General features: G+C 40.9%; 2 protein-coding genes across 45 annotated transcripts in view; both read left to right on the top strand.

Moving 5' to 3' along the window:
- plekha5 (pleckstrin homology domain containing, family A member 5) overlaps positions 1-11,647 on the top strand; it is a 112,835-nt gene extending 101,188 nt beyond the window's left edge. For 10 of the 35 annotated variants that reach the window (XM_037766880.1, XM_037766881.1, XM_037766885.1 and 7 more), the window contains 9 exons: positions 529-780; positions 1,360-1,471; positions 3,087-3,214; positions 5,064-5,279; positions 5,495-5,656; positions 7,737-7,870; positions 8,296-8,438; positions 9,293-9,397; positions 10,514-11,647. In XM_037766880.1, the coding sequence (XP_037622808.1) occupies positions 529-780; positions 1,360-1,471; positions 3,087-3,214; positions 5,064-5,279; positions 5,495-5,656; positions 7,737-7,870; positions 8,296-8,438; positions 9,293-9,384 (1,239 nt within the window). In that variant the 3' untranslated portion in view covers positions 9,385-9,397; positions 10,514-11,647. The remainder of the gene's footprint in view (positions 1-528; positions 781-1,359; positions 1,472-3,086; positions 3,215-5,063; positions 5,280-5,494; positions 5,657-7,736; positions 7,871-8,295; positions 8,439-9,292; positions 9,398-10,513) is intronic. The other 25 variants (XM_037766894.1, XM_037766893.1, XM_037766899.1 and 22 more) reach the window with 7 other exon arrangements.
- Positions 11,648-13,980: 2,333 nt separating this feature from the next.
- On the top strand, positions 13,981-52,425 carry aebp2 (AE binding protein 2). Of its 10 annotated transcripts, XR_005206607.1 has the most exons (11): positions 13,982-14,688; positions 17,799-18,009; positions 19,785-19,892; positions 20,802-20,988; positions 24,330-24,454; positions 31,896-31,963; positions 41,578-41,691; positions 42,964-42,993; positions 50,996-51,062; positions 51,667-51,723; positions 51,856-52,002. XR_005206607.1 is itself a non-coding variant. In XM_037767446.1 (10 exons), the coding sequence occupies exons 1-9, from the start codon at positions 14,090-14,092 to the stop codon at positions 51,024-51,026; spliced, it is 1,473 nt and encodes a 490-aa protein (XP_037623374.1). In that variant the 5' UTR covers positions 13,982-14,089; the 3' UTR covers positions 51,027-51,062; positions 52,194-52,425. The 10 variants fall into 10 exon arrangements, 8 of the variants coding, with proteins under 8 accessions (XP_037623382.1, XP_037623376.1, XP_037623381.1 ...); XM_037767446.1 differs by lacking the exons at positions 51,667-51,723; positions 51,856-52,002 and adding an exon at positions 52,194-52,425; XM_037767447.1 differs by lacking the exons at positions 50,996-51,062; positions 51,667-51,723; positions 51,856-52,002 and adding an exon at positions 44,334-47,153.
- Positions 52,426-72,089: the final 19,664 nt, after the last annotated feature.

Here is a 72,089-nt window from a genome sequence, read left to right as displayed (position 1 = left end):
ATTTGCAGTCTAATAATACTAATAATGCTTATAATCAAAGAACATAAATATACACATCAGAAGAATAGAAGTGCTGCATAAAACCCACCAGAATTTGATTTTCCCCACGCGATTACTGATGATGCAGGATGACAATCGCCAAAACAGTCCAATCAACGAGTCGCCTATTAGACTGTATAACTTCATGTTTACTCCTCTGGTTGGTTTGTAAAAAGTCAGTGTGAACAGGAACCGGACCAGAATTACAATGTATCCTTTTTTCCCTTGGTCCGGACCAAATGAACCTACAGTTGTGAATTAGGATGAAATAATCAATCGTGAAAATAATCTGTAGTTGCAGCCCTACAGCTCTCTTTACCCAGATCTCCTGTAGTTGTGTAGATGATGACCATCTTAAGCTGAGTGCTTAAGCGCTGCTCAAGGACAGTACGAGTGGTGCTATCTGAGGTTGATGTGTCAGTCACCCTGTAACAGCATGTGGAGCTCTCTCTCTGGCTAATCAGCTGGTGTGCCCGTCCTGTGGGCCAGAACTACTCTGTACCAGATGGTGGTTGCCCTGAGCGTGCGTGGTGGCGCCATGTGTCACCTTGCTTCCTGTCCTGTGATGCCCTGTATAATCCCCAGGAGGAGGACTCGGTACCCCCACGGCCACCCCTACCCCAGTCCTATGAGCCCAACCCCCCCAACGTGCCCCCTATGCCCTCTCATGCTGGTGTGCGCCCTTCATCACTCCACAGGCCGGAGGACAGGAAGGCCGGCCACAGGAATGGCACGCACAGCGTAAGCTTGTCGACCTCATGGTTGACCCCGCCTTCATCTGTGTCATCGCACGTCATTGCTCGCTGTGATGGTTTTCACTCTCATTGTGGCGGACGTCTCTTTTGGATTTTGTTTTGATTGGATCCCTTTTATTTACTTGATGCCATACTTCATCATCATCTTCTTTTTCAGTTAATTGGATGAAGTCTCTTTTTAATTTAATTTGCCTTCTTGTTTTCCTTTTCTGTGTTTTTTTTGCTGTGTGTTGAAATGTGGTGATTTTGTTCTGTTTTGTTTTGTTGTGTTCTGTCCTTGGTTGCAAATTAAGCCATGTCTGACTGCTGCCGACTGTTTCATTTGGCTGTAAAATGGTGTGTCATTCTCAAACAACACGGAAAGTTTTTCTTTCAAGCTGTATAATTTAGGTTTTAAGATTGCCCAGTCTGTAAAAGCATCATTTTGTAGAAAAGGAATGTCTTGTTGACGCTGTCTTCGAAGTCATCCTGTGAGAGAAAATTACACTTTTTTCAAATTCTTTATATCTCGCTCCTTGAAACCAATGTGTGTGTGTTGAACTTGTTCTTTCTTTCTCATCGGCAGGGCCCAGACTACAGGCTGTATAAGAGTGAACCAGAGCTCACCACAGTGGCCGAAGTGGATGAGAGCAATGGAGAGGACAGATCTGAACACCCTGATAGAGAACAACACAAAGGTACATTACGTGGTCGTGTCTAGAAGGTAACCCACAAGTTGTGAAACTCTCGCGAGATGGTTAAGGTAAAGGCCCTGACACACCAAGCTGACGGTCGGCCGTTGGACAGTTTGGGGCTGTCAGTGAGTGTTCATCGTCCTAGTTTTTGTGGTGTTTCCGGCACCGTCGGCTCTAGTCTGCCCATGTCTGATGTTTTTTTTTGTCTGATTCAGCATATTCAATCGGCAGTGGAGCTTTTCGGTGAGAGAAATCACTCTGATTGGCTGTTTAGCTTAAACGAATCAGTGCACGAGAAGAGAAATGGAAGTGAGGAAAGCAAGCCAATGAGTAAAGTCAAGAGTGCACACAGAAGGCTCTTCTCATTTTTCATCTTCATCTCATCTGATCATTCAAATACACGGATATTTTCGCAGCGACATGGTCATTTGAAATGAAGCTAAGTGGTGAGTGAGAGTGGTGTAAAAATGGTCGGCCGACGCTGCTTTGTTTCATGTACGTATCTTAACAATGGCTTGTATATCTGCAGTCCTCGGTCTTCCAGTTTCACTTTTTGAATGACGAATACAGACTACCGCCACCTGCTGGTGTGGAGAGTTATTTCATCTCATGCAGGCGCAGAATGTATGTGGTAGTGGGCTGTCGGCTGTAGTCTTTGCAAGGTGTTTAAGTGCAACTTTTTGGCCAAGATAAAGGCGACGTGAGGTGATTCAAAGGTCCACCTTCGTCGCCGCCAGTTCTTTGATGTTGGGTTGGTGTGTCTGAGCCTTAGGCATCAACCTTGAATAGTTACGGTTAGGATAGATTGTTGGGCAACGAGTCTCGCGAGAGTTTTTGAATGTTTCGCAACTTGTGGGTTACCTTCAAGTAATATGATTTCAGTTTCTGATAACTGTGCAGTTTTCCAATAATTGATCCGTTTTGTTGACAGTGACACTAACAAAAACTCGATCGCCTGATGAAATTATTCATGTGTGACCTAATAAACTTGTTTCTAGCACTGACAGTTACCATGGTTACCGTGGTATTTACACAGGCATCACTTTGACACAGAGTGTAAAAACAAGGTCAGGCTTCTCTCCAAAGCATTAAGCTAGGTCACTATATCACTGAGTAGATAGAGTGGCATTTGCTCAGCCCTTTTTGCCTGGATTTAATTTACACTGTAAATCAATAAACAGCTCAGGTTTGTGCATCAGTGCTTAGTTATTCTATTATCTCGACTTAATTTAGACCTTATGTCACTATACATTCACACTCACACACTAAACATGGTTTAGAAAAGAGCAAATTGGCCTAAATTTGGCAAAACAGCTTGCACAGCGTAATGCAGGCGCTCTGAAGTTGAATGATTACACTGTAGCTCCTCACTTGTTCCACACCGCCACACAGTCAATAGCAGCAACCTGCCGATGCTGCACATGCTGCGGGAAATACTGTAATTGTCGGTAGAGTGTACTTGATGCTAGATTTTACATCCCCAGGGTTAAACTTGAAGGTCTTGCTATACGCAAAATATGATACTGTATCATTCAAAATAGTATACTCTTTAGTGAGTTGCTACTAACATGTTGTCATTGAACCAGGTGGCTTACTGACCTTTTTTTTTTGTTGCTAGGGATGTCCTACCCAGTTGGCATTGTCCCACCCAGGACCAGATCTCCAGTGCCTGACTCTTCCTCCATAGCTTCATACGTTACCTTAAGGAAGACCAAAAGGCCTGACCCCAGGACGGTGAGTCTAATGGTAAATTGCCCATGTTTTAAACTCTAATACCACTGGATGCTGCCAGATGTTGCCATCAGTTGTCAGGAACTAACCAGTGGGCAACCTCTGGGTCTGAAAAGTGAAACCGATTCTGAAGTGCCTTAAACTTGCATTCTTTCTAACAGCCAGCAGGGGGCGACTCCTCTGGTTGTAAAAAAAAGTCTGATTGTATAGAAGTCTATGAGAAAATGAGCCTACTTCTCACTCAATTTATTACCTCAGTAAACATTGTAAACATGAGTTTATGGTCTCAATCGCTAGTTTTAAGTCTTCTTCAATACAGCATGATGTTCATTTAGTAAATTATGGTCCCATTTAGAGTAAAATAGACCATAAAGCAGGGTATGCTTTAGAGCGTGGCTACCTTGTGATTGACAGGTCGCTACCACGGCGTTGTCCGGTTTCGGAGTTCTCATTGTTTTCATCTTACAACTTTAACCCTTTCACAGTGTGTTTTCAGTTCATGAAAGTTAATTATAACAATTTAGTCGCCTAAAAAAACGTCTTATTCAGCGTTCGGTTATACTAAACTCCAGCCTCTCGTGTCACTTCTGGTTGCAAAAAACAACAACATGGCAACGGCCAAAAACCAAGATGGTGACGGCCAAAATGCCAAACTCGAGGCCTCAATACGGCAGTCCACAAACCAGTGGGTGACGTCACGGTGACTACGTCCACTTCTTATGTACAGTTTATGGAACTAACTTTAAAATGTAAAAAGGGCTAAACTGTTTAGCACTTATTTCCCTGTGTGGCAAACCATCTCTGTCTCTAAGCAGTAGAAAAACAATAATGCGAGGTATGATTGCTTTTTGCTCGTTTTCTTTTATCTCGTGATTGTAAACCTAGTTTGGCAGCAGCACCAAACTAACCACTAGTTGAATTGCGCCTCTTAATTGGTTGTTTTGGTTATTAAGCTGTTGGCTGAAAGTGAACACGTGGCAGACGAGGCTGCTCATCACGTGACCGGCCAGGGTGTGACTCATGCTCCTAAAACCGGGCTGTCATAAAATAGATGCCGAGCTTGGTTTATACAGTTTCCAGCCTCAAACACTATCAACTTAAATACACTAACCATGTCATTAGTGCACCACACTGTAGGGTGTGTCCTCTTTAGTGTGTCTGATGGACATACAGTGTAGTATGTTCACTACGTGAACTTTGTAAAATGCCAGCTGAGCACACATACAGTACTGTAGTCTTCCCTGTAGGACATATAGCCTGTGGTTGTAAGAGACAGGCCTTTAGAGTTCAGTTTAGGCCCTTGGATACCAGCCTCTTGAACAATCTGGACAGTGGAGGCTGCGTCCTCGGGCTCTGGACTGAATCCAGATCAGCCAGCCCCTCCAGCACGGCACAAACCTGCAACTTATCTACAGTTCACTTCACATCATCAGCCGGTCCTGCTCAGGCATTAACAGGCCTCCAGCCTCTCTGAGTGCACCCATGTGTACCAGCAGGAGCGTGTGTGTGCACAGCAGCCAATCAGGTTTTAAGAGAGTGAACATTAAAGAGCCGTTTCACTCTCTTTATTGTGGTTATTATGTCAATCCTGACGTCTTTGTTTAGAGGAGCAAAACGTTTTTCCAGTACGAGCAGTATTTAACAGAGAAGATGCGATAGCTAGTATTCACTGCATTATGAGATCTGACCCAACCACACCGTGACGCCACTTAGCTACACACCCAAACTGTGGCTCTGCGTAGTAAAAAATTACTGTAGTGACATTTTTGTCTCCTAGCATGCTACAGTATTATTAACTTCTATTTATTGTGTGTGTTGTTTGTGTTTCTGCATGTCTGTGGTCGTCTTCCTCTCTGGCTAACAGGAGCGTCCACGCAGCGCGATGGAGCAGCAGCTGTGTGCCGTGGAGAGCGGCCGGCCCAGGATGAGCGTGGAGGAGCAGCTGGAGAGGATCCGCCGCCACCAGCAGGGTGCCCTCAGGGAGAAAAAGAAAGGCGGCCACATCCGGGGTAGCAGCCAGGAGAACACACCCTCTCGCAGTCACTCGTTTACGAAAGAAAACCATTATCGCAGCACGCAGGTACTGGGCGACTGCTGCAGACACTAAAAGGCAACAATTAAATGAGCCGTGTGCAGGATTTACTGGCATCTAGTGGTGAAGTTGCAGATTGCTACCATCTGAATAACCTTTCGTACCTTTCGTTAGCTTAGAATGAGCCCGCTGATATCAAATCCTGGAATCCTGTCATATGACCTGATCTCTCTGCATTTTTGTCCCCTTTTTGTCTTTTCTAGTCCCAGATGAGGCGCAGAGATGGGGGGCTAAGCTGTGGCATTGAGGAGCTGGAGGCCTCGCTCAGGCAGCAGGAGGTGGTGAGGGACCAGGAGACGCCCGCCGAGGAAATCGCCCGTCTCAAAGAAGCCTCGCAGGCTGACCACTTAAATATGGACAGAGAGGTGAGGTTCAGTTGGCTGTTTTATCAGACTGAGTGTGCTAATATTATTATAGACAAGTTAGGAAATGTTTTCCAACATCACATCAAGTATTGTCGTTTTGATTCCCAATACCACTACTCTGTTTTTTTGTTTTTTTAAACTAAAGTAGAATAATTAAAGAAACGTATGCCTGGTTCGTACTATACAATATTTTTGTCGGTGACGATGGTCACTATGTCAGATTAGGTGATTGAGAGTCATAAATTCTTGTGTTGACTTGGCCGAAAGACATGACAGACTACACGTCGGTCCCCGACCAATCATCGCTGGTCATCTTTCACTATTTTTCACTTTGTCTTGGTAGTACCTCGAGGAAACATCAAAAAGGCCGGGGTGTTGTCGCCATAGCTCCTCCAATTTTTCCTCCATTTCACCTCACAGCACCATCATCATTCCTCTTTCGCTTCGCCATTGTTTACCGTTGTGCGCGCCTGTGCGGCAGATCACTCTGTGCTCCTTATGGTCAAAGTCACGGCCATGATGGAACACATCATAGAAAGCAAAAAAAGTCAAAAATGCTGGACTCTCTGTCGGGACTTTGTGAGGCGTCCCGGACGCGGCGTCGGTTTGGTGTCTACTATGACAAACTACACGGGATAAAACAATCGATTGTCGCTCACAACACTCATTGTCCTTCCTGAGCCCTACACACACCCAACACCCTACTACGGGCCATAATCGGGCTGATATTGTGTAGTCTGAACCAGCCATTAAACAATTACATGGTATTATTGCAATTAAAACAGCTCTTGTTACTTAAATGTCACACTCATTAAGCACATGATTAATGAATGTGCATATAGCAAAAATTATCAGGAAAATAATATAAATCTGAAGGGCTGTCCTCAACTAAAGAAATTCTTAGTCGACTAACACTCATAATGAGTTTGTCGACTAATCGATTAGTTGATTTAATCGATAGATCTGTAAAACTGAGTTTCTCCATAAAGAATCACACAAAAGCAACACTTTTAATCTCGTGTTGACCAGAGATGTGCTCATAAGTTTCTTGGAAATAAATCATTCAGCATGAAAAAAGCATAAAAAACTAGAATGGCACTCAGAGAGTGCAGACCTCCGCCAAGGTGCCTGACTTTAAAAACGGATCACAGCACACAATTTAATGGATTGTTCATTGTGCTACACTCCAAAAAAATGTCATTCAAATCCATTGCAAACTTTTGGAGTAATCCTGCTAACAGACAGACAGACAGACAAACAAACAGACCAACGCCGGTGAAAACATAACCTCCTTGGCCCAAGGCCTTTGGCCTTAGCGGAGGTAAACAACTAATCGGCTAAAGAAATCTTAAGTCGACTAAAACCGATTAACGACCGATTAATCGACTAATCGACTAAGAGGGGACAGCCCTACACATTTGTGTCTTGTTTGAAAGGTACATTTTGAAAAGGATAATTATTCTTTGATTTTAGCTAGATGAAGAACCATGGTTGTGTTTGACACCGTATTTCAAAGCAACTATAAAAACATTTGTTTACTCATAATTGAATCACTGCAGTTCCATATTTATAGGCCTTCCTGTAATCAATTACTTTATTGTTATTATATTTTTAGAACTCAAACTACCAAAATGCAAAGTTGCAAAACACTGTAGTCAGGAATGTGCATGACACTAAACAGTACATACTTCTTATACGAGAATCTTTTCATAGGCTGCCTATAAGCCATACACTCGATTTTAAGGTGCTGTTTTTACAAGAGTTCATGCCCTTTCTCTGGATAACATCAATGAACCCCTTACTGCTTATGTTCCCGACTGATCTCTTCATGCTGCACAATGTCTCACATTAAGCGTTTCTCGCTCGAGGACAAAGCCTATGGTGATGCTCCATTTAGTTCTTACTCACCCAAAATGTGGAACAGCCTCCCTGTGCCGATAATGACGCTGACGAGCGTCTGTTATTTGTTTATAAATGTATTTTTAGCTTGTGGTTGTTTATCTTTTATTTGTAAAGCACATGATACATCCCATTCATTTGTATGACGTGTGCCATATAAAGTGCGTTGTGTTTTCTTCAGCTCTCCGTGCCTGACAAAGTGCTGATTCCTGAGCGCTATGTGGAGTCAGACCCCGAGGAGGCTCTGAGCCCGGAGCAGGAGGCTGATAAGCAGAGGAAAGTTGATCGCATCAAAGCCCTCATTGCCAAAAATAGGTAAACACATCACCATGATCTGTCTGTACCACATTTTATTAGCAAGGACAGGGCTGCTCAGACCCTTGATGTTAGGTAAGGATCCTTTGAACAAAGGGCTATCTTTGTAGGTGAGCACTGATATCCCCCAGCAGAGATCATGCATGAAATTCCTTCTAGAAGTGAGGGGTAAGTTTGGGGTCACAGCAGGACATCACCATCACTGCCTGCCTGCTCTTCACCATGCAGATCAGTGCCTTAGATGTGCAGAAAATGCTTTTACCTCCTAGCCACTGTGACATTTTATTCTAAATGTCAACCCTCTTGAATTGATTTAAAAGAGATAGCTTCTCTGTCCCGGGGTAATTGTGTTTATTCTGAAACCATGTTTACAGTTAAAGCGCTGTATGTATATCACAGAGAACATTTTGTATGTGTGCTCCCAGCATGCAGAATGTGCTGCCGAGTACGGCACTAAGCCCAGAGGAGGAGACAGAAGTGGAGGTTACCGTACAGGAGAAAGAGAAGATGATTAATATCTCCTACGAGCTGGCAGCAGAGGCCTCCAAACGCAGCAAGCTGGTAGCAGGTACATCTCTAGGGACAAGAGGGAGGAGATAGAATAATGCATGTGATGAAACAAAAGCTAGTGTGAGCCTGTTCTTACAGATCGCTACTTTTTCATTGTGGTTTATCAAACTGCGGCTGCATCTTCCATTGTGTATGTGTTCAGTCATTTATCATTGTAGCCTCAGTAGTTTCTTCATTAAAGCTGCAATTGGTAACTTTGAGCAAATATATTAAAAAGTAATTTTTATAAAACTGTCAGGATATCCTGACAGTAGTGCGTGAGACAGATAATCTGTGAAAAAATCAAGTTCCTCTGCCTCCCCCTAGTGCTCCTAATGGCATTTGCAAGTTTCAATTTGCAGTCTACGCAGCTGTCAATCACTGCTCACGAAATACACAAACTCCGATCAAACTGTCAAACTAGGCAGCGCTGATCAAATATGAATCACTATTTTGTTACTGTAATGCCTATTTCACGCCTCAAATGTTTTCAGAAACATCTTGTAGTGTACTGTTTAGCTGTAAAATGAGAATGTTTGTGCCATGTTGAAAACAGTCGAGGCCAAAACCAAGCACCCCCCACCGGCTTTAGCAAACTTTCTCATTTTACAGGCAGCTAAACAGTACACTTAAATATGTTTCGGAAAACATTTGAGATGAGAAATAGGCATTACAGTAACAGAATATCAATTAGTATTCCTAGTTTGATCGGAGTTCACCAGTTTTGCGAGCAAAGTTACCGACTTCATCTTTAATTTCATCGACTTCAGTGATTATTTTCTGTGTTGTTTGGTTGTTTAGCTGCTGATGTATGTTGTTTTTGATATTTTGTGTGTGCCTGCGTGTCCGACATGTTGCTCTGTTTCATTGCAGTGAAAAGCCCGTCGTCCTCTTCCCCACCCCTTCCACAGCCTCCTAACACACCCCCTCAACTCACTGACGGGTCTCACTTCATGTGTGTGTAGTACAGTAGCACCAGTAAGGGCCTTCATCAACCTGTTTTGTCCATACTCACAATGCTAAAGTGTTCTCAGTGTTTTAATTGTTGTCTCTGGGGAGAAACAGCATGCCAGAATGAGGGGATTGATGGAAAGTTATGTAAAAGTATGAGGAGGGGAAACCGTTGTCATGTGTTTGTATGTATTCTGTGTTGCTGTGGAACCACGTTTTTCTCATCATGTGGTATTTCTTATAATCTGTGTAGTCACATGACTCAACTCAATGTTGCTGTAGGGCCATTATTTTCTTTTTTTACAATATTTCTTGTGCAATGATAAGACCCATATGACATAAAATACACTGTATGGGCACTTTATTAGGGACAGCTGTACAATCTAATGCCTATAGAGTGCTCCAGGGATGACATATTTTTGTATATTATGATGTTAATATACAGTCACTAGATCACTTTCACTGTCTGTGACATATTCTACAGATGTCTAGACATGTAAACTGTATTATGTAGCTGATATGATGTCCATATACTGTCAATAGATCACCTTCACTGTCTGTTGCTGCTGGGACACGCAGCTGAGACGCGAGGAGCTCGCGAGTAAAATAGGCGACCCTCCTATTCTATAAAATAGACGCGCGTCTCATGCGGGCAGTGTATCCACTCTAACCTGTTAACATGGACGCCGAAATAAAAAACAACACGCCACGCGAGCCTCACGCGAGCCTCATGCGGGCAGTGTGTCCACTCTAACCTGTTAACATGGACGCCGAAATAAAAAACAACACGCCACGCGAGCCTCACGCGAGCCTCATGCGGGCAGTGTGTCCACCACTTAATACAGCCTTCCTCTACAGCAATCGGATCTCATATTAATACCAGATGTAAATGTAATCAGGTTAAATCATATCTAGATACAATCTGGATACGAGACGCATTTTAATGTCAGCAGTAAAGGGGGTCTATAGCAACAAAAACTGAACATTATAGGCATCATAAAAGTAGACTTTATGACAGTTATATTGAATTGCAATAGACTGTACAGGTGGTCACTGAGTGTATAGGAGAACTACGTTGCGTCTCCATTGTCTGGTATTATTTATGAAGCATAATTTGACCTTTGCCCCCTTCTCGTTCTGCAGCACAGGCTCTGGCCTCAGTGAAAACCTATACATGAAGGAAACAGCAGCGGAGGTGTAAAGATGCCCCTGAAGACTTCCCAAAGGACATCAGCACAAGGCCTCGGCCTACAGAGAGTGAAACTGCCTACTCCGCACTCTGGGGTGTTGACCTCTGACTTCTGTATGCTCACTGTGACGTCTTAAGCTCTTATGCCACCAACAAACACTTTCTCTGTGACATTTCTCTGTTATTCCCCCTCGTTGGGGCACCACACAATATACTGTTATTGTTGCAGTTCCATTTTTCAGTTTTTACAAGGCTTTTTCATTATTTATATGGTTTTATTAGGTCCTTGTTTGAGTATGGGCCAACGTCTGTCTGTATATATATATATGAGGCTAATAGACTGAGCTCTGTTGTGAGCCTAAGGGCCTGAGACGAAATGTTTTGGGCACATTTTCCATTCATGTTTCACCACCTGTCCTAAAAGGTTTCAAAAACATATTTTCACATAATTTTAGTTTGCTTTTATAAGTCACTCAGTTTGTTTTTTCAGACATTGGTCATTAACTAATCATTCATATTTATCCATTTATTGTAAAGAACATTTGTGGATGCGAAAGATGACTTTATAAGAGATGTAGATCCCTCCATTATAGCGAAAGGAGGAGACACTTTATTGCTGCGTACAAAGATTATTTGTAATTTCTCCTGTTTCTGGGTTGTAATTATTTAAAAATGGGATCTTCTGCAGTCCCCGTCGCATTGTTGCCGACACATATGTGAATGTTTAAGTCACTCTATACTGTCTTTTTTTTATTGCTGAGAGATATATTTAAATTGAGAGAAGGAAAAAGAAATCCGAGTTTGGTTCTATTTTATGACATGTTGGTTTGAAGTCTTGGAACAAACAAAAAAAAAAAAGATTAGCACATGTAAAAAGCAATAAAAAAAAATTGTGGATCCAGGATTGTGTGTGTGTGCGTGTGTGTGTGTACAAAGTGTAATTATCAGAGGTTTACTGTGTATATAATGTACATGGTACAGCAGGATGGGACGATGTATCCAACATATGGTTACATACTAGATTTGACTTGCAAATGTTCATATCCCATCTGTTTTATATCATGTTAAATAAATGTTGCTGTTCTTAACAAGCGGTTGTGTTTTGTTCTTTACCACTCTGTAGCCAGCTGTAGTGGACAAGCTGAGAATAAAGCCATGTACTCACGCTTGTTCATCAGCTCAAGTTCAGCTTTGTCCTGTAACATGAGAACTCTGGACTTATACAGCAAAATATTATGCTAGAATAACTCAGGACTGAATGAATTTTAACACAATACTGAACAATATGTTAACATTTAGAGTTTTATGCTTGAATAGTGGACTAATGATTTAATTTATCAGCTTTAGAAATGATCAAATGTAAAATGGGTCATTTGTATTTTACAGATAAATGTGAATGTGGGATGGTTTAATTTGTCTGGCTTGAGGTCCTCAATATGAGTGACAGCCAGTTTAAATATAGAACTATGGCTCCCTCTTGTGGTCATTCTGCTGCTGCAACATATCCTTGCCAACTTCCTGAAATGTTTTAATATGCGACACAACAAAAGCAGAGAGGGGAATTTTCCATATTTCCAAATAGCTATTGCGGTATTCATTTGTTTGGGGCCCTTGAGCAAAAACATGCTATTTGGCCCCAGGCCAGTGGACCACTTTGCCCAGTTGGTAATCTAGCATTGATTGAGTTAGTAATAAGTATCTATTAATAAATGCTTTTAACACTTTCTAATGAGCCTTCAAGGAGTTATAAATATTGTTATTATTCAAATGTTTTATTAAATTGTCAAACTTTTACACACTGTACATTATACAGTACAAATAAAATTAGTATTAATCATAATCATAATAACACATTCTAAACAATAATAAATAGTAATATATATTTATTTTATATATATATGTAAATGTGTTTTTTAGTTTAGATTCATTGCAGGCTTTTCCAATAAGTGAGCCTAATGACTAATGAGCAGTCAAGGAGTTATAATATTATATTATGTTATTATTATTATTCAAATGTTTTTATTGTTTTTTCAAACTTTTACACATTGGACATTATACGGCATGCCAATATCTTCATCCCAACCTCCACACCCGTTGGGAGACTGGTCAACAAAACAAAAATAAATAATAATAATAATAAAATAATAATAATAAACAACAACAAAAATATTTTAAAGAATATAAATTTAAAAAAGGAAAAGAAGGGGAAAAACATGGCAAAATAAATAAGGAGTTATTATTATTCCAATATTTTTATTGGGTTTTCAAACCTGTATACATTGTACATTATACAGTACCCGAAGTCAACATCTGCATCCCAACCACCCCACCCTCTTTCGGAAACTGGCCAACAAAATAAAAAAAATAACAAATAAAAAAATAACAAATATTGTAAAGAATATAAATAAAAAAGTAAAAATCAAAAGATGGGGAAAAAACATGGTAAAATAAATAAGAAGTTATAAATGTTGATAGATGTCAATAAATTATTTTTGGTCCAGATTCTTTGCAGGCTTTTCCAATAAGTGAGCCTAATGAACTTCAAGGAGTTATAAATGTTATTATTATTATTATTATTATTATTATTCAAATGTTTTTATTGGGTTTTTAAACTTGTACACATTGTACATTATACAGCATGCCAACATCTGCATCCCACCCTCCACACCCCCTGGGAAACTAGCCAACAAAACAAACAAAAATACAATAATAATAATAATAATAAAAGTAACAAATATTGTAATTGTAGTATATAAATAAAAAAAGGAAAAGAATGTAATATAAATAAGGAGTATAAACATTATTATTATGATTCAAATATGTTTATTTAAATTGTTTTATTTTACATTATACAGTAGCCTCCGTCAACATCTGCATCCCACCCACCTTTGGGAGACTGGCCAACAAAATAAAAAAAATAAAAAAAATAAAATAACAAATATTGTAAAGAATATAAATAAAAAAGTAAAAATTAAAAGATAGGGGAAAAAAACATGGTAAAATAAATAAGAAGTTATAAATGTTGATAGATGTTAATAATAATAATAATAATAAATTGATTTTGTTCCAGATTCTTTGCAGGCTTGCTGGAGGAGGATGAACCCCTGCTAAATGAAATCACAAGCCCTTCTTCTTATTAGAGCATTAGTAAAATCATTAATCACGAGTAAACCCATGCTAAAACTAAACTAAATGCAATGTGCATAATACATGAAGGACGCTCGCCTCCATATTTAAAAGAAGCTGTGTGTGAAACACATGGAAAGTTTAAATACCAACGTCAGAGTCCCTCCTCCTCTTGCCGCCGCTGACCAATCAAAGAGCAGACACTGTGATCTGACCAATCAGAGAGTACACACAGTGTGAGTTGACCAATCAGAGAGCAGAGACAGTGTGATGTGACCAATCAGAGAGCAGAGACAGTGTGATGTGACCCAGCCCTTCTTCTGCAGTGGGAGCATTTCTCGGTGCCACACCGGGGGTAGATTTTAATACCGAAAGTGTCCCACGGTACGTGCGCCGCCGCTTAAATGGCTGCCGCGGCTCCAGAAGAAGAAACACCTGCACTGAGCAGCTGTGTTGAGACCGACGTAGTACCGGCCGTAGAGACGAACCACTGCGATGTGGAGGAGAAAGAAAATGGCCTAACCGAACCGGAAACAGAGGAGCCACGCAGCAGCAACGCAGAGCCGGAGATGGAAGAAAAAGAGGAGGCCGGCGAAGAAGAGGAGAAAAGGAAAACCGCTGCAGCGGCAGACAAGGCCACGAGCAGCGAGGCGGTGACGGACGAAGGTGCTGTAACGGTGAGCCTGGAGGAGGCGACAGCCGCTCCTGAAGAACCGGAGCAGAAGCCGGAGTCACAGGGAGAAGGTAACGAATTACCAGCCAACGATAACAACTCGCTGAAAGAAGAAGCGGTGAAGGAGGAACCGGGAGGAGAGGACAGCCGGGGTTCGGGGATAAACTGCGAAAAGAGCAAAACAGTGTGTGAAGATGGGGAGAAAGCGAGCGGCGGGAGCGGCGGGAGCGGTGGGAGCGGCAGCGGCGAACTGGGCGACAAGAGGCGGCCGAGTGTGGAGATCTCATCCTCGGATGGTGAACCGTTGAGCCGTATGGACTCCGAAGACAGGTTGGTCTGTCAGATGACAGGTAACTCTTGATCAGTGTCGGGGTGTGAACGGGTTTACTGTACGGAGAAGTACCCGTTGACGACCACCGGATAACGGTTAACGTTAGATAGCTAGTCAGAGTTTTGAACTACTCCAGTAACCAAGGTAACCGTCACGGTTACCTTGGTTACGAACCAAAAATGTACTCAAAGCACACCTTCAGTAACATTTAACTTGTCTTCTTTTCATATTAGCCAGAAACATTAAAGGTCAGACATGTTTTAAAACACACAAATACTATTATTTGTGCCTGATATGGTTTTAACCACATAAGATGAAGAAAAATGCATCTACATCCATCCCTTCTCCCTCATTGATAAATAATCTGCATGTGCAATGCTGTCAATCCATTTAAATATTTAATCACCATTAATTGCATGATTGTCTATGATTAATCGCGATTAATAGCAAATTCATCGCACATTTTTATCTGTTAAAAATGTACCTTAAAGGGACTGTTTGTAAGAATCAGAAATGCTTGTTAACAGCGACACCTGTGGCCGTTAAGTCAACGAATGTCAGCGTCGGGCTCGCGCTTGTGCTCGCTCTACATAGACATGACCAAGCATCGCTCAAAACAGTGAGGCGACACACGTCAGCTAAAAGCACAATACCACTCGAAGGTCTCTCATTGAATCACTGCTGATCCTAGTGTTGGCTTTTCCTGCTTCAGCCTCCTGACCGCGGCACCCGGTCGGAGACGATAACGTTTCTCTCTGCGGAGCCCCGTCACTTCACAAGACACGGAAAACCTCTGTTGGTCCGGAGGAGCTGCAGCATTTATTTCTGCACAAACGTCCACTGTGCATTCACTAGATATTCTCAGAGCTAAACGAACTCTTCTGCAGTGTGTAGTGTGCGCGCATGCACGTGAGGTGGAGCAAGCTGAGTGAAGGCAGACAGCGGAGCAGAGTACAGCAGAGACTCCGGCCCTGGAGACCAAAGCTACGGTCTCCCCCGCATCCTCCGACCGGGGTCAACACTGTTTTGCAAGACGGGCTTCACAAGTTACAACTTTGCGGTTTTGGTACTTCTGTGTAGTTTATGTTGGAGTCTTATCTGAACAGCCTAGACACACGTGAGCGTGCATGGGACACCGACCCGGGTGATTTATACGTGTAAGAAGTTATACTTTTTAAGCGTATAAATGTACCGGGTCGGGACACATGCGCGTTTGCATACGCTCGCGTGTGGCCGGAGCCTCGTCTCCTCTGCCTGCTCGCCTTCACTCAGACATCGCGAGCGTTCTCGCGTACTCGCTCCACCTCTAGACGTGAACGCGTGCTCACTCCTCACTGCAGAAGAGTTAGTTTAGCTCTGAGAATATCTAGTGAATGCACAGGGGACGTTTGTGCAGAAATAAATGCTGCAGCTCCTCCAGACCAACAGAGGTTTCCCGTGTCTTGTGAAGTGACGGGACTCTGCAGAGAGAAACATTGTTGTCTCGTTACCGACTGGGTGCCGGTGTCTCCCTGTTCACTCCGGCTGCGGGCGGAGGGAGACGAGTTTCTCGGTGTGGAGCCCCGCTGCTGAAGCCTGCGCTGAGGCAGGAGAAGCAAACACTAGTATCAGCAGTGATTCATGGAGAAACCTCCGTCTGGTCAGCTAACATTACTGCCAAGCAGCTGAAATATAGAGTGATATTGTGGTTTTAGCTGACGTGTGTCGCCTCACTGTTTTGAGCGATGCTCGTTCATGTCTATGTAGAGCGAGCACATGCACGAGCCCGACGCTGACTTTCGTTGATTTCACGGCCACAGGTGTTGCTGTTAAGAAGCATTTCTGAAAGTTACAAATAGTCCCTTTAAAGGGAGATTTGTCAAATATTTAATACTCTTATCAACATGGGAGTGGGCAAATATGCTTGCTTTATGCAAACAATGTTTATATTTATCATTGGAAATCAATTAACAACACAAAAGAATGACAAATATTGTCCAGAAACCCTCACAGTTACTGCATTTAGCATAAATACTATACTCAAATCATAACATGGCAAACTCAAGCCCAACAGACAACAACAGCTGTCAGTGTGTCAGTGTGCTGACTTGACTATGACTTAGCCCAAACTGCATGTGATTATCATAAAGTGGGCATGTCTGTAAAGGGGAGACTCGTGGGTACCCATAGAACCCATTTTCATTCACATATCTTGAGGTCAGAGGTCAAGGGACCCCTTTGAAAATGGCCATGACAGTTTTTCCTCACCAAAATTTAGCAAAGTTTGGAGTGTTATTTAGCCTCGTATGATGCCATTATCTTCACTCTTCCTTTACAACGGAGCCCGCTACAACCCTCGAAAGATCGACTGTGTTAATGCGTTGAAAAATTAGTGGCGTTAAAATGATAATGCGTTAACGTGTTATCGTAGCGTTGACAGCCCTTATAAGTAGGCCATATTTCAAATCTTTCACTGATGGATACAAGATGTTCCCTACTTCTTGAACAAATCCATTTTCTGGACATGTGTGGATAAGGTTTCATATTTCCCCATCACACTGGAGTAAGTCGCATATTGGACCATGATTGGCTTCCAAACTAGTTGTTAATGTCAGTAAATCATCTTGTAGGTGCAGGTCTTTAACTCCGATTCAAGGTAACCACGGAGAAACTTTCCACCTTGAATGGGGAAAACAGCTTTATAAACTCTGCACACACATAATTATGCACAGAAAGTCAAACATCCAAGGGAAATTACATTTATTGAAAGATGATTCTACTGATCCCATTGATAAAACTGCATCCAAAATATTGATGAGTAAACTATTGCCTATGAGACCTTTTGTGATGTTGACAGGCAGCACAGCAAGTTAATAATCTGGTGCGAGGAGCATTGATAAAATAGCGATGTAATTGATTTGGCATGAGTGAGGAAAGTGGCATGCATGGAAAATCAGTTTCAGCCTGAAGGCTTTCACACATAGTGACTATGTAATAGGGCTTGTAATATCTGCACCTGTTCTTCACGGCTTTGCAAAGCCTGATCTAAGCTATGAAGATACGCTTGATGGCTTTAGCACCCTTTTTTCATAACAATGGGGCTGTATTCTTCCTCTTCCCTCTCTCACAGTATCAGCAGTACCCTGATGGAGATGGAGAGCACGGTGTCGAGTGGGCGCTCTACCCCTGCTATGATGAACGGACAGAGCAACGCCAGTTCTTCCGGATCTAAGACGGTGGCTTATTCCTGCTGCTGGGACCTCTGTCCACAGTGCTTTAACTCAAGTCCTGATCTGGCCGAGCATATCAGAGGCATTCACGTGGACGGGCAGAGAGGAGGGGTCAGTAGACTTTTGGACAAGCTTCGTGTTGATCTCCTTTATTCTGTCTGACAGGTAGCCAAAGCAAGATAATGTCTCTTTTTGCTGTAGCTTAACATGGGCTGCAACTAACGATTATTGTCATTTTTGATTAAACTGTCTATTATTTTCTCGATTACTCGATTAGTTGTTTAAAATGTCAGAAATGATGGAAAATGTCAGTGTTTCCCAAATCCCAAGACGATGTCCTCAGATGTCTTGTTTTGTTTACTGTCATAGAGGAGTAAAGAAACTAGAAAATATTCACATTTAAGAAACTGGAATCAGTGAATTTACCTTTTTTTCTTAAAAAATTACTCAAACGGATTAATTGATTATTAAAATAGTTGGGGATTAATTTAATAGTTGACAACTAATGGATTAATCATTGCAGCTCTACTTCATTGTGTTCTGTGAATTATCTGGAGTAATGGAGACACTGTTTTTGGGGGGAAAAAATGTTGCTGTTGAACTTTTTAAAAGACAGTTTGAGTATCAATGTTGTGAACACTACAAATTACATTACATTCACCTTTATTTTATTGGGGTGGAGACCGATATCTTAGAGACAGATATCTTAAAACCTGAAAAACATAAAACGAAACCTTTCTGAATGAAAAGATATCACCATTTTTTCATATTTTGTGTGAGCTGACAATAAATGTTTTCTTGATTGCTTGATATTTTATGCCACCCAGTTGGCAGCATCATTAAATCAGTATGCACTCAGAATATGCCTTATATACGAAAATGTGGTAAACAAAGTATTTTTTAGGCACAGTCAGGACAAAGTTTTACAAAAAGAATCAGCTCTGATGGTCACAATCAGACACAGATTTATTGCCAAGTAGGTTTTCACATTCAAGGAATTTGCCTAAACACCGTAAGAGAACAGAAAAAAAATGGCGCAAAAGTCAAGAATCATAAATATAAAATAGCAATTTACAATGAAAAAAAGTTAAATATATGTTTTAAAAAGAGTTGTATAGTGTTTAAAACGAAGGCAATGGAATGTGCAAAATATGGACTAAAGAACGTGCAGTTGTTCACAGTATGAAGAACATGTGCAATGCAAATAATGTGCGTTAATGTAACTATAGCTGCAACGATTAGTCGACTAATCGGTTAAACGATCAACAAAAATAATCACCAACTATTTTGATAATCGATTAATCAGTAAAGTAATTTTTTATGCAAAAATGAAAGAAAATGCTGTTTTCCACCTCCCAAATATGGATATTTCCTGCTTTTCTTTGTTCTATATCAGATTAAATTCATTATCTTTGAGTTTTATAATGACAAAACAAGGCACTGAAAGACACCTTGGACTTTAAGAGCCGGGGAATGACAATTTTCACTATTTTCTGACATTTTATAGACCAAATGATTAATTAATCAATCTAGAAAATAATCTGCAGATGAATCTATAATGAAAATAATCGTTAGTTGCAGCCCTAAATGCAACACATTGATTTAGGTTCACAGTCACATGTTGACATTTTCTATTTCTTGACTAAAGAGATACCAGAAAACACTCGGACCTCTTCCACCTGTAGGCTGCATTCAAGAAAGTCCCCAGACTCCAGAGAATGGAAGTTAGGACTAGGATGTATATAATTTGACTCTACTTTTTGACTTTCTGTTCAACTACCCAGCTCTCCAAGCTGTCCTGACCTCTGTTATAACTGTGCCCCACTTTTCTAAATTTTCTTTTCCCACTTTTCTCCTTCTCCTCTCTTAATGTCTTTGTCTCTCAGGTGTTTGTGTGTCTATGGAAGGGTTGTAAGGTGTACAACACACCGTCCACCAGTCAGAGTTGGCTCCAGAGACACATGTTGACCCACAGTGGAGATAAGCCTTTCAAGGTAAAAAACAAACGCACTCAGATACAGTTTACATCTGCAGCTGTCTCGCCAAATTCTGATTTCAGTGAACTATATGATAATATTCTGTTTATGGGTGATATTTCTAGTATCAACATCTAGACTGAGCCATCAACTTAGTTGTTTAACTAATATAAAAGTCTTGTTGCAGAGGACCGTTCCCTTTTATGTGCATGTTGGCGTTGGTGATGGTATGTGTCAATGGAAAAATTTGATAAAACCTCCTCAATTGCAAAAAAAAGTTTTTACGCTCACTTGAGTTTTTTTTTGCCTTTTGTCGAAAAAGATTGATGCGCTAAATTGGATATGGAAAAACCTTTGCTGAATAAATTATGACATAGGGAACATTTATCTCACATGATTGATCAGCTGTTTCTGCAGTCTGTGTCTTCTCGGATATTCCCATGAATTGCAAATGCTTGTCTTCGTCTCTGAAAAGCATGAAACATGACCAATACTTGCTGACATGGAAGAACAATTAAAACGTGCCCAATTGAACAAATTTTCCAGAAGACCTCTCCATTTTTCAATCGGAGATGGGTTGGGTGGCCAAGCCGACTTGTTTTGTTTCCAGTTTGCAGCATCTACTTCTTCTAAGATCTGTTTACTGGCAGGTTACAGCCATGCGTTGCCTAAAGCGCCAAATTCTCATGAAACTACACTGTCCCTCCAAACCAGTTAATGGAAATGGACCTAAATCGCATTTCTTTTTTTTGCGACATTTCAAAAGTTGAATTGAATGGAACACGGCTAATGAATGCTAACTACCAGTACCTATTCTGCCATGCCATTAACTAAAATAAAACGTGTTAGGAGATGGTTTAAGAAGTTATCATCTTACCCTGTCAAGTGGCAAATATACCAAATGTGTGTTTTTGTGCTCTGCTGCAGTGTGTAGTTGGTGGCTGCACCGCCAGCTTTGCTTCCCAAGGAGGGTTAGCTCGCCACGTCCCCAGCCACTTCAGCCAGCAGAGCTCCTCCAAAATGTCCAGCCAGGCCAAACTCAAGGAGGAGTCGCCCTCCAAGGCTGGACTCAACAAGAGGAAGAAGCTCAAGAACAAACGCAGGTGCTCCCTACGTACGTACCTAACAGACACACAAACTAACCCTATTTCAAAATGTTTCTCATTGTGATTTCCGTCTTTTCTTTATTGGGAAGCTGAACGCACTTTTGAGGTACTGCCATGTTTGTTGTGCTGAAACCGATGTTTGCAGCTTCTAACCTCCCACATCTCTTTGTTGGAGAAGCTAGAGCTGGACAGCACGCAAACAAACCGGTATATGCACTTTTGCCAGCTAGACAGATGGATTCTCCCCATGGCTTTGTTCTGCATTTCAGAGAACAACTTTTAGTCTATTTGCATAGTTTCTTTCAGTTGTCGCGTCCGTGCTCGGGTTGATACTGATACTTAGCTCCCCGGTGGCACGTTTTACCTCAGACGGTCTGTGTCTGCATTATTCAAACTCTCAAACATAGTGTTTACTGATGTCTCAATACGTGTTAAGAGAAATCATAATTTTATTTTTATACATTACAGACAAATAGCATGTTGCAGTTTCCTGCTTTTGTTGTAAAATGCATATCTTCCATTACTGTGAATTTTACTATTTTAAATGGAGATGTACACCGATCAGCCATAACATAATGACCACCTGCCTAATATTGAGTTTGTCCCCCTTTTGCCGCCAAAACAACCCTGACCCGTCGAGGCATGGACTCCTCTAGACCTCTGAAGGTATGCTGTGTTATCTGGCACCAAGCCGTCAGTAGCAGATCCTTTAAGTCCTGTAAGTTGCGAGGTGGGGCCTCCATGGATTGGACTTGTTTTTCCAGCACATCCCACAGATGCTCGATTGGCTTGAGATCTGGAGAATTTGGAGGCCAAGTCAACACCTCGAACTCGCTGCCATCCACATGATGTAAAAGAAAACATGCTTCATCAGACCAGGCCACCTTCTTCCATTGCTCCGTGGTCCAGTTCTGATGCTCACGTGCCCATTGTAGGCGCTTTTGGCGGTGGACACGGGTCAGCATGGGCACCCGGACCGGTCTGCGGCTACGCAGCCCCGTACGCAACAAACTGCGATGCACTGTGTGTTCTGACACCTTTCTATCGGAACCAGCATTAACTTTTTCAGCAAGAGCTACAGTAGCTCTTCTATTGGATCGGACATCACGGGCCAGCCTTCACTCCCCACGCGCATCAATAAGCCTTTGCCGCCCATGACCCTGTCGCCGGTTCACCGGTTTTCCTTCCTTGGACCATTTTTGGTAGGTCCTGACCACTGCAGACCGGGAACATCCCACAAGAGCTGCAGTTTTGGAGATGCTCTGACCCAGTCGTCTAGCCATCACAATTTGGCCCCTGTCAAAGTCGCTCACATCCTTACGCTTGACCATTTTTTCTGCTTCCAACACATCAACTTCAAGGAAAAATGATCACTTGCTGCCAAATACAGTATATCCCACCCACTGCCAGGTGCCATTGTAACGAGATAATCAATGTTATTCACTTCCCCTGTCAGTGGTCATAATGTTATGGCTGATCAGTGTATATGCTCATCAAGAGACTACACCAGTGGTTTTACGTGTTTCAGTCCATTGGCAACAAATTGTGTATACTTACAGGTATTGGCAACTGTTTTCCAGGCATAACTTTTAGATTTATTACCTCTTATAGATAGCCATTAGTTTACATTGATTTAAGAACAAAATCAGAATCAACTTGCAGAGACTAAAAAACCTGCCTGAGGTAATTATCCATTCAAGTAAACTTATTTTGTTTTTTAAGTCCTGCACTGATAATCCAGCTGGAACAGGGACCCTTTTGAAAACTCCTTAGTGCTGCATTCAAGGACACTCTTCACTCTGACAGCGGATGGTTGAATGCCAAAAACCATTTCCTTCATGAGACATGCTGCCAGAAAATAAAACACACAAGACAAATCATGAGAAAATGTGTTGTGAGAAGGATCTTTCTTGCCTTTGAAAAAAGATGGCGTTTGTCAAACGACTCTGAAATCTCAGATGTCAAAGTGTCTTTGAATGCAGCAACAGGTCAGGGCACAGTCTTAGCTTGCCACTCCATTATTGCAATCAGATGATAATGTAACTTCCTTTAAATAGAAACAAACAAACAAAAAAGCATAAAAATGTAGCAAATAATACCTAAGTGCAAGTTGTTTCATTCTGTAGTGAATTGGCTGGAAATCGGTGTCTGTGTTCAGGGTAATATTCTTGCATTAACCATTTTGCCTGATTGTTGTTTGGAAGTAAAGGAAATACTGTTCAGAACCTCTCTTTTTTTTTTTTTTTTTTATTGAATTAGGACAGTGCACATTAATCAACATATCAGCAATACACATCAATGCAAATATGCCGAAATTAGCCCAATAGCTAAGTTTCATCCGTCGTCTTAAGGCAGGTACTTACAAAAACATAAAACAATTTTTACAATTACAGGACATCTCACAAGACAGTCCACGAGACGACACACAGAAAAGCTCACAAACAGTTTAACATACAAAATTGACACATTAGTGACATTACGAATAACAGACCCACATACAATAGGCTGGTTAAAATGCAAGATGAGCCTGAAGCCCCCGGGGGGGAGGAGGAAACGGCTTTTTAAAGCTTAAGTAGTGGTCACAGTCCCAAATATGTGCTGGTAATTCTTTCCAGGAATGTGTGCCTCTAACAGACACCACCATCTGACTACATTTAGTTCTACGCCTAGGTACATTACAGTCTCACTTTGTTTGTGCTCTGGTATTTAGCGTAATATTGTGTTTCTTCTGGATAAAATCATTTAACGTTGGGGGGGCGTGCCCATTTAGAACTTTAAAAACAAGACAAACATCCATACAAGTTTGGTAACTGTCAATGTTTAAAATATTATACTTATTTATTTTATTGCAATAATGGAAACAAAAATGTGAATGTGATGTGAACAAGAGGTCGTGGTAAACGATGATCATATTTCTTTTTTTTTTTTTTTAGCCCAAATACAAAGGTGTGAAAACCTCTCTGTTTTAATTTTAGACTCTTGGATACTTTTCTACAAAGTGCTTTGCATAGACCTGAATACATGTCTATTTTAGGCCTGAGTGTCCTCAACACTCCAGCAATTTGCAGTGAGGCACATATTCAGAGCACTAAACCATGAGAATCTCATTACTACAGCTTACAATGGAGAGGTGAACCTCCTTTTTTCACATTTTGACTTTTTTGTTGCTGCAAAGCAACATCTAAAAATTCCGTAGAAATAGCAATTGTTAATTATGAGATGATGTTGATGTAGTAATGGTTAGTTACAGAAAGCAATGCAACTTTTCTATATGGGGCCACAGTGGGAACCCTGGTGTAATGTTTGTTTGACTCTGCTTTCATCTGAGTCTGTGCTTCTCCTCCTCCAGCGAGGCCCCACGACTTCTTCGATGCCCAAACCATGGATGCTATTCGGCACAGGGCCATCTGCCTCAACCTCGCCACCCACATCGAGAGTGTGGGCAACGGCCACAGCGTAGTCTTCCAGAGCACGGTGAGTCCGTGTGCAGCTTCACTACTTTGTATGTCTTGTATTATTTGCCTCTGGCTATCTGTTTTTAATGGCCTTACACAACATAATAAGTAGCTGAGGGAATTCAGAGACGAGGTTGAAGGATGCATTCTCTTTTTCTGGAGAAACTACCAGATGCGTTCCTCTGCTTCTGTGCAAAATGTTGGCAAAAATAGTAATTATGCTCTTCCCGCTCCTTAAAGCTGAAGCTGGTAACTTTGAGCAAATTTGATGAAAAGTTATTTTTATAAAACGGTCACTATATTTTGACAGTAGTGCATGAGACGGATAATCTGTGTAAAAAATCATGTTCCTCTGTGTCCCTCTGTGCTCCTAATGGCATTTGCTTCCACCGCGCCAAAGAAAACCAACCAATCAGAGCCAAAGAGTCTCTAAAGCTGCTGTCAATCACTGCTTGCAAAACTCGCAGACTCCGATCAAACTGTCAAAACAAAGCATCGCTGATCAAATATAAATCAATATTCTGTTACTGTAATGCCTATTTCTCTTCTCAAATGTTTTCAGAAACATCTTGTAGTGTACTCTTTAGCTGTAAAATCAGAGAGTTTGCTCCGGCTGGTGGGCAGTGCTTGGTATTTGCTAGATTGTCTTCAACATGGGGGCCGGGTCACAAAGTTTCTGCAAATCATATTTGCTCAAAGATACCGACTGCAGCTTTAATCAGCATGTTAAAAGGTGAACTGTACTACAGAAACAGAATTTAACCAAAGACATCAAAATATGAAAACTGAACTCAGATAGGTTTGTTTTAGATTTAGTATTACATAAGTATAAGTAATTAGTATTAATTACATAGGCCAATCTCCAGAAATGTGATATTGATAAACACTATTTTTATTCATTAACTATGGAGCTGTTTAAGGCTACCTCAGGCTAGAGGGGTCTAAACAGTCGACTTTTAATTGTAGTCCACGTCACAGAGCCTCAAAATATCCTGACATAATGAGGATTCTGTTAAAAAGTGACTTATTTCATAAACAAATTTTAATCTCTGCATCTAGATATTGAAAAGGTCTAGGAGTTATAGACGTAATGCAGTAGCAATAGTACCATAAACACTGACATAACACTGATTTTCAGCAGACAAAACAAAGCATCAACGGATCTCTATTGAGACATTGTTGAAAATATATTAAAGTTATTGTTATTCTGTTTTATATTTAAATCATAATCTATGTTAGCGCAGTAAAAAGACAATTTGCCTATTCATTTAACATGCATGATTCTTTTAAAAAAAATTTTTACATTATGTTATTTTCTTTTTAGACAACAGGGGGCATGAAAGAGTCACTATTTGACAATCAGCCTTCAATCACTGCAGATTTTTTCTTGGTGCACTTTAAGTGAACCTTGTGAATTGCCCCGAGGCTCGATGTTGTTTTTCTCTGAATCACGCTTCACAGGAAAGACAATTGGATTGTTTTTTTGTGTATGGTGCTTGGCCCTTTCTGAACCCACTGCGTGATACATTATTAATGAGCTCTGAAATGCCTTTGCACCTTTACTGTTGAGGGCACATATGAGCACTCACAGGAAACAAACTATTTTTCCAGTGAAAGATTCTCATTTTCTCACTGACGACGGCATCAATGTGTGGAGGAATTATTGAGGGAGGTTAACTGTATGACATTTTGGATGTGAATGGCTGACGTTTTTTTTTTTTGAATGACTGCTTTTCTTGTGCAGTTCCACTAGGGAGCACTATGTCTCCTTTTCAAGACCCTTGCATTGTATGATGGTGGGAAAATGAAAGGGTCATCATCCTCTGTTTCTCAGCTCAGTCTCTCCTTATATTCATATAGAAATTTACTCTTTAGCCAGTGACAGTGATTCTGTTCACACTGGGTTCCTTAGGGCAGGAATTTGGGCTTTATTATCTGTTTCTAGCACTCTGCAGAGAAAATTAGCACCCCCCAAAGAGTTAATGCATATATAAATTATACATTTAATGTGTTGTGCTGTTATAGCGTGCTAACCTAGTAGAAACAATTAATGTTCTCAGGGGAAGAATTTACATTTTCTCCCCGAACAGGAAACATCTTCTGGAGCACCTCACATGTGATTTAAACCACATACTCTACATTTGAAGGCACAAACATTACATACACACGTTGAGGGGTAGTTTACAGTTTATTAGTCGTATTTTTAGGCTTTTTTCATGCTGAATGACTTATTTACAAGAAACTTATGAACACATCTCTGTTAAACACAAGATTTAAAGTGGTGTTTTTGTGTGATTCTTTGTGGAGAAACTCAGTTTCACAGATCTGTCGATTAAATCCACTAATCGATTGTTAGTCGACGAAGATTTTCTTTGGTCTGGGACATCCCTACATATCACAATATGTCATATGAATGCAAAAATCACGTACTTAAATAAAGCAAAGAAGAGTGATCCACCATCAATTTCTTCGTTTGTATAAAAGAAAAGTTCAGTAAGTTATTTTGTTTGATTTTAATAACAGCTTGCTTGTGGAATCCTTCATTTGTACAACAGAAATTTGCAGAACAAAAACCTTATACAAGAAGAAGATCATATTGTCACAATGATTCCACTCAAAGTCAGTAAACTATAGTAATATTGAAGGTTTACTCACAGACAGACAATAGAGATCAAAGAATTCAGTCAAGAAGTTTATTGATTGAAATGGAAGGTGTGGTGCCCACAAGGTCACAGATGATGTAAGCGTGTGCAGGGTCCAAAATTATCACCTGCCAAGAGCCAAATGCATTTAGATTTTCCGTTTGGCAAGTAAATCTCGGAAGGCTATCTGCCACACTGGCAGGTAAATGTTTATACCAAAACAGTGTAATAAATAACTATGCTAAGAGTCTCTATTGCATTTTGATGTAATTTACGGGCGCGCTGCTTCTGTTGTCTGCTCTCTGTGTCGGAGTTTGACACACACACTACCAGATTGTGTTTTTACGCACGTCTAAACAGTGCCTGACTAAACTGACCATCTCGAGCGGTCCTAGTTCCGCAACACTGTTTACACACGTACGTGACATCAACTACTTCGCTAAACTATCACTTGCATTTTGTGTGTGATAGACCTGTGGGTTATACATGTGTCTGTAATGCATACATGTACATTTTCATCATGCAAATAGATAGCCATGAAGCCATTTTATGCATCTATTTCCCGTTAAAAGTATTTCCACTGGTAATAATTTAAGCATTTCTGCAAATGTGCCCTCACTATTACTGCTTCTGTTCCTGTTAAAGTGTAATTAGAGTGTTGACATCCCTGCTATCATCACTACAGTATTTGTCTGCTCTCAGCTCAGTCCTTTTCAACTCTTTTCTGCTATGCTCTGCTCCCTACAAACCTCAACTGCCCACCAGCAGCCAAGAATTTTAAAAGAAAAACTCAGAAAAAAAAAGTGAAGATAAAGCTTGGGAAGAGGTTAAGAGAGGTAACCGCATATTTGGACACAGACTGTGAGGGAGGAAGAGCCAGCCAGGGGGAGGGAGAGAAATAAATGGAGAGAAACAGAGACTTGGAGAGAGAGGACGAAGAAAAGGGGGTTAAGTGAAGTTCAGGGTCATGGAATCGGAAGGAGATCTGGCCAGTTGGGCATACATTCTCCTTCGCTCTAATCCCTGGAGGATTGTGGTGAAGAAGGACTGCGACGCTGCGTCAGACCCCAGGCCCCAGCGGACCCTCCCAGGCCTGGGGAGATGGAGTAGAGCTGTGGGGGATCTGTGGAGTTTGGCCAGCGGGCCTGCTGACACACCAGAGCAGCTCAGCCATGTTTATGATGGGATATTTTTGTTATTTCGCCAATCTGCGTCATCCACAGCTTGACCCCCTGACACCAGACAGGCACCCAGTTTTAGCAGGCCTGCCCTCCCCCGTCTTTGGTCCTGCAGCGTTCACTGCCTTGTTTTGGAGCCACACTAATATCCACTGTTCACTCCCTGTTTCCTCCTGCTCTCTCTCACCTCCCTCTATAGAGGATTAAGATCTGTCCCTTAAAGCATCGACTGCCATCATCAAACCACTCAGCTCACAAATCACTTCATGCTGCTTAAACACAAGCCCACTTCTTCATCTTTAGCCTTTACATACATGGTCATGGCCTCTTCAAGTGCAGCCTGAGCTTGTGATTATTAACCCGGTGCTGTGAGGATCCCGAGGGGCACAGGTTAACAGCTATGCATTTTTAATTAAAAGGGCAGTGAAGCAGCTGCTGGTGCACTGAGTCTTAGCTTTGAGACACTTACTGTAGGGCCCATTGCAGAACAGCACAGGATTCAGGCTAATGCTGCAGCCGGGGCCCTGTTGTTAACTTGTGTGGGTCGACCGTGGAGCAGCAGTAGCCAGCCAAGGTCTGGTGGGAAGCTAGCAGATAAAGGCAGAGGCAGATAAACAAGAACTAAATGAAATGACAATGTTAATTTATGAGGCGAGACTAATACTCTGAAAAGCTGGAAAGGAGGTTTTGCATCTTCTAAAGATTGATTTGGAAACGTCAAAGAGAGTCTAATAGCAATTAAAGTTGATCTCTATAAACAAAGGAGGAGAAATATATATTTTGATTGGCAGATTAACAAACATCATCATATTTTTGTTTAAAGATTGTTATTGTTACTTTTATCTGACAGTAGAGAGTGACGGGTGAGAGTTTTTTCACAGTGGGGTTCCTTGTATTCAAATCTGAACAGTATGTTTGTTTTAGCGTCAAAATGCTATTTTCCCAAGCCCTTCTAAAAACGTTTCACCACATGACCTGACGTAGGTTTCTGCATGATGACGCTGCTACATATACAGTATATATACAGTACATCCTTCTAGTCCGTATATTAACGTTACATACAGTAACTTAAATGTTCATCGGCACGCTTCCAGTTTGGAGAAGCAGACAGGAGTACTGGCACAGAAGCTAAGCAATGTACTGCTTTGTGGACGCTACATTAGTTTGGATCCGAAAGTCACACAATAACACAAACAAACTAACCGATCGATGCAGCGGTAGACCAGCAACTCCCATGTTCTGCATGGTAAAATGCTGTTTTTGTGAATTGAGTCTGGTCTGGTGGCTATGAAGACAGCAATTTTGTAGGTGACTAAATTACGTTTTTCTGTTGCTACCGTCCACTGCCGCTTTCCCTCGCCATCAGACAGCCCTTTCCGATATATCACTCTCTTCTAATCCACCAGATTACATTCACAAAAGCACTAATTTTACCTCACAGAACGCAGGAGTATACACACAACCCCCTTTGAAAAAGTGCTAGCGTTAACATTATTCATAACCTTATTGATTAGTTTACTTTGGTAACCTACGTCACTGCTTTTTTCCACGGCTGAGTGGGCGTTTCCATTTGAAAAAAAACAGAACAAAACACAGATAGACCTGCTCTTTAATTGCATGTAAACATACTGATAGAGCAAGTGATGGGGATGTCATTGACATGTGTCAGAGAGCACCGGCCCAACAGGACGTCCCTACGTCGGCTCCATGTATCACTCTATCCCATTCTTTCTATGATTCACTAACAGGGAAACAGATGCAGGGATCACCACTAATTTTTAGTACACATATGTGTTTTTATAAGTCATCAAAGGTAGGGTTTAGATTTCACATCAACAGTATCTCTGTTAGGCTAAAGTCTGAGATGCTCAAGTCATTTTTCTGTTTCTGTTCCTACTGTGTTGCTCTGCCAACTTGTTCTCTTTTCCACTCTAAAGACTTTTACGCTTGGACACTAGTACAGACAAGAGGCAACAACAGGGTTGATTTGCCAACTTGGCTGCTGTTTGCAACGCTTCTCACAGATAAATATTAAGGCACCAAGCCAACAACTACAAAATTCATATCTGCTAACAGAGCCTAAATATTTCTTCCAAAAAGTTAATCAAAATGTAGCTCAGCATGTTTGTGTCAGACAGCTCTATACCTGGAAGCTTATCAAAATATAACTAAATATGTGCACACTTCTTCTTGCCTCTCCTGTTCTAACAGCAACATGAAAGGAGACTATTGTCTAATATACTAGTACAGAAAGAGACAAATAACATCTATTTTTGCTTTGTGCTAGACAGAAGACAAAAACATGGACCTGAGCATAAAAAGGGCAGATCATTGAGATGAATAAAATTGATTTAGGTTCCAAAACTCCCACAAATGTTTTGGCTTGAAAGTGGGAGGGCAAGAAAAGCTCTAAGATGAGGAGGAGAGTGATTCTAGGTCTGTGTCTCAGTGGAGCCTCGTCCCTCCTGTCCTCAAACCAGTTTCCACCAGTGCCGCAGCCAGTCCCTAGAGTCACAGAAATAATTTCAGATATTCATGTGCGTAAGCGACGTTCTTCACATGTGAGCTCATTCTCCAAAAATAGACATTCCCAACCCAAAAAAAAAAAAGCCAATTGACGCAAGAGGTTTTATCTCGGACTATTTTTGACACTCCTGATTATTTTTCTAGCTTTACTTTCCCCCTACTGACAATATTTGTGTGAATTCCAGACCAGTTTTACTATAAACCAACACAGCATGATAGATGAAATGTTATGCATGAAACTATTCAGGAAATCTGGTATTGTCTCAACTGTATTTTCACAAGAAAAGCCTGAAATTTGAGGTTGTGTTGGCAGATTAAGTCTCGAGTAGTTAAACCAGGTGACAAAACACTGATAAAATGAACACCACTTGCCATGTTACTGAAAGTGGGTGCAAGTCTCCATCAGACGCACTCTGTCTGAAAGCGTTGAAGCGTCTGGTGCTGACATAATCCACAACAAGAGCCGTGACGTGTTTACGGTGATAACCGCTCTGTGTGTACCCCATGTCTATCTTCTTGGCTCTCAAAAGTGTCAGCTGTGATAAGCAGTTGTTAGTTGAGTCCAGATACTTAGGAGATATCTAACTTTTGTCTGGATTTGAATTCCTTGATCTTGCAGTATGTTGCAGGGGATTGTGGGATGGATCCTGTTGAAAATAGAAATCTCACTGAGCTCTTGCATGCATTATTAAGAGTGCTCACATTGCTTATTAGTGTAATGATCAACCACTGTATCACTTGGTGAGATGTTTGAAGCATGTAGCCTCATTATTTGTTAGAAAGATGGGGCCAGGACGGGGGCATGTCTTTGAAGCCCGTTATCAACAGACAAGAGAGAATGCTGCAATAGGAGCCAAACCCAACACATTTATGTGAATCTGATGCTTGTAACTGTCTTGAAATTGACCATAATATGTAGGTTAAATTATATGCCTATGTCTATTTTTGGTGGTTACTTTCCATTGGTGAAGCCGGTTACAGCAGATGCTGGATGCCAACAGTACGGCAGAGACAAACTGACAGCAGGGAGACAGGAGTGGTTATTTTCTTTGGCTTTTAGCACTTATTGTGTCCTTTTATTGCTCAACTTGTGTTTTTGCTTGTCTCTGTGCAGGTGCTAGCCAGAAGGAAAGAGGGGTCCGGCAAGGTGAAGGTCCTCCTACATTGGACACCTGAGGACATGTGAGTGAAACTTCCCAAATGATACTCAGAAAATTTATGCTATCATCTGCTGCATGCCATCCGGTTTGCTTCAACACGACCTAGTTATATCTGAGGAATTCAAATCATGTACTAAATCATCACTCCTTTATCTGTTAGAATACAGTATCAGCAATGCAATTTGAAAAAAATGGATATAGACTAACTTTACTCAGGATAACAGGACAATATTGATAACATTATTAAGCATGCAGCAATAACCGTAACCTATTTTTTAGGCAAGGTTGGAGTGAACGTAGCGTAGCGGATACTTCTGGGTCAACTTGCCAGATGACCCAACTACCTGCCAAAGTTATTTACTGTAGCTTTTATTCCTGTTGAGGAACTGGTTAAGGTAGATTTGAAATACTGTCGAGTATATAAAAGTAAAAGATTTATGTGCATGACATATTATGTCCATAAACACTTTAAGAGTTGTAGATAACCTTTTAAAATGTCACCGATCTACAAACAGGCAACTCAACAGCACATTTACACATCTCCTGCACATTGCTTACCATGTAAAGTCTGCACCTGTCACACAAACATTTCCTTTTTGAGCAGCAGGGTGCATGCATGTGCAAGTGAACATCAACAATGTATACGTAGCTCTCTGATAGTTTTACGACTCTCCTTTCCACCCAGTTGTGCACTCAACATGGTGGCCTTCCTCTACGTCAGGGCTTGCTATAAATCCTCCCAACCTCCCTCTGTTGGCTGATCCAATATTTCTTGTGGAGAGCTCTCAATGTGAGAATTCCAGGTCCCCTTATAGACGAATCCGGCGACCGATTTGTGTGTTACGCCATCTAGCGGCGCCGCGCCATTACTGCTATGGCAAGTCGTAGTGACTCTGCTGTTTGTAAACAGTATTAACTGGTAACTTTCAGCCAAATGCATCCGTGGTTGCTAGTAGTAACTTACGTCAATAGGTGACGTAGATAATAAACACAGATGACTATGTATTTATATTAGATTAAAGTAAAATTGAAGGCTTTTACGAGGACACAGCTGCCGTCACTACGAGCAACCACGACACATTTGGCGTCAGTCACCAGTTAACACGGTTAGCAGAAACTTTGTACGTGTTCTCTTTGTGATGCCGACCGATTAATGATGTTTAATTTATGGTCATTAGGTTTCCCTGGTTAGAGCAACTAACGTTATATTTCACAATAACGCCACCGTTGGTTGACTGAGTTAATTTATTCTGTGGGACCACCACAGCCCTTAGACAGCGTCTCAGCCCAATAACGTTGTTAGCTATGCAGTGTTAACTCAGCTGACGTTACTTGTTTCACTATGTTAGGCTAGCGTTAGGCTGCTGACAACTGCTCAGGTTCTTCAACAAGGAGGCTCCATAGTCCGGCAAACTTTATTACTCTTTTCAACCTTGACAAAGGCAGCGCAGACCAGATCCACGCCTTCCGTTCTTACCTTTCCCAATAAAAGCCCTAGATATATAACTTTCGCAGGTGAGTATTTTGCATTTTCATGATGTTTATTCGCCACGCCCCCGGTGTGTAAAGGCCTTAACATCTGGATGAACTTGCACTAAAAAAATCATGCTCAACCTATTCGGGCTTGAGCCGCTCTGCTTAGTCCTCACTAGCTACTTACCTATTCCAGACTGAGCTTGGTGAGGTTGAGCTTGAGGTGAACCTTGGCACCACTTTAGCCCCAGCTCATTTAGACAATTTGGTAGAAGGGCAGGCAGGTTCGGCCCTGTGCTTAAGAAATGGTTCTCTCTCAAAGACGGGGAGCTTCACAGAACGCTGTAACATTCAGCAAGGCTCTTGCTCAAGGGAAGCTCCCACCACACTTCCAACACTCCCACACTCCCATTAAAGGGTTTGACTGCACGGCCTTTGAGTTATGATCAGAGAGCAGAGAGAGGAAGAATGAAGGAGAGGAAGAAAGAAGGTGAAGGAGTTGGGAGATGAGAAGAAGAAAGGGGAAAGAGGTGAATAATGAGAGAGGTGGAGGAGGAGGAAAGAGAACAAGGTCAAAGGAGACGAGGAATAGGTTGGAAAACAAAGATAAAAATGAATTTGGCGAAGATGGCACTGGGCACAGAAACCCAGATGATGCATCATGAAGTAGATTGCAGCTGACAGCCTCCGACGAACATACTGTAGCCAAACCCTTTTTCTCTCAGCCTTCCTTTCCTCCTCTTCTTTCCTTTCCTCCCTCTCTGATCCACCTCTGCTATCTCCTCCTCGTCCCGCGAGTGGGAGTTTAATCTTGTGCATGGAGAAATAATGAGAGAAAGGGGGAAGAAGAGAAAGATGAACTTTGGTGATCAGGAAAGACTCCTCAGATTAATTCCAAACAGAGAGACGTAGATGGAGATTGATACTGAGACTCAAAGACGGATAGAGGCAGAATGGATGAGGGAAAGAATAGGGGAGACAGAGAATGGAGGAAGGTGAGAAATGAGAGTGGGAAGAAAATAGTTGTGGGAGAGCGAAATGTGAAGGAGAGGCAGAATGAAAACAGAGTGAATGATGGGGAGTAAACAGAAAGATAGAAAACGAGAGTGAGATGCTTTTTGCTTCGAATGATGTAGGAGAAATCTGCGATGATACTGAGTCATATATTTGCCCCGCGGCAAGAGAGTGCTCTGGTCATTAATAAGCATAACCAATCCATAGAAGGGTGGTGAAGGAAATACACGGTGATATCTTAATCTCTGAGGGTGGCTTTACTATCTCCCAACAGATACAAGTTGACCAGGAGAGTAAAGTATGTACATTATGTATGCATCTTGGCAGATTTTTATCAGCTGTAGCTCCACAAGAATCTTGTCAAAGGGATCACTTGACTGTTGACATGCATTATATTGCCCTAAAAAACTGAGGCTAAAGCTCATGTCCCAGGCAAAATGTCAGCATCCTCATCACTTGATGATTGATATGGAAGTCATGGAAATAAAGAGACACTGTTGTTCTCGTATAGCAGTTTAGAGGTAGTTAGTAGAGGTTTTGCAGGTGACTTTGGTGGTGTTGCAGGGATGTAAACTTGCCCAAATTCACTAAAGAGCTGGATAGAGCTGCTAATGTTAGCCTAACATCAGCCTAAAATCTGAACCTCTAAGTGCCTTAAACTTGCATTCTTTCTAATAGCCAGCAGGGGGCGACTCCTCTGGTTGCAAAAAGAAGTCTGATTGTATAGAAGTCTATGAGAAAATGACCCTACTTCTCACATGATTTATTACCTCAGTAAACATTGTAAACATGAGTTTATGGTTTCAATCACTAGTTTCAAGTCTTCTTCAGTACAGCATGATGTTCATTTAGTAAATTATGGTCCCATTTAGAGTAAAATAGACCATAAAGCAGGGTATGCTTCAGGGCGTGGCTCCCTTGTGATTGACAGGTCGCTACCATGGCTTTGTCCGCTCTGGGAGTTGTCCATCTTTTCGTCCTAGAACTTTAAACCTTTCAGTGTGTTTTTAATTCATGAAAGATAATTCATTTTCGTTGCATAAATATGTCTTATTCAGCGTTCGGTTGTACTTGGCTCCACCCTCTCGTGTCACTTCTGGCTGCAATTAACCAAGATAGCGATGATGAGCATTCAAATCGGCAGTCCACAAACAGGTCAGGGTCCTGGTATTGTGCATACTGGCTCACTGTCGCTCTCACTTGAATAGAACAGCGCCAACGTTAGTGTTATTAGTAACACCTATGCTTTTCTTACTACGACAAGTCAAAATGTTTGCTGTGAGAAAAGCCTATTGGGTGACGTCACAGTGACTACGTCCACTTCTTATGTACAGTCTATGGATAGTCTCTAGCTAGTTAACCGGACGTGCTAACAATTGCAGCTTACATAAGAAGAGATAAACACACTGTTTAATCCATTCCTTCTACTTTTGCATTGTTGCTTTTGGAAAGGCTAAAATAAAGGGCACCACACTATACACATTTAAATGCTGTCAGTATAGCTTAATGCACACCGCTTCGGCATGTGGAAAATGAAAAGCTTGGCTGGCATGCAATTGCTGTTCAGGGTAGGGATGTAGCGTGAGGTAAACTGTTTTGAGACATGGTTGGTAGTGAGTGTCAATTTGGCCGAGTTAATATTTTATCCTTGGCTCGGTGTAATGTCCTAGTATCCGACAGGCAATCTGGTGGTCATTTAGTAAGCCATCAAGTGTCGTGACCCTCAACACCAAGGTCAACGTCAAGTGCTGTACTGTATGTGTGTACGTGTATGTTTCTCAGACACCGAGTCAATGATTAGCCGTGTGAATGTGGGAAGTCATGTTTATTAATGCCGGAGCAAACCATTCACATTCTGACTGACACTCATTAACTCTATGAGGATTAATGAGTGACTGATTAACATGAACCATTCTGAACATGAACCACCAGCAGGAGGAAGAGGGGGGGTGGAGGGGCTGAGAGAGAAAGAGAGAACCATAATTGCTGTCTAATCTTTGATGGATGGATGAATGGATTCCCCTGCATGCTGTTGAATGCTTCAGAATAACAAACAGTAGAACACACAGTCAGTGACAGTCAGCGAACGCCTCGAGCCACTGGATGCATGCTGGTACAAACTACACGGTGCTTATCATGCACAGCATGGGCTTATCTCTTAAACCGTTGTTAGCTAGTTGGTGATGGCAGATGGTTTTTGTGTGTGGTAACTGCCTAAATATAAACAAGGCAATGAAAAAAAACTGCACAACAAATATCACAAGCTGGTAAGGCTCTCATTAATAGCAGTTAGCACACTTTGGATATATGGCACAATTTCCAAAATAATTTCAGAATATGCTCGCTAAACTCAAATATATATGTAGTGGGAAAAACATATACTTAAAGGTAGGTAGGTATAATTTTTTTCAAACAAATTCCCTCAACCTAAACATTTAGTAGTAATAACTAGGGGTGGGGAAAAAAATCGATTCACCTATGTATCACGATTTTTTTTTTTTTTTTATGATTTTGAAATTGCTTTTTTAATGCCAGAATTGATATATTTGCTTCATTTGAATCTATGTTGAGGTAGGAGGAAGTTACCGCTCTTATTGTTGTAGTCAGAATAACGTGACATCATATCCGTACGATATCCGTCAATCAAAACAAACCGCAGAAAGTAGAAAACAGCGTAGGGTCGGCGTGGATATGATCTGTACCCTCACATTTTAAATCCAAAGTGGTAATCACTACACATACAGTAAAGTATGGAAACACTTTGGGTTTCACACATTGCCAGGAAAAGCAGAGCTAGACATCATGGCTAAAGCTGCATGCTTGATGGATTATATTCACAAGTATAAAACATTACATGTCCCTTATAAATTAAAACGAAAATACCACAAATTTGTGAGGGAAATTTCTTTATTCTTTGAATTTTGGGTTACAAAAATAAAAATGTAATAAATAATTCCTGACAATGACCAATATATTTGACTTCAGGACATCTATGATTACATACATGTTGAAAATCAATCATTTTTATTGTATTCATTTAGATATTTTCAGAAGTAAAAGTCCCTAGAAGTGTATGATTTAACTTTTTCCCATGGTCTAGTGTGAAAAAAATGAACAAAAATCACAATAAATCGTAATATCGAATCGTAATACTTGTAGAATCACAATACTTAAAAATTGCAATACACATCGTATCGGTACCCAAGTATCGTGATAGTATCGAATCGGGAGATAGGTGTATTGTCCCAGCCCTAGTAAAAACTAATAACCTCATATGCATTTGAAACGTACATAAATATAATCTCAATCTCAGAATTGCAGGACATGGCTGCGTAGGAAACAAATGCTTCAAATTCCATTATATGACATGTTTTTTTTCAATCATATTTATTCATAATATAAACCTCAGCAACTCCCTAGGGAGAGAAAAAAAACCCTGAGAACTTCGTCACATCAAATTGGCAACACTAATTCACCGTGTAGACTCAGGGTAGAGATCAAGGGTCTCTAAATACACTGATGGTCCGTAAGCAACATCCATTCGAGGTGAAAATGCTTTCGCTTCTTTGTGCATATCTTTGATCATGGAATCATGCATTATGAGCGGGAGTGTCATTTTGTTCTGCACCATAAACGGTTGCACATCTAGTCTATAGAGTAGAGAATAAATGAAACAAAACTGCAAGAAAACGCTTCACTACAGTTTATAAATATGTTGTAGAACAAACAGTGAACAAACCCAGGGCTCGACCCCGAGGAAGACCGGTGTGAGGTTGATACGTGCTGATCTTGTTTCTAATCATATACCAAGGTCTTTTTGAATGAAACTTTTTCTATTTTTTTTTTACGAAACCCTTCACCTTCATGTTTCATCTTTCTAAGTAGAAATATTTAGAATAAGCTACATCCATCTATAAGGCATTTTGGATTGCAATCACAATAGTGAGCAGTTGTCTGTACTGTGATTTTGCTGAAGTTGTGCAGTCCCACTCTTTTTGCCAGACAAGGTTTTTCTTTAGGCAGCGGTGACCTTTCCAGTCCCTGAACCAGCTCTGCTCTCTTCTGATGATGCAGTTTATAAGGACATTGAACTCCTGCAGTCCTACCTGCTGTTCCATATAAAGCCATTTAATATGTCAGCGACTTCATATACTCTTTGCTGCTTTGTGATGAACTTATTGCTCCTGTCACTACTGGGAGCTTCAAGGCCTGGGGCTAGCCATCAATCCAGGCTGAGAGGACTGGGCTTCACTCTGGCAGACGCCCCCAGTAGCTCTCCCCACAGAGGCCTCACTCACAATATACATTTCTGTCTCATAAAGAAGCGAGCCAAACAACCGTCTCCTCCGGAAAATAAAATAAATCCGTTTGTCTTTATTTGGCTTGGTGTGACTGGGTGGAGATGTCTTTGAGAATCTGTTTGTGTGTGTGCGTTTGGGGGAGGAATATGAACACTTGGGTGTGTGTGTATGTGTGACACGTGTGTGACATGTTGTCCCCCCTCTCCCCCGTGCAGCCCTCACATCCATCAGAATATAATAACTCATCAGTAACACGGCACACTCGCTCCGACATGTTTACGGTGACTCTGGAGTGGAGCAGGCGTGCGAGCGTGCACACACACAAACACACACATGGGTGTTTACTGCATATTTAACACTCAGCAGGTCCTCGTCTGTCATTTGAGGTTTGCGTTGCACAAGGACACTAACTCAAGACTAACCCAAACTTTAAAGCTGCTTTGAAGGGGACTGTTTCTTGTCACGTCCCTGCCTCTTCTCAACTTCCTCTGTCTTCTCTCCCCTCCATTAAAGGGGATAAAGACACTTTTGTCATGCATTACAGAATAAAAAAATAGAGAACTAAACTAACAACTTAGTATTAGTCACATTTTAGAAATTGCCTATTCAGATTTTTACCAAAATGTTGACTCTTAGTGCTCATCCATGTATTAAAAATCAACACTACTTATTATTTACTCTGTAAAAACGTCTTATGTCTCACACTTTGCATGATTACTTCCACATGGGCAAGTTACTTAATCATCAATTCAGTTTTATTTGTATGACTTTCTATTTGTAGTGTTTTAGATGGGAAACCTGCTTAAAAAACAACATTTTGCTTTTTCATTAAAACATTTTTGTTGTGGCTCATTTTTTGTTTTTGTTGTTTTTTCTCGTTTTTCTTTAAAGATTAATTAAAGAATACTAAGTGTAAAATTCAGTTCATAGTCGATATGCCTTACTTTAAGGATGCACCGATCTGACTTTTTTCAGCCCCGTATCGGCCAATACAGAGCACTGATCCGATATCAGTTAATTATAAATTATTATTAATCAATAAGCTGTGTTCACTGTGTGGAAGTGACTCGGATAATTCTTTTATATATAAGGCCACACCAGGTTTGACTTAAACATTGCTTTTTTAACTTTGTAAAACAAAATGTAACAAATAAATTCATAGAAATTTATTGAATTGTTATTTATTATTAAAATAATAAATCATACACCAGAAACTTGGTAATAAAAAATCTTCAAAATTAACAGGAATTACATTCAAGTGTAAACCTTTTTAATGCAGCAACAAACTGGTCAAAATTTAAACAGGAATTAAAATTCCAATATATAATGTATGTTGTATACAAACAGCATTGAATTTAAAAGATCGACCCCATTCTTTTTTTACTTCATGCCATGAATGAAGGGTTGTAATTGGCTCTGGTCACTTTGTTTCATTCTTTTCTAACACATGCTTGTATGTGTGCTCATTCTCGTTGAAAAAACATTATTTCTGATGTGTTTTCATTAAAAGGAAACAGACAGACGGACAGAAATAACCACATGTGATACTGATGAACATCTAATCAAGCTTAGGGTGATATAGTGGTTACATACAAATGATTATCCTGTTTTGTTATGATAACTTTGTTTAATGCAGCATCTGAGGTGTGGTATTGGTAGATTATAAGTACACTACTGTGGCTTTCTGAACTTTATAGTATTTACTTAATTGTCCTGTGTGGCTAACCCTGCCCTGCAGCTACTTAAACATGCCATAAAAGGATTTGCAGTCGTTTTAAGTGAGCTGTTGTACATTAACATGAGCCACTTCTCCCCCCCCCCCCCTCCCTCTATACTTTCCCGTTCCCTCTTTCTTTTCCTGTCCTTCATTTGTCTTTTTTTTTTTATCACTTTTCCTCTTTCGTTCTCCATCTCTTACCTGCACCCAGTTGCGCTGAATGTGATGCATGTGAAGTGTGACCTGCACACCGTCCCACTGAATGGGCTGACTAGGCATGTGAATGAGTGATTTGGCTGGGTGGCTGCCTGCTTGCCTAACTGCCGCCTGCAGTGAGTGTGTGTGTGTGTGTGCGTGCGAGTATGTCTGCATCTCTGGGGGCTCCTGTGATGACGCACATAGTGACGGGGGGAATGCTGGGGGTGGAGACGGGGGGGTGGGGCAGGGGGGAGTTGGAGGAGGGATGGGAGGCGCAGTCGACTCGCTAAGCTCTTTGTTTCTTCTGCACCTCGACTTGCCGTGCCAGTGCTCGCACACTCCCTTCTTTCACAGGGGGATCACACTGCTGCTGGTACAGTAGGGTGCAGCTGAACAGTACAGTACATCATGTGCACATGTGTACAGTATGTGTGTGTGCGGCTGTCTTTGAAGACATCACCTCCCTACGCTCGAGCTTAAAGAGGTGGAAAAAAATCAAAATGTTCTGATTTTAACGTGCACGGTATCTGTACGTCAATACTTTCACATCGGATCATTTTAAATGCACAAAAACACACTCCTACATGCACACAGACATTGACAGTCTTTCACTTGTCCCACATTTGATTGCACACAAGTGAACAAATGCTAATCATGAAGATATAGGGGTGTGCATGTGTCAGTCCCAGTGCTTTAGTCAAGGCCATGTTACTTATGGAAATGTACTCAATGTTCAGAGGAAGGTGTTAACATGTGCGCAGGACTCAATGAGGTTCTTTGTCCATCCCTCTCACCCCCTCCATTCAACCTTACTCCCACTCCACCCCCCACTTCCCCCTTTTCTCTCTTTCTTTCTTGTTAGAGTTTAAACCCTGACCACATGTCCTCTCTCTGTGTGTGTGTGTGTGTGTGTGTGTGTGTGTTGTCCTACAGACTACCTGACGTGTGGGTGAATGAAACGGAGCGATCTCAGCTGAAGACTAAAGTGGTGCACTTATCCCAGTTACCGCAGGACGCCGCCATGCTGCTAGACCCAAACATCTATAGGTGAGTGTGTGTGTGTGATGACACCAGTGGCCTCTTTGTACATACGCACAGACACACACTGCTGCGGATCCATTTTGTGTCAGCCAAACACATGTTGCCCATGTGTAAATATTATCTAATCCTCAGCAGGATTCATTGTGTGAAGCATTTAAGTGCCACAAGAAAGTGTTTGAAAGCGCTTCCTCTGCCCTTCACACCTGTGAGTGTGTGCGTGCGTGTGTGTGTGTGTGTGTGTTTATATCGTCCTTAACACTTTGTTCCACCAGGTGGCACCAACTCCTGATTTCAGCAATTAGGTTAAAAAAGACAAATGCAGAGAAAACACTTTTTGTTTGTTTGTCTGTGTGTGCGTGAGATCATTGTACAACCTGATCAAGGAGGTCAGAGATCAGCAGTAGAAAAAAAACATGATTTAAATAGTCAGAGATCACAAAAAATGATAATGAAGAGGCCTGTTATTTGTGTATTAGAGATGTTTCTTTTCCTGGAGATATACTGCATTTCACGTGTGTAAACTTCTCAGCTGATTTAATATGAAAACAAATGATTTATTTGAGGGAGTGATGCAGTAAAAATCACATTGTTGATTTGAAAATAGAAATGATCACAGTTGCAGATTTTAAAACAAGGAAAAATATTTTCTTGCTTCCACAGCCTATATTTTCTCTCTGGCTTCAAGTGGACCAAGTTCCACTAAACATGATGTTATTTGAATCCTGTGCAGACTAAGTTCACTCATCACTGAGATGAAAAAACAAGGTTAGCTTTATGACACGCCATAAAAGGCTGAAAGTGAATGCTGAAAGAGGAACAATGTGCCTAAAATAACACGAGTGGTCATCTTACCGGAGATATATGGCTGGCGAGTGTGCTGATCAGCACACAGGCCGGCTGATTTTAATTAGACCTGAAGGCTCAGTAACTGCAGGGGCTGCTGCTGGACTCTGGTTTCATAGTTGAATATAACCGTCAGCACTCAGCCAGTTTATGTCAAGGTTGTCCTAATGCATGAAATCCCCAAACAAATGAGGTGGTCACTGCCCGTGGGAGTAAATATAGCAGGCTGTGTGAACCCCTCTACATGTGAATGGGATGGCAGGAAGAGACTGACGTAGTGGCAGTAGGATTATATTGTTTCAGCAATGTTTCCATGTCGAGCTTCTTGCACTTTGTCACACGTCCTACTGGACTGAAATCAACTCAAACACATGATCACATTGTAAGATGTTTTTTTTGCACCGTGGGCTCACAAACTTTTTCCTGTCTTTTCAGAGCACTTCCACAAAAGCGGTTGAAGCGCAGGTAAGCTGAAACAGTTAGATAAATATATATTGATATACACCTAAGGACCTATTTAGATATGGATTCTACACACCATACATTGGTGTGTGTTTGGCTGCAACACAGTCCTGTTATAGCTCACAGCCAACAATTAGAATCGTGTTAATCAATTACGGTAAGTACATGTTATTTGACTTGGTTATTGATGGCGACACGTTAAACAACAAATGCAGTATTTAAAATGAAAAGAAAACAGAACCTCACATACTGTATTGTGTAGACAAGTCATACTAAACTGTATTGCAAACACATACACACACTACAACTATAGACCTTTTTAAAATTGGCGACATAAACATTTTAAATGGGCCCTTTGTATTTCCTGTTTCAATGTGTGTTAATGAAGTAGCTGACAGGAAGTAAACTTGGACCAAAGCTGTTGCCCTAGCAACAGAATGACAATAAAAAGGTCTATGTAATATAAGAATAGAATAATTGTTCTTTTTCATGCACACAAATGACTAAATTAAAAACTTCTTAAGTATATTAAATCAAGGGATTTTGCCTTTGGGTTTTTTTATTTTCCTTTCAATTATTTTTCTTTAAAGACAATTTTGAATTAAATTGTTAAATATGTTTTTAATAAGGGCAGTATTTGCATAGTTTGTATCAGCAATGGAGTAGTCACGGGATGCACAGAAAGGGTAGGCTGATGCAAAAAAGATAGCCGTGTGACGCATTAATGTCACAACATCAGTATCTTTTATCAACATCTGTGCGCAGCTTTTGAAGTAGTGTTGGTCTGTGTATGCAGACAACACAGAGCTGCCATATTATTCTTGCTTGTTAATTCAACCACCATGTGTCTATACTGTCATAAGACACACATTTACATTTACATATTCTTTGTGCTATAATGAAGATCAAACGATGCCGATGCCTCAATGGTATGGTAATGATCGTGCATCCGCAGTATTACCTGTGGCGCTGGCTCTCCTGTGGTGAAACATCATCGTAGATGATTACTTATCGCCCACAGTTTAACAGTTCCTATGTACCGTGAAGCCAGTTAATTGGGAAATGGGCCATTTTGGAGCACACGACCCTTGGCATTCCCTAGTCTCACTCAAAAATGAGGTCATATTTGGCCGTTGAACATTATTCCATTAATTGACCTCAGTAGTTCAGTGCAGCAAAAGCCCTAAAATACACAGTGTGATGTGTCTGCAAATGAAGTCGGCTCAATGTCTGAACATCCAGGATAAAGCCCATTTCTCATACTGTAATCTCTCTGGTGACACACTGAGAACAACTCATTCTCTCCCTCTCTGTGTCTTTCTCTCTCTTGTCTTTGTGCTCAGCCTGTAAGGAGTCATCTGTGGACTTGATACTTAAGGGGAAATGCTCGTTCATAGGAGGTTTATCTAAATGGGATGGGACGCTCTTCATCTTCTCTGCTGAACGCGGGGAGTAAAGTGGCGATAAAAGGAAGTGAAACTTGGCTATGCTGCAGTTTTTCCCTCTTCGGTTTTGTATATCTCAACAAACTGTCGTAGCCAAGTGTGGTGGAAAATGGGACTAACAATTTTTAAAAAAGGTTGTGTTCATCAAAAACGTAAAATGAATGTTTTTTTTAACAAGCAGCAAACTGAAAATATTCTTAATACCCAAATGGTGTTAAAAAAACTGTTTTGTGTAACCTTGTCAGAAAATACAGCATATTTTATAACTGTTTTTTTGTGTAAAATATTTATGCAGATTTGTAACTTATTTTTATACCATGAAAATGCTGGTGTACTGTGGATTTTTGTGAAGGTTTTAAATAGAACCATATTTACTGTGATAATCTATGTTATCTGTCACTTGTAGGGACATTTTGAAATTTCTAGTTGTAATTACGTTGTACATGACAGAAGTCTTAACAGATTATCCTATTTATACTTACTGAATGCGGTTCTTTTACCGCTGTATATGACAATGAAGAGTGAGGTTGTGCCGGGCATGTCAGACACGACTCTTAAGGCCTTTACACACCGGGGGCGTGACGAATAAATGGTACAAAAATAATAAATACTCACCTGCCAATATTTCGCATCAAAACTGTTCATACTGGCAGCGATGCAAATTTGCAACAGTTGCAACACTTTTTCAATAAAAGGTTTGAATAGATTTGCACAAGCAGAGGCCAACACCGGGATCATATTGACCCAGAGCAACATCTGGCAGTCTATCTGAGGCAAATTGTTGTACAACCTAAACAAGGGGTGGGGCAAAAAAATTCCTTAGAAGACCTAAGGAATGAATGCTTCCAACCATGTCATCATAGCATGTCATGAAGAATGCTAAATAATGAATACTGTACATTTTGGTGAGGAAAAACTGGCATGGCCATTTTCAAAGGGGTCCCTTGACCTCTGACCTCAAGATATGTGAATGAAAACTCTGAGATGAGTAGAGTGAAAACTATTTTACTAGATAAAACATGTTGACGAACGGCATAATTTGCAGTTGAAAAAAGGTAATAAATCGCAATACTCAACATATCGCAAAATCTTTAAAATCGTTTAATCGTAATTTAAAATATTTAAAATGCCTTTATTAGTGGGGCAAAGGCTCAGAAAAATCAACCTTGTCCGGAAAAAAATTATGCACAATTTATTTTGCGGCGTAACATTCACATTCTAATGACAAAAACAGTTCACGAAGAAAACGCCCCCAGTGTGCAAAGACCTTTAATCTGTAGACAGTACAGCATAGAGATGACATTTCAGCACACACTCAAAGCAGGGGTGGGCGATATCGCAAAAATATCATATCACGATTTTTTCAGGCGGGATCACGATCCACGATCTTTTCACGATTTTTTTTCATGCTAGTTTTAAAGACAATTTTGCAAGTTACTGAACATTACAACCAAACTAATTTCTCCATTTTAAAAAATACAGCCCTATAAGCTAATAAAACATGAGGAAAAAGAATAACAGATCATTAAAGCCAAACAGATTTCAATCAAGTGTGCAATTCTGCAAAGTATGAACATTCAACAAGAATTTTGACTTGGTTTACAATTTTATAAAAATGAACATTGGTTTCAAAAGGTAAACAACAACACTCAAGTAAAGTGCACTCTTGCTACATAACATTAAAGGAACTGGATTTGGAATTGTAAATCAGGTAGCTTATTAGACACAGATCCACAGGTGTAATATAGACAGCCGTAATAATTACTACTGTCAGCTCTCTCGGCAGATAGAAGGGTCGACACATAACTGACAGAGCCTCTAAATCAGGGGAACAGTGACTGTCAATGATTCGGCTGTTTGTACACCAGCCGTTATGCACATAAATACAGAGTCCTCCCCCGTTGCTCTTACTGTACCAGAGTCTTTGCTTTGGTCCGGCCTGCTAGCTGCACAGCAGCGTCGGGTATCAGCGGGTGAAGCCAGGTCTCCGTTAATAACATCACGCAGCAGTCCCTGGCAGACTTCGGTAGCTCCAATTTGTCTGTTTTGTGAACGATGGATCTGGCGTTAGAGAGAAAGATGCTTGGTAGTGGTGGTTTGTGTGGATGCTTCTTTAGCCTAGCCAGCAGCCCGACCGACATCCCTGTCTGCTTCCTCTCTCTACGCCGCCTACGGTGCTTCTCGGTGCTGATAACAATCCACGTAGACCCCTGTGATCCGGACATGTCCGTTGGTATGTTGCGCGTCCTTTGAAAGTCGCTCGTAGCGGCGGTACTGTGCTGTAATCCGACGTTGATTAAGTCTTGACAGCTACACACATACTTTGCCTGACAAAACTCAACAAGCAAATCCAGCATTCACACAAATAAGCACCAAACCAGGAAGAGATGAGCCGCTGCACTGACGCACGGTGCTAACTCGAAACTACCAGCAACTGCAATGTACACTGTAGCACAGTTCTACGATCTCGCTGAAAAGGCAGATCGTAGAGACATTTTAACCGTTCACGATCTAATATCGTCATATCGCACACCCCTAACTCAAAGTGTAAACCACAACCTCCTCCTAAATCGTGTATATCATAGTTGTTATGATAAATTTACATTATCGCTATTTAAACACTCAAAAGTTATTGTTAAAAAGGTGTGTTTTCTACTGTATGTTTTCCCTGTTGTAAATGGAATACTCTGTTTGTAATAAAATGAGGGGGAAACGGCGGATGTTGACGAAGTTAAGTTGTTTATACAGATGAGGATGCAAGGTGTTTGAATGGCAGAAAGGAGCAATGCATCCATTGTTGTATGAATATGAGTTCCTTATGTGTGCGTTGGAGGGATTGGCTGGGTTATTTGGCGTCCATTAGCAGAGCAGCTTTGGGAGCGTGCTGTGGAGGAGCTAATGACTGGGCCAGCAGGGCAGAACCCCCGCTGGCCTCAGCTGTTAGTGAACATGCCTGCAGAGAAAACGGAGTTCAGGGAGAGGTCCTCCACAAATACGGCTGTCCTGCTCTTCAATATCTCACACACTTACACACTCACACATACAAAGTTCATGAGGAGTTAGGACTCCTCCTTAGCATGTGATTTAATGAGGCCTCCTTCAGGTGTTGTTTCTTTCCTCCGTTGTTCTTTTGTGAGGGAAAGCGTTGAAAGTTTTTTGGCACCCTGTTGTTTTTGTGTGCTTTTGTTTTATGTCTTTCTCATATCTGCAATGGTCTGTGGCAGCTCTCGGAGCTGTTTCATGTCAATTTGATAAGATATGAGTATAAGATTTGCAGGCAAAACATTTTGGGGGTCACCATAACCCTGACTTGCATTAGAGTGAATTGTGAACCTTTTCAAGTGTCAACAAATATATTTGGGTTCTTGGATCGAGACAAATAAAAAAAATCCTATTAAAGGAACAGTGTGTAACATTTTGGAGGATCTATTAGCAGAAATGGAATATAATATTCAAAACCATGTTTTCATTAGTGTATAATCACTGAAACTAAGAAACGTGGCCACCGTAGTTCTCCGACTCGCTTGTGAAGCAGCAGTAAAGTGATCCGCAGAGTGCAAATTTTAACTATTTTCATTTTGCTGCCATTCGGATGTTTGCCAAGAAAAGAAAACTTCATATCTGAAAATGTCTTTTGGATATTGTTTTCACTTACTGTCAAAACTTTAATACTCCAAACTATAAGCAAAATAATGTGTCAGTGAAAATGTGAACTACTGTACATAAATGCATAAAAATTGTATGTATCATTGCAAGTCCAACAAGTCATGTGGCAACACCATTAGGCCTGCATGCATTTTTAAACCCTTTTCCATATTGCCATATTTTTAACCTTTTTATTCTAAGTTGCTTGGCTCATTGCAAATCCATTAAAATAACTGAGTCAAAAACGTATTTCTATCCTCCTCTAGAGAACTTGAGATGCCTTTTAATGTGACTTCTGCAGAGGATTTTCATACTTAAACCCATTTAACAATGTGGCTTCATGATGTTGATGTTAGGTTATTGGTGTGTTGGTCTGAAGATGCAAACACATTAAAACTGACTGTGCAAAGGCCCAAAACATTTGTTCAGAAACTATTGGAAGTTAAAGGTTATAGCACGACTTGAAATGTATTTTTGCTTGCAGTTTGATAAGTAGAGTGTAGGACTTATCTCAGGATCGCAGATTTAAAGCTATCAGCGAACAGGAAGTTCTCGATGATAAGCATGTACTGCGAGGTTAGAGCGTGCACTTTATCTACAGTAATTCAGTTGCTCATGAGTCATGGTGCAAGACAGTTGAATAGAAGTTTCTTGTATCAGTGAGTGAATAACATTCCCACAGTTCTGTTGGCAACACTCAGTTAATTTACTGCAGACTGTTTGGCTGTGACAAAGTTGGAATTGAGGTTACAAACAGGAAGTAGGCCACATCTGCAGTGCTTTCTCCGATAGTGATCAATAATACTTAGTAGGGAGACGGGTCCTTTTTGCATGTTTGCAATGTACTCTGCTTGATGTGCCCATGCCTTGAGATCTCCTTTTTATAGTTATATGTACCTTTACCACAGCGAACTGCCCTCACCTTTTTTCAGGATTGTCGAGCATTAACAGAATCTGTGTTTTTGACAGCCCCGGGTTATAATTTTCATGTCATTCAGCTTGTATGTGTTGATCGGGCCTTAAAGCTGCAGTAGGTAACTTTTAGCAAATATGATAAAAAGTTAGTTTTATAAAACTATCACTATATCCTTACAGTAGTGCATGAGACAGATAATCTGTGAAAAAATGATGTCCCTCTGCCTCCTCCTAGTGCTCCTAATGGCATTTGCAGGATTTCAACGTGGAAGGAAAACAACCAATCAGAGCCGAGCGGTCTCTAAGCAGCTGTCAATCACTGCTCACGAAACTCGTAAACTCCGATCAAACTGTCAAACTAGGCAGCGCTGATCAAATATGAATCAATATTCTGTTACTGTAATGCCTATTTCTCATTTAAATATTTTCAGAATCATCTTGTAGTGAACTGTTTAGCTGTAAAATGAGAAGGTTTGTGACCAGGCAGCCATGTTGAGATCTGTTGAGGAAATACCAAGCACCGCCCACTAGTCGGAGCAAACTTTCTCATTTTACAGCTGAACACACAAATAGGCATTTCAGTAACAGAATATTGATTCATATTTGATCAGCGCTGCCTAGTTTGACCGTGTGATCTGAGTTTGCGAGTGATTGACAGCTGCCTCTGTGGAATGAACAGCCAATAGGAACGCTCTCTCTCTCTCAAATGACCTGTGATTGGTCAAAGTCTTCCGTCATGGGCTAGATTATTTAAAGCCTGAAAACAGAGTCATGAGGAGGTGCAGAAGTCTAGTTTTCTCCCAGAAAAATTGAATTACAATATGCTGAAAGGTTAATATGGATTTTTTGCCCAATGATGCCAAAAAATTTTCTACTGCAGGTTTAAGTCAAGCAAAGTGCTTTATTTCTGTGCTTTTCTTACTTTGAAAATGACTGTTACTAGTTACTCTAACTTATTTTATTATGAATTACTTGAATGTGTCTCGACAATCCATGAGTGCCAATTCAAACCTACAGATATGTATTTTAATATATCATGTTTTTGTTTTTTTTATTATTATTTTTACATACCATAACCTTGACCTGGAAATCTTGAGTTTGGTAAATACTATTGTAAATCACATTATAACTCCTATAATATCCATCTTTGGAAGCATTTCAATGTTCAATAATCCCTGCTGTTAGATTGATAGTATCCATGTTTCTTTAATAATGTCTTCATTTCTCTTTGGAGCATTGTGTTTCCAGCATTTCACTCAAGTGAGTATTTGCAGGATGTTTGGAATGAAACAAAAGCACGTTGTTACCGAGGTTTGTTCGAAACATGACTTCAGAGGTGACATCAGTTGGAGCGAGCAGAATGATTGATAGAAAGACTGGCAGGCAGATTTAGAAAGCGGACAGCAGCTCCGCCTGCAGAACCTAATCCTGCCTCAGCCTGTCTGTGAAGGAAACGCTGGGATGCTACCCTGAAGTGACGTCTGTTCCCTCAACCCATGAGATGAGTTTCCCTCCTTCAGCTCCTCTTCCTCCAAGTACGATGCCAATCCCTTCGCCTCTATCTCCGCTGGAAAATCCCAGATAAACAGTTTTTTTTTTGTTTTGGATTAATCACAGCATGTTTGCAGATGTTTATTGACGTCACATTCTTGAATATTGATCTAAGTTACACAAGTAATGGAAGCACATTCTGTACTGTTACATGTGAACCTCATTAAGCAGGCCCATTAGTCATGTGTGACAATGTGTCTGTAAGCGATGTCCGCATTGGTTCTGTGGTCCAAACTGCTCCAACCTGGAAGTCGTCCATCTGCTGCAGCTCTTCTTACACTTGGTCCTGAATCATCCATCTGAGTTTCTCATTGTGCACAAAATCTTCCCTTTGCTTTGGCTCCATGCAGCACTGTCTCAGTCAAGAAGGAAAGCATTACATCAAGAACAAAAGCGATGAGCTGCTGCTCTAAATCTTGGACTGAAATTGTTTTTCCTCCCTGTTTCAGATATTTCACAGAAAGAAATGCTAGGAAATGAGTAGGACTTGTTCACTGGTGAATCTGGAGAGTTCAGGTAGGAGTTTTATGCTATAAGATGATTATTGTTTTTAATGATAGTCTTTAAAGTTGGGAGCAGTGGTCATCAGATTTGTGACCAAAACTTCATGTTTTTTTGCTTGTCCCTTTATACTTTAAACTGTCACTGCATACTTCACTACATGTATAGCCTGAAATCACAAATTTACCTCAGGAGGCTTTACAACCTGTACAGGATACAACACCCTCTGTCCTTTACAGTACGACCCTCTCATTGGATAAGGAAAAACATTTTATCATGCAATACATTAATATATTTGTCCTACACCTGATTAAGATGCTGGCTGGAGGGAGATTGCCTAAAAGTCATAAATATCACAATATAAAACGTGTATTTTCTGTTTAAAAAGTACACGCCGGAAGATGGCAAGTACTACTCCCCCATCTTTTAAGTGCTTACGTCTCCAGTCTGATCTCGAGTGCAAAAGCTGATCGGTACGTGGGTTATTAATATGACGTGACGTAAGGCTTGCTGTTAGGACACGGCGCCACTCTCTCTGTGGCCGAGTTCTCTCCACCACTACGGTTGTTGTTTAATTATTCATCGCTCAGCTTGACCTAACGTTACATTTCATTTTCAGTTAATGGTGACGTCATGTGACTCCCGTCATGCGGTGCATTCAATGCGCATGAGGCAGGTAGTGCTGTTTTTTTCACGATTGAATATTCATTTTCACAAACGAATATCTGTTATGTTTTTTTTACTATTCAAATATACAGTATATATTAATGTAGAATATTCGTTGACCACTGCATATCACATGCATCAGTGTGACAACGACCCATACAAGGGATTCATTCAGGGACCTGGAGCAAGTATACACATGGTGCGTGTCTGCAAGAAAGAGGACAGGTGCATATCAGCTGCAAGAGTATCTGTAAACTGCCTAACTCTTCCTTTGTAGATGTCGTTTTTATTGGGTTTCTGATTCTTCAACAATAAGCCCTAATGGTCTTTTTATTGAATGTTTTTCTTTCAAGTCTATTTGAGATCCTTGCAAGTCTGTGTTGTGACATAACTGTCCATCCTTAGCTTCATTTCCTTGTATTATTCATTCTGATGGGTTATTCATTTGTTTAAGCGCTGTGCTCAAATTTATTTTGACAGCTTTGGACCCTTCCATTAGACTGCGCCGAGGAACGGTCAATAATCTGTCCTTAAGTGGCCCTGACTGTTGACCCCTCCTGTCAACACAAGGACCTGATCCTGTCTAAACATCTTCCAGCTGGGGAAGCCAGTTAATCCTTCGCGGTGGTCTCTAGCTCGCTAGCGGCCAGGTTACAGTGCCGGGTATCCCTTCCCTTCAGTTTAGCTCACATTTTGTGGAGCTCAGGATTGTTTCTGTCCTTAGCACGGAGCAATTTGACCAAATAAAGGTGGGTTCTTAAAACTACCTCTGTTGCTCTGAGTGTCTAATAATGACACTATGGGTTTACATTGGAGTTAGTTGAAAGCCTGGTGTGTCTCGTAGAAACACTAAAGGGTTCCTTGTGCGTCTGAATTAAGACGCCGAAGGCCACTGCCCAAGTGTCGATATTTGATGCCCTGGGAGTGAGAACATAAACCAGTGTTATCAGGCGTTCTTTTAGGCTAACAGGAAGAATGAGTAGTATTTTCCTAAAAAAACAATGTATGGACTTGTACAAATATAATTCCTCTCAATCATCACTTATGACACACTAGAAGTGTATGGTGGTGTCTTTATCTGCAGCGACCCTGCCCTCTGCCTGTATTGTCTCATTTTGCTGTATTCGGCGTATACGTAGCGACCAGGTGCCAGATCATAAGCACGCAAAACTACGAAAATGGTGGACACAGCACAAAAAAAATAAAAAAAATGCAAATATAGCGAGGCGAAACAGCAACTGACAAAAATTGTTTTAAAAAGAGAGTGAATCTGGGGTAAGGCTCTCACTTATATTGGAGAGCACCGTAACCCTCGTTGAGCCGGGGAGGAAGGGCCAACTTTGAATGTTGTGTTTACAAAACGCAACTGACAAATCCTAATCACTGTGCCTTTAACACACAGACGTGGTTTCAATCTTCTCATATAACTCTTGTAAGTATTCCTTTAATATATCAGGACTGTCAGTATCCTTACTGCGTGCAGACTGTCCAGCGTTGCACCCTCAGTACAATGAGTCCAATAGACTGACATCATGCAAATATCACAGCACGACTCTCTGTAGGGGGAAAGTCAGCGTTTAGACGTTATGTAAGTCGTCATTACGGTTGAACTGCGAGCAATGGGAAGGCCTGCATTAATGAGTTAATGTCAAGCTCTGTCTTTGTGCTTACCCAAGACTCATTCACTGCTGTTTCAACAGTCAGGCCCTTTTGGCCTGAATGTTGGCCATTTACCCAGCATCCCGCTCTCCCTCTCCACTCTGCTATCAGGCTGTGCAGCTGAACAATAGAACCAGCTTTTATTTATAGATGATAGTATTTCATCAGACTCTCAGTGTGTCATCAGCACTGGAGGAAAAACAGTCCCTAAACATTGGGGAGTGGAAGAATCACAGTATATATGATTGGGTCATTATGTGAGTTTCCTATTTCAGCCCCGAAATAATGTCCTGTGTTTGGATTTGTTGTAATAATGTGGTCATATATCACACAGTGTCTCTTTTTTAATGTTTATTTTGTGGTTCTGGTGGGAATAAGGGAGGATCTGGTGGGATTAGAGTCTGCCGAGAGATAAAACTGTATATGACATCCAGCTGGTGATCATCATGCGACAAATAATCACCCAATATAAACATAAACCAATTATGCTCCGCTCCCAGACTAGCATTAAATTATGTTTCTGACCTCTGCTTATGATTTATGTCTCTGAGATTTATTTATTCTCATTTATTTATCTGTAAATTAGGTTGTTACAGTTGTGTATTGCCTACAATGACGTTGGAATCAATTTACATCCTCCAGATTTATTTCAGTTCACAGCAGAGGATGCACGATTTAGCGAAGTGTAGACTGATTTTAGGAGCCTGATTCAGGATCAGTGTATTTGATTCCAGACAGAACTTATTGTCAGTCTTGATGCCGCGTCTTAATCGTGACAGGTTGACGCCCTGATTCAAGGGGGTCAAGGGAGGCGGATGGGATGATGGTGATTGCAGCATGCGGTGCGCTGATGACAGATGCAGAAATAAATGGTCGGGGCTGTTTTCTGTGTTCTGAACTCAGACCCTGGGGAGAACCAATTAGTGAAGGCACATTAGCCGTGCCCAGCGTCAGCTTCCCTTCTACCTCATGTGAAATAGAATAAGTCTCAATCCTCAAGGTATTGTGCCATAACATATTTCCCATGCATATATGTCTCTGGAGGATGGATGTAAGTCTGCCTTTTAACCAATTCCCTCATGTCAGATTGCTTGCGATCATCCTCGACCTCGGTTAGAATGTAAACTACTTTCTGTATTGCAAAGAGGACACATGAGAGAGAGACGGTGCAACGCTGTACCATTGTGCAAGATAACGTCAAAAGAAATTACTCACAAGACATCAAGTTATACACTAATCATTGCCGGAGCAGTATGGCTTATAGGGGAGGGGAAAAAATCGATTCACCTATGTATCGCAATTTTTTTTTTTATGATTTTGAAATCTTTTTTTTTAATGCCAGAATTGATATATTTGCTTCATTTGAGTATTTGTGAAGGTAGAAGGAAGTTACTGCTTTTATTGTTGTAGTCTGAGTAACGTGACGTCATATCCGTTCCGTATTCTTCAACCAGTTTTGGCAGTGAGTCAAAACGTAGAAAACGGCAGAGGGTCCGCGTGGATACGACCTGAACCCTCATATTTTAAATCCAAAGTGGTAAACACTACACATACAGTGAAGAATGGAAACACTTTCGGTTTCACACATTGACTGGAAAAGCAGAGCTAGACATCACGGCTAAAGCTGCATGCTAACTGCTCCTAACGGCATCTGCAAGATTTCACATACCGGAGGAAAACAAGCAGTAAGAGCCGATCTGAGGTCTGCTGTCCAGCTGCTGTCTATGAGAGCCAGCTGTCAATCACTCGCAAACTCCGACCGAACGGTCAAACTAGGCAGCGCTGATCAAATATGAATCAATATTATGCTACGTTAATGCCTATTTCTCTCCTCAAATGTTTTCAGAATCATCTTGTAGTGCACGGTTTAGCTGTAAAATGAGAACGTTTGTGACGCCACCGCCATTGTGAAATCTGGTGAAGGAAGGGCAAGTTTCGGTTTCCGGAGCACAGCCAATAGGAACGCTTTCTCTCTGAAATGACATGTGATCGGTCAAAGTCTTCCATCACGGGCTACATTTTCTAAAGCCTGAAAACAGAGTCATGAGGAGGAGCAGAAGTCTAGTTATCTCTCAGAACACTTGAATTACAATATGCTGAAAGGTTATTATGGAATTTTTGCCCGATGATGCCAAAAATATTCTGCCTACTGCCACTTTAAATGCATTCAAGCGGCCCCAATGGAGCTGACCATGGATGTATAAAGAGAACGGAGCTGACGAAAGAGTTAGCAATGGACTTGGCGAAGTTAGCGAAAGTATACACGTGTGACCTCGTCTGGTTTTCAAAATAAGATGTTAACAAAGGGAACTGTATATACAAAACACATATATGAAAATAAGATTGATTGGATTATATTAACCAGAAGTATAAAACATTACATGTCCCTTATAAATTAAAAAGCAAATACCACTAATTAGCAGAAATTTTATACATACTGAAAATCAAACATTTTTACCGTATTAATTTAGATATTTTCAGAAGTAAAAGTCCCTAGAAGTGTATGATTAAACTTTCATGGTCTCAATCTCAATCTCAATAAATCGCAATACATATCAAATTGGCGCCCAAGTATCGTGATAGTATTGAATCGGGTATTGGTGTATCGTCCCAGCTCTGATGGCTTACTCATCAGCATTATCTCCACATCATTGGCAGCTTCCCCATCGTCACAATACAGGTATCAGTAGAGTAACTGGGGCTTGCTGGTCATGTTGAGTTTCTTCTTCTATCTGAGCTGGACTGACTTTTTCTCTGATGATTCAACACATTTGTCCTTAATATGTGATTGGCCTGCTACCTCTCCTCTTGCAGCCTCCCATTTTCCAGGCTGCAGCGATTTGTCAGAGTTGCTGCCCAGCTTTCTGTGTGGTCTCTCTCTCTCTCTCGATCTATCTCTCTGTCTATCTTTATCTCTCCATCCCCTCCTCCCTTCATTATCTGCTTACGATATCGAGCATTATAGGCTCTGACAGCTACAACTCTATGTCTCTATTTCCTCCTCACATTAGGCAACGTCTCACAGTTAGATGGAAGGCCATCAATCCCTTATGGATTTGGCAGGCCTACCAACAGGAAATAGAGGATGACATGTGTGTGGGATTTACAGAGTGTGTGAATTGCTCAGTTATTGTACGCCAGCATGTTTCTTTGGTTACATAGCAGCGTGCCGTGTTCACATCGCAGTGGATGTTGACACACTGCTGTCATGTACACGATAAACAAAGCAGAAGATGTGCTGCCAAGGCGTTTTATTAGGTCATGTTATGGATTTCAGGTTGTGCAGTGATACGGTGAGAATAATGAGAATAGTTTATTTGAAGCTAAATATGTCTGAGCTACTTATTAAATAATCTGTGTATTAAACACTTTATGATGGCAGTGCAGTCCTAGAGACTACAGGTACAACATTTGATGCACACAAGACATTATATTTCCTGGTAGAAGTTAGATTAAAGATCTGCTCACTGTACTGTTGGCTCTCAATTAATTGAATTTACTGGAGCAACTTTGAAATCCCAAAGAGGTCTTCGTCTTGTCAAGACACAGAGCAGAACAGGCTATATAAGCATATACACCAACACACTCATTAGTCAGGTAGTTGCCATCTGCATAAATAATAATCAATCTGTTCCCAGACAAAACCAATCACAGCAGCACGAGAAAACACTGTTTGATTAATCACTATAGGATGGGGATTATACTACATTAAAAGACAATTATAGCAAATAGAGAAATATACTATTGATAATATGCTAGTCACTAATAAATACATATATATATATATATATATTTATATATATATATATAGAGAGAGAGAGAGAGAGAGAGAGAGAGAAACATGCATCAAACGAGCCATGTGCCAAATGACTTCCTACTTAATGGGAATTAAAATAAATAATAATGTATATACAGAATAGATATACCAGAGAATGGCAGTGTATTAGGGCCATTGTAGGTAAACAAAAAAATAAATTACGGAGCCGGGGGAGGGGGTAATATTCAGAGAAAAAACTCAGAATATCCGAGATTCAAGTCATAAATTTACGAGAAAAAACTTGGAAATTCTCTTAGATTACAAAGTCGTAAATTTACAAGAAAAAAAACTTGGAAAGTAGTGGAGTGCAAAACCGTGGCAATGTGGGGTATTTTTGTTTAGGAACCACATCGCTTCACTTTGCATGGTTGGATCAACCTCATCACACAGACGCCACCGTTAAACGCTGCGGTAACATGAGCTGCAGAGTGCAAAATATATTATTATTATTATATACATTATATATCGTAGCGGACTCTCCATCCATCCATCCATTCATCCATTCTCATATGTTTATGCAGTGCCGGGTATCGGGGTAGCAGACTAAGTTTAGCAGGGTATTCCAGACGTCCTTCTGCCAGCAAACTCTAAGGAAATAATTCACCGTAATCTGTGCTTCAGCACAAGCACTTATGTTATGTGCCTTTTCTCTCTCTATTCTCTATTTTCCTGTAACTTCTATAATATTAGTACTTATCTTCATAAAAGAATACATTAAGAACATGAAAGAAACCGTGTATGTATCTTTCAGGACCTTCGCCTCGCTCAGGTTTCCGAGTATTTTCTCCTAAATTTGTCACTTTAATCTTGGAAATTCAGATTTCTTTTCTCTGAATATTACCATAATTATTTTCTTTTTACCTACAATGGCCCTAATACACCGTCGTACCGGAGAGGTAGTCAAAATGTAACCATCTTAGAATCAGTACAAGAAAAACAAGTGTTAATCACACTCGGCTTGTCACAGTCGTATCTCGTGCAAATGAAACTGTTGAGCTGAGCTCGTTAGATCCGGCTGACTTGCAAGTTTAGTGTTTAGCTGCCTGCTCAGGTCAGATTACTTTATGCAGTGGTGACCAGTCTCTCTTCCTCTCACACACACACACACACACACATACACACACACACAGAAGGAATGGGCATGTCACGCTAACTCTGGCATGGATGCTACCTCTTTCATCTGAGGGCCAGCCCACCTCTCTGAATGGGCTCCTACGCCAGCTGCATTGCCTGATATGGAAATAACTAGTGACTGTAAAACGGTTGGTGTATGTGAGAGGATACTTGTCTTTTTAAACCATCAAACTAGCCTCATATAAAAATAAAAAGTCTTGTTTGTGCAGCACTTTGAGAGCTAGGATCGTGAAGCCCAAGACAACACGAGAGCAGCTCTGTTGCCATGTAGTCTTCATCTTCCAAGAACGGCTACGAGGGTTTTGTACTTGTCAGAATTAGCGTTGTTTACACACAGGTAATAGCTAACTCAACCATTAGCTTCTGATCTTTCTTGTTACAAGTGACCACTTGACAGCTCGTATCCTCCAGATAACATCACGAGGCTACATTAAAGACGTTTCCTTGAACGCGGCATCAAAAGATCTCTAATCTCTGATGTCAAAGCTGTAAATTGTGAGCAGTACTTTACTCGTGTTGCTGATACAAGCCCAACATGGAGCTTTTAGTGGACTGGCTCGACTGTTAAGATGTTGCTTTTCCTTTCTAAATCTGTTTTCCAGGACTATATGTCATGTTTGTTGGTTGTTATTGGTCCCACTTGTGTGGTAAATCACAGTTGGTGAAACAATGGTTCAGCCTGTGAACTGAAAAATGGAGGCTTGTATAAATACCTGAGCAGGATTAATGTTGCCTATCCGTCAGTTTTGTTTTGCTCAGTGCATTTTCATCCAAAGGGAGCGACCAATCAGATCGCAGATTCCACTTTAAAATATAAATATTGACATCATATTTGCTCTTTTAATGAATCCCAATGGAGGACGCCACAAAATGAACATTTAACCCTCTGAGACCCACAATAGAGCCGTTTTTGTCTTCTTTTAGGAGGGTAAAGGGGGTCTTTAGGGGAAGATAGCAGGTCAACAGTAGATGTCACATAGAAGTGGTGTACATCATCAGAAAGCTGGGAACCTGAAGATTAATTTGAGCTCAGTACTGTGTGTCAAGCTATTCTAGTCATAAACAAGAAATACATATTAGTAAATGATCTAAAAAATTAAAGTTAGTTTTGAAAGTGTATAAGGGTTTAGAACATTATGATGGAAGTAAATGATGGCCATTTACATGCTCTATTATGTCTCATAAGTTGTTGCAGCTAGAGAAATGATAATAATGATTAAAAAACCCTCCAAAATACCACATTAAGACACCAAGACCTTGAGGAACGTTATAGAAAAAGCCATGCTGTGATTTGGTATCAAGACCTTTTGACATTTGGAGATTTCTGCAAGAATTGCATTTCTCGGCGATTGAATGGCGAGCACTTCTGTTTTGGAAACTGCTCAGAAACCCCCTTATTGCACATCTACCTAGAAAAGCCATCCATCTTCTGAATGCCCTAGGTCTCTAGTTTGTGGCTGTAAAGTTTCATGAGGCTGTGATTATCCAAGAGGTCACTACAGGTCATTTTAAACAGTGAAGTCAAGTTTCAAAAATGGCTGAAATGAAATGGCAACTATAGGGATTATCATCATCACACATGAATACAGTTGGGCTCTTTGCATCCATAAGAGTCTCAGCTTTACAGTGATATCCAATATTTTATAATTCTAAGACTGTTTAGGAACCCCAGTGTGCAGAAATATTCAAATACACCATTTTTAGAGTAGGTGAAAATAACACATTTATACTGCATTCAAAAAACTGCATGTTTTTTTTGCCCCAAACTGCATGTGATTATCATAAAGTGGGCATGTCTGTAAAGGGAGACTCTTGGGTACCCATAGAACCCATTTTTATTCACATATCTTAAGGTTTGTCCTCGCCAAAATTTACCCTGACTTTAGAGCATTATTTAGCCTCCTTCCCGACAAGCTATCAGCTTAGGTTTTTTAGTTTCACATGATATCTGTACCTTCAGTCTGGCTCTAAAACAGAACCTGCTACAGCCTCTGAAAGACAGTAAAGTCGGTCGAGATGATCATTCTGCATCGCCAGCGATCCCACGGATCACAGGGGGTTAATGTAATATTTGTACTCCCCGAAGGGTTTCCAGGTCTACTCATCATCATGCCATTGTTGACCAGATGGTCTAACCTTAGCCTCGCGATGAGATACATGACATCCGCACATAGCAGCAGTGGCTAAAGGCATGATGACAAGCTGTCTGCTGCTCTCAGAGAGACTGAAAGAGGACATTGACAATAAGGGGCTGAGCACAGAGCGCTGCGCTGCGTCTTTGTGCTGCAGTTGGGGACGACACGTGGAGTGGGGCCTTTGCAGCCTCCTGCCTCTCAGGGCTCCTTTGGCCTGTGTATAATTGATGAGTGGAGTGAATAAGAGATGAGTTTGTGACTGTCAGCCAGCCTGATGGGGATGGACAGAGCTCAAGTTTGGCTCTCCTCATCTGGCTGATGATGACAATGATGGCGATGATGATGATGTTTTCTTCCACAACACTGTTCCGGACTCTGCCCGGGCCGTGCATCACCACTATCGTCACCGCTACCTCTTCTGGATGGCAACACAAAGACAGAGGGACGTGCCAGAAAAAGAAGAGGAAGAGGGGCGAGAGGCGGGGTTGGCGTGTGGGGGAGACGAAGAGAGCAAGAATGGAAGTTGGATAAAAGGAGGGCAGAGGATGAGAGTGGGGGATGGGAGCACGGAAACGGCTAGAGAGTGGAGAAAATCCCTTAAATGAAATGATGACATGCAGATCAGACTTAGAGGTGCATTTGGTTGCAGTAGTGGCTTCTAATCTGACCAGGCAAAATTATTTCCACCTATATTTCTTCATTCATAATCAATCTCTTCTCATTTATCTCTGAGGAAATAGAGACAGTTTGGGTTGGAAATATTGGGGAGGTCTTGTAGGTTGGACGGGAGCGTGCTGCCGTGGTATGAATACATTACCGGGATCGTCCCTGAATCATTTTCAATCTGTGTCGCCTTTTTAATAACAATTCTGCCATTCATGAGACAACAATTTACATATCAATGTGTTCCTTCAGAAAGGGATTACCAACACGAATTGGACTTGTTACAGATTTGATGGAAAGAAGCGTTCTACAAATGGCTCATGAAGGAATGCATTTTCTCTCTCCCTGACATGAATGCTGATGCTAACTTGTCATTGTAGTGTCCAGAGATAACTCCGCTATGTACAGAGTTGCTACATGGTAGTTAGTGAGGGTGACATTGTAAGATGTGATCTATGTGTATATGTATTTAAACATGTTAGACAAAATACATCCATATATAGAAGCTTGTTTTCTACATGATATGAAAACTAACTTTTGAACAGATTGAATCTTGTAATTCATTTTATCGATGCCAGATGGGCCGTCATGATATGAAACAATTTTTGGGATCAGGTTGTGACTGTTTTTTATTTCCTGTAATCAACATTGTACATTAGACAACAATAGATACATGATAAATAAAAATCCACAAAGACCCAGGAATGTCACAATGCCAGAAATTTAGTTGTCGATGCCAATACCAGTGAAATTCCACAATTCTCAATACCACAGTAAAACACAAAAGTTAAACAATAAATCCAATGTACTTCAGCATATATACTCCTCTATTACCGTTTGCATACTGGTTAAAGAGGTCACAATTCCCTCTTTATCATCTATTTTAAATTTCTGTGAAAACAACTCCTTCAAACAACTGATTAATTCAAGTGTCTCGCCAAAAACTACATTTTACAAGATTACATTTGAACACATCATAATAATGTTAGAATTTACCTTCGCCCAAAACTTATTTTTACTGGATGCACCATAATGTTAATCAATGGCACCTTCCGTGTTGAAATCGGCAGGACGAGAGCTAGTTAACTTTAGCTGTTAGCAGCCGGTAAGCAGTACAGTCCTGCACGGAGCTAACAGCTTAACGTTCATTAGCTTTTATCCTGCTGATTTCATCAGAATCAGAATCAGAATCAGAATTGTATTTATTGCCAGGTGTAAGAGATTTACACTAGGAATTTGCTTTGGTTATGTTGGTGCAAATCAAACAGTATAATAACAAAAGAATAGATAAAAATGTTAGAATAAAATAAGAATAAAAGAAAATTTGAAATTCTACCAATATACAATATACAAAATAAGCAATAAACAAAAATAATAAAAATAAAAATATTTGTTGTTCACATTGAAGCATTATCAGGGGAAAAATGAGGTGCGTCCCCTGGACTATTGTCCCTGATGGTACCTGCCTAGAAAAATAAGTACCATTACAGTTTCGGTTCTCGTGACATCGCCACAAAGATCACAAATTATTCTCAAAGTACAATATAATCTGCTTTAATTAGGATGTGAAATGTTTCCATTTTGTTTTACCCTCAGGCCAAACTACCTAAATTTATTGCACAAGATATGTTGGAAGCCAAGAAGCAGACTACCTTCATCACACATTTATTCTCCTGAGGTGAGAATAACCGACCTTTCCTCTATAGCGCCACCTTTACAAAAAAACTTTAGAATTGTAGTCATTTTTTTTTCTTAACACAGTAATTCACTTTCCACGGGTATCTGATTTTAGATTTTTCTGTTCATGCATATATCATTTATAGCTGTCCGTCTGCCCCGTCCTTTGATACTGAAAATGAGACGTGCTATGGGAAGCCGCTGGTTTAGTGGATAGCTGTGGTGGTGCCACAGAGAAAGAAAGTCTGCCCTTTACACAACCGCTGGGACCGGGTGACTGACATTTCTGCTAATGCCATCACATGAGCCGTGCCATTTCGGTGAAGACATGGACAGATGCCACCCTCTGCTCACACCACTGTGACCACACAGGAAACTCCACGTCTCCCTGTGTTTTCAAGTGAAAGCCTGCGGAGGTAAATTCTTATAGCCATCTATGGAAGTATGCTGCCTGCCTCTTTAAACGTCATATGTTGAATTCTTCAAATGATCAATGAGTGCAGGTGACAGCACGGAGGAAACGCAGGCGAGTACAGTATATACTTCCAGTATATGCTTGGACGTCGCGTGGCCGCACCAAACGTCACATGGTTTGAAGCTTTTATGTGTTGCGTTTTACAGCTTCAAATGAATTTCAGACATGAAAAAGTTGCATGTCTGAATGTAATTTAACGTTTTGCGATGTGTCAACCTCAGACGGATCCCGTTCGTTAACAATGCATGGTCCACTTTTACAGCACTCTTTGTAGTCTGAAGGGAGTATAGAGCTGCAGAGCTCAAGGACTCTCTCTGATAGACTGTACTCTCCCTCCTCTGCTTTGTGTCTTTTGGGGGAAGGTGTTAGTTGGATGTGAAGCAGGCGAGTAGCAGTGTAGCGAGGGGAGCCGAGAGTTTCAGCTGAGTCCAGCGTTTTTCTCTCCGCTCCCTGATGGCTCCCAGATGTTTTTTAAAGCAGCCGCTCTCTCTGCATTTGCTCTCTTTCTATCTTTTCCCCCCTCTGTGTCTCTCTCCTTTCACATATTTTGCCTGCCCTTCCAATTTTCCCTTTCCTCAGGGATCACACCCTTCGCAAAAAGTGCTCGCTTCACCTTGTCTGATCGTAATCACCCCTCGTCAAATAAACAGTCCTTCTCCACACTTGTTCTCTTTATTTCCCTTTTGCTTCTCCCTCCTCTGTCTTTGCCTCGTTCTCTCTCTCCCTCATCCTTCATCACTCATCATTTATCTCTGATGTCAGGCAATGGCATTCTGTTCCTCCTATAATGTACCGGACAATGTTGTGTTTTTGCAGTGTTTGACTACAGAAGCAACTGCCATCACCATCAAATGCATAGCCTATGCAAAATTCATATGATTCTAATGCACTCTATAGTGCTAGTAAGATTCATTCATCTGCTCATTCACCAGGAACCCAAAACATGGCAGACAATGATTTCAGCCATTGTGTTTCTTCGGTTCAAGTGCAGAAATAGCAGTTGTGCTCGACCTGAGTGCTGTGTGAAAGCTTCTTTCCTCATGCATGAATGAGTGTGTGTGTGTGAAAATGTAAAGATAGATGAATAGAGAGGAAAGGAAGAAAGTGAGAGAGGAAGTCATAAGTCTCTATGAACCTCCCCCCTCTTCCTCAGCTCTCCTGAGAACACAGGAACTTTACTCTTATGAATTAATTAATGGGAGACTGTCAGGCTCCATTCACTATCAACATGTGTACACAGCCTTAAAGGCTGTATGTGACATTCAGAGCATTAATAGAGCACCAAACAACTATTTATTATGTAAAGATATAGAGGAGTAATGTCTACCTGAGCAGAGAATGAAGTCACTCTCCCTCTGTAAGTGTTTTATTCAGAGTTCGTCAGTGCTTTGTCGACATAGTCGGGCCGGCCGGCCGTGCTTTTACTGCATGTTCCTGCATGTGAGCGTGCCCCATTGGCCAGCGGCTGCATTGCTCTCATACGGCAGTTACAGCTGATAACATCGCGGAAGTGTAGCACCCATCCTTCGGTTCCCGCTCAGGTATACACTGTTATCTCTGTGCATTATTAGCGCCGTTAGCTGAGAGCCGCTGGCTCGCTGTCGCCATGTTGAGAGCCGTTGAGAGGCAATAGAAATGCTCCCAATCCCGTATTTAGTACCTTTGATTTACCTGCAAAGTAATGAGAGAATATCAACATACAAATACCTGTGGAGCTCTGTTCTTCAATGCTAAATATTTAAACATATCAAACGTAACAAAAACACCCAGTGGACATATACAGCAAACTCTCAATAAACAACATAATTAAGTATTTCATGTCAGAAAAGGGTTAGGAAGAAGTGAATATTAATTAAGTCTTAAGAACTATTAAGTCCTACCCCTTTTTATATTCAATAGTTCAATAGAAAAAAAAGAAAATAAGACTTTTGCTTGTCTATTTGGCCTTTTATATAAATATTTGAATTTGTACATGTTTTTGCACTGTATTTTAAATGCTCTAAGTAGTGATGCTCTTGCCTTTACTCCTCCTGTTTGCTTGGAAAATGTGGCGTATCCATTTGTTTTGCAGCAGTTGCTTTATGCATCTGTTTTCCCAATATTATATTAATTTTCTTTTCTTTTCTCTTTTGTTGTTGTTGTTATGTGTTTTGATATCTGTATCATTTCTTGATATGACCCTAATTTTCCACTGTGGCTTGGCTCCCACATACTGAGCCACAAAGTCAACGATGCAGCCTACACTTTGGAATTACTAACAGCTCCGAGGGGAAAAATTATGTCTTTTTAATCGTTGATACACAACACACAACATTTCAGATCCGATTTGGCCAAAACATAAGGGATCTATTTGTTTGTTTGCCCTCTTTGGGTTTTTCCACTTGCCCTGACTAACCTAAGAGGAACACCACATCATTTAGCTGCGTGTTCATCCTGCATAACATCCTTGATGACAATGAATGGCTCCTGCCACGTAGAATTAAATACATACGGTGATATATTTTACGTATTTGATGCACGTCAACTGTTGACATGATTTTCACAACAGCTGTAAACAGACCGCTGTAATAGTAGAATGATATGAGGACGTGTGATGGACGTCTCCTTCAGATTGTGTGGCTGTAGTCCTTCCTCTCTCTCTCTGGATACAGGTTTCACATGAGCGTTCACCGACAGACAGAGACGTTGACTGTAAACACTGTGATGTGTTTTGATGACGCACGACCCAGTGCAAGCTCATTGATATGGAGAGGGAACTGAGGGCAGGAGCTTCCTCATCAGCAACATTCCTGTGATGTTGACCGAATGAACTCCAAACTCTGCCGCGTAGTATTTAAATGTGTGTGTAGATGTGCATTAATGGAGCAAAGCCTAAGAATTTGTTCACATGGATGACTCGAGCTGCTAATTTAAATTGCTGAGCTCCTGTTTTACACTAGACCACACTCATTGCCAGCCTTAAGCTAATGTCATCTGTTTGTCATGCTCCATAACATTTTATTGGATGGAACTATCTGCTGCATTAAGTGTTGCTTTCTCCTGCAAACGGATCACATTGGTTGGATAGTTTTACAGTATATACTCTATTTTTAGGTACACCCGTACAATTTATTGCAAGTCAATCCTACTGATCTGCCATAAATAGTTGTATTTCTAATTCTATCTTTACAAAGTTAATAATATTCAGTTTTTGCTGACATTGTTGGAAATGTGTAAATTCAATTATTTATTATTGAGATCATAGTTAAAAGTTCTCTATACAATATCCAGAGCATTAATATAGCAGCAAACAAAAGCAAAAGTGTGTGATAAGAAGCCCATTCTTGCTTTAGGCATGTCATTTGTACGCCATGTAGTCTGTACTGACTGCAATGTAAATGCATCCGCGTAAATATGCTACGCTCAGAGTTGGTGATGTAGAATAAAAAGTGAAAAAGACTGCTTATGGGGGAGGTGGATGGGTCCAACAAACATAGGACTTTCAACCAGGAGACCGATGTTCGAGACAGGTGTTTTGTTTTGTTTTGTAAGTTATGTTAGTGACGTTTGTCACATGTTTTGTAGTGGCGCTTGTCACGTGTTTTCCGTTCTGATGTTACGTTGTTTCCATACGTATTTTATTCACCCTCGCCTCTGCAAGGCAAAACGTGACACTGACACGCTATCCTCTGGTGGACAGGCGTGATATCGTGTTGGTGTGTTGTAATCCGAGCTCCATGCTTTGTTTACATTGGGGACTGACCGCGTGTGCCTTGTACTGCATGTTCATGTATGCATTGTCTTTGTTTGCACTGTTAGCTGCGAGCTGCTCAGCCATCGCCATCGTTGAGAGCCATGCAGAGGCAATAGAAATGCGGCGTTTAGCACCTTTTAAAGGTGATGTTGTACTGAACCACATTATATTGAGAAGTGTTTCTAATATTTTGTCCTTCTATGTATATACATGAGGGGGGCAGAATATACTGTGTTGAGTTTACGAGGGGTGACGAGGTCGCGGAGACACTCGCCAAACTCTCAATTCACATAATTTGTTTTGTGCGACTCGCGTGTCTGAAATGTTGTCAGTGCAATTATGAATGTAGGCTATATTCACACAAATATGCAAACATACATAGAGACAAAGCTAGAATGTCTCACACATGCTTTGAGCAATTACCACATTTCCTTTTCCTTTGTTTCCTGTTTCACAAAACTTTCTTCACATTTTTTTAATTCTCAACCCAAAAGCCATAAATGGAAAGCAGATATGTTTGTGGTCATGTTGATACTGGAGTTCTGAGCAGTGTGATGGGAGAAGTCCGTGGGGAGAAATTTTCCTCTTCAAAAGAGACGGGCATGAATGTAATTATCGCACAACAATGCTTATAATTAGCAGGAGTACAAGCTGGTGCACTTCGGCACAATGACGAACCTTGCTCCAGATTCTTTGAATCATATTGCCTTTTCTTCGTGTAGAAATGTTCATTATCATATGATGAACTGTGGACCTGGCTCTTCCTGCTCACATCTCACTCTGTTTATTTCTCTGCCACTACAGATAACCCCTTTCTTCTTCTCTTGCCTCCTTTCTTCTTTATGCATTTCCGTTCTTCAAACAGAGCTGCCCTCTCTCTCACTCTCTCTCTCTCTCACTGATTACCACTTACTGTAAAGAGTGCTTTCCATAATCTCCATCCCCTCTCCTCCCTCTGTCCCTCCCTATTCTTATTAAAAACTCTCCCACTTTAGTGTCGCCCTGGCCCAGGTCCCACTCGCCTCCACTAAATGATCCGAGGCATCTTCTTTCCCATCCTCCTTCCCTCCCTAACTCCTCTCCCTGTCCTCCCTCTATCCTTCCTGCTCTCTCTCTCTCTCTCTCGCTGGCTCGGCATGTAAGGAGTGACGCACGGCCCTGCTGTCAGCGAGAGATAGCAGACCCGACTCTGGCTGTGACGTCACCAGGTTATCTCCAAGCTGTCCTTCTGCAGAACTGCTACAAACACACACTTGCACCAATAGTATCTGGCTGCACATAAGCACAACCGTCAAGATTATGGTTCTTCTGCTTGTACAGTATATGAGAAAAATGCACACACATGCAGTCACGTTTCACACCTTCAATACCGTGAACCAATTACCAGTACGCATGTCTTCGTGCCAGTCACACTCTGTGTAAATCCCTTACACACATATACATGAAGTTATTAACATGCAAGATTTATCCTTTTCCCATGTGTGCAGCTACAGTGAAATGCTCACAGCGTTCCTTGGACTTTAAATAGTAACTCAAACAACCACCCGTGAACAGATAGCATCCGACATGCTGCATATGCAAAAACGATGACTTACTTTATACTACAAAGTCTCAAATGATCTTGTCTTTCTTTCCAATATTTTCACAGCTTTACACATTTATCTTTATGTTTCATATGTTCATTATCGCTGATATTGAGTTGAATCTTACAAAAACATGAAATGAATATAATTAATCACAAAACATACAAAACCAGAGAAATTGAAGGAAAGTTATGGATCTTTCTGATTCGTCACTGGTTCTAAAAATTTACTGATGCATGCAATACAACTGACAAATGTGAAAAATGCACATGCAGTGGGATTAGTGTTGGACATGGTTTTATGTATGGATGTATTGAATGTCTGTAACCAACAATTTTAGTTTTTGTTTAATCTGAAATTATTTTCTCAATCGTTTTGTTGACAAAATGTAAAAAAAAATGTGAAAAATACCCATCAATTTCCCACAGCCCAAAGTGAAAGCTTCAGATGTCTTGTTCTGTGGGACCAGCAGTTCAAACAATCATATAAAACAGAGACTAAAACTGACTCAAGAGATTAATCAGTGATCAATCTATTGATCGTCTCATTGCTTTAATGGTGCCTTCAAATGAAACTCATGAGCTTGTGGATACAACATGGGAATTGGTGTACACAATATGCTTGGCGTTCAAGTGGTGAGAACACCGCTGCTAAGCAACAGCAATATTAACGTTACTGTCGGTGTCTAGAAGCCACAGAGGCTAACAATTTAGCAAGCTAGCCAGCATGTAATGCAGTAAATGCAAAGGCATAATGACAGAGGAAAAAGATGAGGAAGTTGGGAATATCAACATTTTCCTCAGACCTATTATAAAATTATGAAGAAAAACAATATATAACTAAAATGACAATTTATTCACTTATTATCTACCTAAAAATTAACTTCCATGGCCTCCACCCTTTTCTGACAACGTCAACAAACACGTCACAACTCGTGAACTCAGAGTTTTCAGAAACTTTCCACTTACGAGGTCGTGAATACCACAAGAGGGGGGCGTTCATATGGACTCTTCTCGTGAACACGGTAAACACGACCCCGTTTGAAGGCACCATAACTCAAGAACAGAATAAAAAACATATGAAAGAATATTTGAAAGTCAATCATTGAAAAATATACGAGAGCAATAAATGAACCAGTATGTGATGCAATTGTTCCATCAGAGAATACATAATAAGCTGTTAAATGAGGCTCTGCTCCAAAGACCGATAATGGAAAAGTATCCCAGCTGTCCACCCATTATTGGGGTTAATGTGGAACCAGTGAGCGCCACTGATGCACCATCTCCTCCAATAATAAATGAGAGTTGGGCTCTGCTGTGTTTTCACATGATGAATGGATAGGGAGGTACCAACCACTGGACAGCTGTCAAGTCTCTCAGCTTGTAATTAAGTTCTCTGTGTATTATTGGATATTAATAAGCATTTAAATTCACAATTTTTTTATTCTAAAATAAAAGTTTTGTCCCAAAATGTGAAATAAAAAACAGTTAATGATAATGGTTATACCAGGGTTTAAGTGGGTCAAAATCTGCGTATTCATTCGACGTTCTCTCGGGGTTCAGTCCCTGATGTCCTGTCCAGTTCGAACCTAAAGCCTTGCTTCTAATACAAAGGTAAGCTTTGTTCTTCTTCTTTGTTAATGTGACAGCATTTATCCCTGAGGTGCTGTCAAAAGTACACCCGCTCCACAGAGAGCTCCACAGGAAGAGAAAAAAATACATTTTCCAATACCTGATTTCACGTTTACAGTCAGTCTTAGACTAAACCCCAACTGATTGAAACCGTTACTCACGAAGCAGAAAAAAGGGCCGCGCTCTCAATATTCCTTTGAAGTGGAAAATCAGGCAATGGTGAAGTTCAGTGGGTTTGGGTGGGATGAATAAAATTGGACGGCCTGCTTTTTTCCATTTCATTGAATTCAGATCAGGACATGACGCCAACTCTTAGATGTGTCGCAGAATTTGGCATCGCCAGTGATGGCAGAGACAGCTGGATCCAACAGCCCCCCCCAACCTCCATCAGAACTAACTCAACCACCCACAAAGCTCCTGCGTTTTGATCATCCTGCTCTTTGTTATAATTTATGGATCCTTCTCTTTCATCTGATTCATATTCTCTGCTGCTTTCTTTGAAAAGAGTAAAGAATGTTCCAAATTTCATTGCTTCATCGCTGTTCTCATATTGCATACAATTGTTCTCAGGATACATTGTCATCATCATCATCATCCTGCCCAGCTCTTGGCTGAGAGACAGTCTTACCAGAGAGGGGAAAGCCAGACACAGGCACATGTTTGGAGTGGTGTCTGCGTGTGACTATGTTAGAAGAAGACAATAGAAACCGCAGGACAGGCTTCCCCAAAGTAATGACGTTGAGCATGAGCCGCTGCGTTTTCCTTTGTGTTCACCAGCTTGCATCAGCCAACCATGATGCAACATGGCAAAGGAGAAGCAGCTCACAACAGACAGTGCAATGTTGCAGAATAGCACTTTGAACATGAAGCACGATGTGACATTTGCAGCTTGTCAGGAGAATCTGGATCAGTTTTCTTTTTCGAGCTCATAGTACTGTGACAATTTGATCACACTCTCCCTCTGTTCACTCACTTTTAGTTGAATCTGAGCTCCACGGAGGAGAGATTACGTTATACTTCTGGAACCAGATGATATACTAAGTACCAACTACAGAGATTTGTCACAGTTGTGTGAGTGGAGAACTTTACTTGTCATATCTGATCAGTTTAGTCAGGTGTCTGCTGATAGAGATGTTTTTTTGGTGTATTTGGTGACTTCTCTTCCAGCTGTTAACCCTACTGTTCATCACGATCAACTTTTCCTCTGCCATATTGATTCTGATACTTACATGTAAACTCAGGGTATTGGCTGTAGGTAGGTATCAAATCCAATTTTTCCATTTAAAATCAGTAACCTCACTATGCAGAAGGAATTATTATACATTTTGGGAAGTATGCTTGTTCGCTTTCTTGCTGAGAGTTTGATGAGAAGATTGATATCAGTCTCTTGTCTGTCCAGGCTGTAGTACTCGAGTGCAGTCTCGGTCTTGAGACCACTTTTTCGAAGTCTTGCACCTGTGCCTTGTTGGACTCTGAATTGTTCAGCTATTGAGAAATGGTCAAGTTCTTCCAGGCTGCTGATTCAGGTTCAGTCGTGCAGAGCGTTGTTGGACTCTGAATTGTTTGGCTATTGAGAAATGCTCAAGTTCTTCCTGGCTGCTGATTCAGGTTCAGTCGTGCAGAGCGTTGCCTGAATCTTCCAACATGATGTGTGAAACAATGAATACCCTCCGCCTCTTCCTTAATGTACCTGTAGAAACCTGTAATGGTCCTCAAACCTAAATTCTATGCATTGATTAGTTTGATGTCAGAAGATTGATCAATATTGTGTATAGATTGTTCCATCCTAACTCCTTAATCACTATATTAGCATTGGAAAGACACTATTGCTTATTTTGGTCTTGAACAGGACTCAATATGCTCTGGACT

This window comes from Sebastes umbrosus, chromosome 4 (genome assembly GCF_015220745.1).
Source record: "Sebastes umbrosus isolate fSebUmb1 chromosome 4, fSebUmb1.pri, whole genome shotgun sequence".
NCBI lineage: Eukaryota > Metazoa > Chordata > Actinopteri > Perciformes > Sebastidae > Sebastes > Sebastes umbrosus.
This window is presented reverse-complemented; position numbering and strand designations above follow the sequence as displayed.

Coding starts and splice junctions, on each gene's coding strand:
- aebp2 (XM_037767446.1), top strand. CDS start 14,090: ATGGCTGCCGCGGCTCCAGAAGAAGAAACACCTGCACTGAGCAGCTGT. Junction 14,689..17,798: donor CGTATGGACTCCGAAGACAG/GTTGGTCTGTCA, acceptor CCTCTCTCACAG/TATCAGCAGTACCCTGATGG. Junction 18,010..19,784: donor TGGACGGGCAGAGAGGAGGG/GTCAGTAGACTT, acceptor TTTGTCTCTCAG/GTGTTTGTGTGTCTATGGAA.